Genomic DNA, 72,089 nt, shown 5'->3' with positions numbered 1-72,089 from the left:
AACCAACCCAGGAACAATGCCTCACTGTTTTGTACTACTCATTTAATTTATATGTTTGAGTCTATGCTGTCTCTCAGGGCAACCCCATCAATCTCTTTTCCCCTCCTATAACCAATTGTTATATACATGCCTATCAACTCCCCTAATTCTTCTGACTCCCACTTACACTAGGAGAAATTTATAGTGGCCAGTTAACCTACCAAACATCTTGTCATGGGGACGTGTGGCAAAGCCTACAGAAACCCACCTGAGGTCTGGATTGAACCTGGGTCGCTGAAGCAGCTCCATCAGCTGGGCTGTGCTGGAGCTAAGGCGATTAACCTACCATAACCATCATCGTTTGAGTGAGTGCAGTTTCCCCCAACACTCACTGACTTCAGTTTTACTGAGCCCTCTTGGTCACACTTGGGCAAATGTTGCTGCGAGGCGCAATCTTGCTTCACCTCTCGAATTTGGCAATTGTATCCATGTTTGAACCAAACCTGTAATGAGGTATGAGGCAAGTTACCCACGGAAACCATAAACTCAGCATCAGTCAGTATGTTATTAGTAAGTTCTGTGCTAATAACCCCCACCAACATCCAGGAGCAAAACTGAGCAAAACAATCCTCTACATTGTTGGGTAGATACCATCAGCTTGGTAAGATATGTGTCATTATATAGAACAGTACAGCACAGTATAGGCCCTTTCGTCCACGATGTCGTGCTGACCTTATAAACTACTCTAAAATCAGTCAAACCCTACCCACCCACATAACCCACTTTTATATCATTCAAGTGCCTATCTAAGTTTCTCTTAAATGTCCCTAATGTATCTGCCTCTACCACCATCCCTGGCAGGGCGTTCCACACACCCAACACTCTCTGTAAAATATTTAACTCTGAATCACCCCTACACTTTCCTCCATTCACCATGTATCATGGGGCTACAGCTGAAGTGAACCCATAGAGCTCCATAGGCTTTACGATTTTCGGTGGGCTTGCCTCACATGGAGTTCATAAAATTAGCTTACGACTGGTTCCCCAGACAGTGGAGATAGGCTGAAGCATAGGTGGAACAGCCCATTGAAACATCACACGAAGATAGTTACAAATACTTATATCTTGCCTTTTGCACTGATGTGTTGGGCTCTGCTATCATTGAGGATTGTGATGATCTTTGGTTCTTGTCCACGCATTGTCTGTTCACTTGCCCATCGCCATCCTTGCTGAGTGTGACAGGGTGGCAGAGAGATTATCTGAGCCAGAGCTGGGAGGATTGCCTTACTATTGTGGCAGGGCCAGGCAAGTTTTGGAGTTGAGGAGATTGGCTGACAGGTATGACTCTGAGAGTGTGACTGTTGGCTGTACTTGGCTTGTCAGTGGGATAATTCTAAAGTGTACATTGGTCCCAGATCACTGTGAGGAACAAACCTGCAATGCCAGCTGGGACTGACGCTGGGCAATCCGTTTAGTTTTATTCTCATTGCCTTTTTTTTTGGAAGAGTTGTTCAACGGGCTGTTTCAGGGACGGTTTACTAATCAAACACATTGTTGGGGTCTGGACTCACCTTTCGGGCTGACCAGGTCAGGGAGCAGATCTGTGATCTGATCTGATGGGTTTTGACCAATGATACAGCATTTTCATTGACCACCTTTCAAATTATCAATCACTTAACTAACTGGATTGAAATTCTGCAGCATCTGATCGTTCGGCCAGCTCCAGTAACTCAAACAACATGAGAGAGAGAGCATCCCCATCATTCGGAACGCAGGGCAGATTGTTAGTTTTGGAATAGTTAGTATTTCATTTCTTTGTAATTAAAGATGCCACTGGTGTTAATGAAACACTGAGCAGCCAGGACCCAGGCGTTCTTTCAGGATGAGAGGGTCATTGAAGCTGTCACTGGCTCCTTAGAGCTTCTTTAATTACGTGGCTACCTACAGACTATTCCAATTTTGGAGGCTCAAGCTTCCATACCACAGAACTGGTCCCAGCAGGCTGGGATCTCATCTGTGGCTGAGGGAGGGGTGCAGTATGGAGAATGTATGGGTGCTCAGTGCCTTTCTCACCCTGGCTGAGCTGAGGCTGCTTTTGGTTCTCTTCCCCGCAGGTCCTGCTGTGGCTGAGTCCCGCAAGTGTTTCATTTAAAAGCCCCACACTCCCACTGGCCATCCCAGAAACTTCTCAGCAACGGGTCGAGCCACACTGGACACAGAAACTCCCAGCTCCGTTCCACAGCCCTCCGCCTACCTCTCCACCACGCGGTAAGTTCTGGCAACAAGCTACTGGCGACTTGAGTTAATACAGGGGTAAGACTTGATCACTGATATTTTCCTGAACTAACTGACAGCAGGAATATTCTAAGGATTCATTCCTGCTCTACTGTGATTTCTATTCTGTGGGTTGAATAACGGATGGTTTTGCCCCTCGGGTGTGGGAGACCTTTGATGTTCCCTCAGAAACTGGCTTTCCGACCCGAAATGTCAAAGTCCTTTGGACTTTCCTGAGTTGAGGCCCACCTCTGCTCTGTCCTCAGTACTTCGAGCATAGAGGAATAGAGCACAGTACGGGCCCTTCGGCCCACAATGTTGTGTAGACCTTTTAATCTACTCTAAGATCAGTTTAACCCTTCCCTCCTACATGCGTCTAAGAGTTTCTTAAATGCCCCTACTGTATCAGTCTCTACTGTTACCACCCCTGGCAGGGCGTACCACATACCCGTCACTCTCTGTATAGAAAGCTTACCTCTGTCATCCCTCCATTTTTCTTTCATCCATGCACTTGGTGAACAGTTCTGGATAAAGTTGAGTGATTTAGCTTGACTACAGTTCAGATCAGTTTTGTGGCTGCCCCTGTACATCCCCCCCATCATCTCATGTTCGATCTTCCTTCTGCTCATGTGTACATGATGTACTGCACAGAAAGAGACCATTGTACCTCCGTTAAAATGCTATTGCTGCTGTCACTCCTCCGTTCCTGCTTTCCCCACAGCCCGATGAGTATTCGTCTCAAGGTGTTTAGTACGGGAAGACATAGGGTGAACAGTGAAAGGTTTAAGGGGAACATGAGGGGGAGCTTCTTCATTCAGAGAGTGGTGTGAGTGTGGAACGAGCTGCCGGTGGAATAATGGATGCACGTTCATTTTCAACACTGAAGGGAAGTTTGGATAAGTACATGGATGGGAGGGGTATGGGGGAGTATGGAGGGCTATGGTCCAGGTGCAGGTCGATGAAACTAGGCAGAATAATAGTTTGACACAGACTAGATGGGCTGAAGGGCCCTTTTCTGTGCTGTAGAGCTCTGCAGCTCTAGGACTCTACCTCCCTTTGAACGCTGACATGAAGTCTCCTCCCACCATCCTTTCCAGGTCAAAGCAAGTCAGCGCAGACAAAATGATTCCCTTCATCCCGTCGATTTACTAAAGAGTTCAACTTAAATGTCAATAATCTGTATCCTCTGGCTATTGACAGAAGCCAAACACTTTAAAACAGTGTATTCCACTCTTAGATCTTCCTTTAAACCTCCTCAATTAGGATGTTTCAACTTTTAACCAAAATTCTTCCTCAGAATCAGAATCAGGTTTAATATCACCGGCAAACGTCATGAAATGTGTTGTTATTCAGCAGCAGTACAAAGCAATGCTGTACCCTGCAATCCTTCCACCACCTCTCCAGGGGCCACTGTGACTACTGTATCATGACTTGGACACAGGATTCAAGCAGATTTCTGAAGAGTTCCTTGCCTTTGTATTCTAGTCTCCTTAAGGATCCAATATGTTTTTCTTGTTCATCTTATGAACTTGTCATCTTTTAAAATTTTTGACATCTTTATCAATGTGGAAAACTTTGCTCACCTCAACACTGAACTGACTCCACAACTGCAGACTCACTTTCAAGGAAGTAAAACTCAGCATTACTTATTTACTTTGTTTTATTGTTTGTCATCTTTTGCACAGTGGTTGTTATTTGCCTTTGTTATTTATAGTCTTTTTTAAAATGCCTGCAAGATAATTTCTAAAGGTGACATATACATATTTTGATAATAAATTTACTTTGAACTTTGATCTTGATAGTCAGAGTGGTATATCACAGATACTCGATTTTCAGACTATCAAGTCCTTGCCAACCATTAGCAAACTATTCTTACACTATTTCCATTTTATTCCCATCATGTTTGCAATAACTGTCCATCCCACTTTAGTGTCTTTGTCTCCACAGTTGGGCTATATCCAAACATTTTGACATTATGGGCCATGGTAGAACAAAATCAAACACAAGTGAGATCATGAATTCCATACCTCAATTAATCAGACAATTCACAGTGTCTGACTAATCTACCAACCTGTAAGTCTTTGGGGTATGAGGACGAACCTGGAGCACTCGGAGTAAATTTACTCGACCGCAGGGACATGGAAGCTCCAGATGAACAGTGTTGTCAGAACTGAACCCAGATCTCCAGAGCAACTCGACCAGCAGCACCACTTATTTCTCTATGTGAAAACCCAGTTCTCTGTGTCTATTAAAATCCCACCATTTGTTTGAAAACTGGCTGTCACATTGAAAATAAAGTTGGAATAAATGGGTCCTTTTCAGGCTGGAGGGATGTAACTGGTGGGGGTCTGTAAAAAGTAACAAATTGTAAACTTCCCAAGTTTGCCAATGATATGAGAACAGGTGCAGGAGCATGTTGTGATAGGGCCACTGTGATTCTGTGTAATACACAGAAGGCAGATTACGGAACAAAATGAAAACTTGGTAATGTTTGCACACTGCAGCCCTAGCTGAAGGGATTTATTGGCTGCTGTCGTTGTGACAGGATCAGCATTAGGTACGCGGCTCCTAGTGCCTCAGACTGACCATGACTGGATGAGCAGAGCACAGATTGTCAGCACAGCAGCAGTCTGCTGCTCTCTGTGCCATCTCAAACAACGCCAGTGCCCCAAGCCACGTCACCGGCTAATGATACCACAGCAGTACAAAGCTGCCAATCAATGCTTCGGTTAATTAGCTGAGATCACCCAGAATAATAGCTTTTAAAAAAAAATGGGAACAGTGGTGGAGGCAAGAATGTACACCCACGGGAGACCAATCCTCACACACCCACGGGAGACCAATCCTCACACACCCACGGGAGATCAATCTTCACACACCCACGGGAGATCAATCCTCACACACCCACGGGAGACCAATCCTCACACACCCACGGGAGATCAATCTTCACACACCCACGGGAGATCAATCCTCACACACCCACGGGAGACCAATCCTCACACACCCACGGGAGACCAATCCTCACACACCCACGAGAGACCAATCTTCACACACCCACTGGAGACTAATCTTCACACACCCACGGGAGAACAATCCTCATGCAGCAACAGGGTAGCAATGATACAGACTATGCGGTCGGTGACATAATGGAGGTCATAAGTTAAGAGTGAAAGGTAAAATGTTTAAGGGGAACATGAGGGGAATCTTCTTCACTCAGAGAGTGATGACAGTGTGGAACAAAGTGCCAGTGGAAGGATAGATTTCAACACTTAAGAGTAGTTTAGATAAATACATAGATGGGAGGGGAGGCTGAGCTACGGTCTGTGTACAGGTCGGTAGGATTAGGCAGAATAATAGTTCAGTACTGACTAGATGGGCCAAAGGGCCTGTTTCTCTGTGAAATCCCTTTAAAATACTAATTCTATACTAATCCCTTTATTTAATTTTCTCCACATTCCTATCAATTCATAGTTTCTACAACGCTCCTGTACAAATTTAGAAAAGCCAGTTAACCTCCCAGACTTCACCTCTTTGGAGGTGGGAAAAAACTGCAGTAGCCAGGGAAAATTCACACGGAAAGAATGTGAATACTTCAGACAAAACCCAAGGTCAGGATTGAACCTAGTCTCCAGAACAGTGAGACAGCAGATCTACTAGTATCACTACTGTGACACTCACCTCTGGGTAGTCCAGATCATGCTCCAATGGCCCAGAAATAATGGCTAATTTAAATCAAAATAATAACTCTGAAATACTCAGCAGGACAGGCAACATCTACAGGTACATTCTGCAAAGTGGCACACTGTTAAAAGCTCATCTGATTTGGAATATGGCGTCCATGTTGCTTTTACTATGACTGGATAGATGCACATGTCAAGACTGGCAAGGTAAGGGAAGTGAAGTGAAAGGACTCAGCAGGCCAGGTAGCATCTATGGAAAAGAGTAGACAGTCGAGGTTTTGGGCTGAGACCTTAGCAGGACTGGTAAAAGAGATGAGATGCTAGAGTAAGTCCTAACGAAGGGTTCCAGCCCAAAACGTCGACTGATTGTTTCCACGGGTGCTGCCCGACCTGCTGAGTTTCTCCAGTGAGTGTTGCCCAGGAAAAGCAGGATCTCACAGTGGCCACCCATTTTAAATCCACTTCCCATTCCCATTCTGATATGTCAGTCCACGGCCTCCCCTACTGTCACAATGAGGCCACACTCAGGTTGGAAGAACAACACCTTATATTCCATCTGGATAGCCTCCAACCTGATGGCATGAACATCGATTTCTCAAACTTCTGGTAATTGCCCCCCACCCCGCTTCACCATTCCCCATTCCCCATTCCCATTTCCCTCTCTCACCTTATCTCCTTACCTACCCGTCACCTCCCTCTGGTGCTCCTCCTTCTTCCCTTTCTTCCATGGTCTTCTACCCTTTCCTATCAGATTCCCCCTCCTCCAGCCCTTTATCTCTTTCACTAATCAACTTCCCAGCTCTTTAGTTCCCCATCCTCCTCTCCCGTTTTCATCTATCACCTGCCATCTTCTACTCCTTCCTCCCCTCCTTCCACCTTCTTACCCTTCGCTTCCAGTCCTGGTGAAGGGTCTCGGCCCAAAACATCGATTATTTACTCTTTTCCATAGATGCTGCCTGGCCTGCTGAGTTCCCCCAGCATTTTGTGTGTGTTGCTTGGATTTCCAGCATCTGCAGATATTCTAGAGTTTGTGAAGCGTAAGGGAAGGTGGAGAAGCAGCTTCCCGCATGTGGTTGGTAACTCGCCGCAGATATTTCATTCAGTAACTCAGATCTACTCCAGGGAAACAGGTGCCACAGCTTACAGGTTTGCCAAAGGATACAGCAGGATGTAGATCAATTTTAGATATGGGCGGAGAAATGGCAGATGGAATTAACCAGGCCAAACGTGAGGTGTTGAACTTTGGGAGATCAAATGTAAGTGTGTAGTACACTGTTGGCATTAAGCTCAAGACTTGGGAAGTTATGTTTCAGCTTTCTAAAACTCTAGTTAGGCTGCATCTGGAAATTTGCATTTAATTCTTGTCGTAAAGATGGGGAGGCTTTGGAGAGGGAACAGAAGAGGTTTACCAGGATGTCGCCTTGCATTAGAGGGCATGTGCAATGAAGTGAGCTTAGACTGGCTTGGGCTCTTTTCTCTGGAGCGGTGGAGGATGATGACAGAACTTATGGACATTTATAAGATTACAAGAGGCATAGATAGAGGAAGTGTCTAATACTAGAGGGGGTGCATTTCAGGGGAGAGGAGGTTTCAAAGGAGATGTGTGACACATGTTTTTTACACAGAAAGTGGTGGGAATGCCCTGTCAGGGCTGGTGATGGACGTAAATATGACAAAGGCATTTAAGGGATAATAAAGGGATCTGGACACTGTGAAGGCTGAAGAGATTAGCTTGGCTGGGCATTTAATTACTCATCTATTAGTTTGGTAGGTAAATTAGTTAGTAAGTTGTAAGGACATATAATGAGCTGTGGAAATAGATGAAGAACCAGTTCTTTAATTGACTGTTTATTCCCCAGTTAGTGTGCATCGAGTATTTTCTTCAGTGTAAGTAACCATAACAGGAAGTGACAAAAGGAGGCTGACTTGTGTATGGAAATGATTCACCTCTGGGACACTGTTTTGAGCAGCCTGGGCAAAGAATGGAAGGAGTATTAATCAGCATTTGGCAGCCGAAGACTAGCCAAGGGTCTATCAGCCTGGCCACAGGGTAGAGGCAGGTTGGGTCAGAGTGACTGAGGGCAAGGTGTTTGATTCATCAATTCATGTCGCACAGAAGTGAGCCATTTGGCCAGTCAGGTAGATTGCCCACTTACAGTAATCTCATTTGCCCACATTAGCATCACATCCTTCTATGCTTTACCTACTTAAGTGGCTGTCTAGTTCTCTTTTAAATGTAAGAGCTACATCTGATTCCACCAGGTTCAGATTCAGATTTATTGATCACATGTACATCGAAACATACAGTGAAATGCGTTGTTTACATTATCAACCAACAGGGGGCAGCCCACACGTGTCTCCACACATTCCAGCGCCGACACAGCCTGCCCACAATGTTTGGCAGAACAATACAGAACACAAGCAACAAAGCAACCACAACGAAACAAACCTCTGTTCCTCCCTCCCTATGCTCATACACAATCCTCTAACTCCAGAACAGGCCAATTCTGGTCTCCAGCCTCCAGCAGACTCGTGGATTCGCAGACGCTGGGCCCCAATTTCCGCAGCAGACTTGCAGAGATTTGCCGACTTCCAAATATCAAACACACCCAGTGAAAATCCTTCTTCTCAAAACTGCTTCCCCTCACCTTAAACCTATGCCCTTGTTTTTGACACCCCTACCAGAAGATATCTCCAGGAACATGTTGAAGAACAAATGAAAGTTCACAAGTCGCCGGAAACTTCTGTGGATGAAAACCTTGGGGAGAAACTGCTGGGGACTAGCTTTATGAGAAGTGAGTAATACAGAACTTGAATCCATATAGGAGCTCATAAGAACCACAGAAGGAGTACTATACACTCCGTGGCCACCTTATTAGGTACCTCCTGTACCTGATAAAGTGGTTGTTGACTGTGTGTTCATGGTCTTCTGCTGCTGTAGTCCATTCTCTTCGAGGTTTAACATGTTGCGCATTCAGAGGTACTATTCTTCACACCACTGTTGTAACACATGGTTATTTCAGTTTCTGTTGCCTTCCTGTCAGGTTGAACCAGTCTGGCCATTCTCCTCATTAACAAGGCATTTTTGCCCACAGAACTGCCTCTCACTGGATGTGTTTTTTTCTTTCGCACCACTCTCTGTAAACTCTAAAGACTTGTGTGTGAAAGTCCCAGGAGATCAGCAGTTTCTGAGATACTCAAACTAACCTGTCTAGCAATCATTCAACAGTCAAAGTCAATTAGATTTCATGTCTTTCCCATATCTGATCTTTGGTCTGAACAATAACTGAACCTCTTGACCATGTCTGCATGCTTTTATGCATTGAGTTGCTGCCACATGATCGAGCTGATGTACAGGTGTATCTAATAAAGTGGGTACTGACCGTCTGTAATACTGGGCTCATACTGCAGGAAGGACAGCAGAATTGTCACTGCATAGATTTACTGTGATGCTGCCTGGTGTAAGGGGGTACTAACCATTTTTCTTAAAAGCATCTATTTTAATGGTAGGAGCATTGTAAGAAAGGTGAATGAGCTTAGAGCATGGATTGATACCTGGAAATATGATGTTGTAGCTATTAGTGAAACATGGTTGCAGGAGGGGTGTGATTGGCAACTAAATATTCCTGGATTTTGTTGCTTCAGGTGTGATAGAATCAGAGGGGCAAGAGGGGGAGGTGTTGCATTGCTTGTCAGAGAAAATATTACAGTGGTGCTCTGGCAGGATAGATTAGAGGACTCATCTAGGGAGGCTGTTTGGGTGGAATTGAGGAATGGGAAAGGTGTAGTAAGGTTTATAAGGGTGTATTATATACCACCTAATGGGCAGCGAGAATTGGAGGAGCAAATTTGTAAGGAGATAGCAGATATTTGTAGTAAGCACAAGGTTGTGATTGTGGGAGATTTTAATTTTCCACACATAGACTGGGAAAACCATTCTGTCGAAGGGCTGGATGGTTTGGAGTTTGTAAAATGTGTGCAAGATAGTTTTTTGCAGCAATACATAGAGGTACTAACTAGAGAAGGGGCAGTGTTGGATCTCCTGTTAGGGAATGAGATAGGTCAGGTGACGGAGGTATGTGTTAGGGAGCACGTCGGGTCCAGTGATCACAATGTTATTAGATTCAATATAATTATGGAGAAGGATAGGACTGGACCCAGGATTGAGATTTTTGATCGGAGAAAGGCTAACTTTGCAGAGATGTGAAAGGATTTAGAAGGAGTGGATTGGGACAACTTGTTTTATGGGAAGGATGTAATAGAGAAATGGAGGTCATTTAAAGGTGAAAGTTTGAGGGTACAGAATCTTTATGTTCCTGTTAGGTTGAAAGGAAGGGTTAAAAGTTTGAGAGAATGGTTTTCAGGGGATATTGGAAACTTGGTTTGGAAAAAGAGAGAGATCGACAATAAATATAGGCAGCTTGGAGTAAATGAGGTGCTCGAGGAATATGAAGAATGTAAAAAGAATCTTAAGAAAGAAATTAGAAAAGCTAAAAGAAAATATGAGGTTTCTTTGGCAAGTAAGGTGAAAATGAATCCAAAGGGTTTCTACAGTTATATTAATAGCAAAAGAATAGTGAGGGATAAAATTGGTCCCTTAGAGAATCAGAGTGGACGGCTATGTGCAGAGCCAAAAGAGATGGGGGAGATTTTGAACAATTTCTTTTCTTCAGTATTCACTAAGGAGAAGGATATTGAACTGAGTAAGGTAAGAGAAACAAGTAGGGTAGTTATGGAAACTATGACGATTAAAGAAAAGGAAGTACTGGTGCTTTTAAGGAATATAAAAGTGGATAAGTCTCCGGGTCCTGACAGGATATTCCCTAGGACCTTGAGGGAAGTTAGTGTGGAAATAGCAGGGGCTCTGACAGAAATATTTCAAATGTCATTAGAAACGGGGATGGTGCCAGAGGATTGGTGTTTTGCTCATGTTGTTCCATTGTTTAAAAAGGGTTCCAAGAGTAAATCTAGCAATTATCGGCCTGTGAGTTTGACGTCAGTGGTGGGTAAATTGATGGAAATGTACTCTTAGAGACGGTATATATAATTATTTGGATAGACAGGATCTGATTAGGAACAGTCAACATGGATTTGTGCGTGGAAGGTCATGTTTAACAAATCTTATTGAACTTTTTGAAGAGGTTACTAGAAAGGTTGATGAGGGTAAAGCGGTGGATGTTGTCTATATGGACTTCAGTAAGGCCTTTGACAAAGTTCCACACCTAAGGTTAGTTAGGAAGGTTCAATCGTTAAGTATTAATATTGAAGTAGTAAAATAGATTCAGCAGTGGCTGGATGGGAGACGCCAGAAAGTAGTGGAGGATAACTGTTTGTCAGATTGGAGGCTGGTGTCTAGTGGTGTGTCTCAGGGATCTGTACTGGGTCCAAAGTTGTTTGTCATATATATTAATGATCTGGATGATGAGGTGGTAAATTGGATTAGTAAGTATGCAGATGATACTAAGATAGGTGGAGTTGTGGATAATGAAGTAGGTTTTTAAAGTTTGCAGAGAGATTTAGGCCAGTTAGAAGAGTGGGCTGAAAGATGGCAGATGGAGTTTTATGCTGATAAATGTGAGGTGCTACATTTTGGTAGGACTAATCAAAATAGGACATACATGGTAAATGGTAGGGCATTGAAGAATGCAGTAGAACAGAGGGATCTAGGAATAATGGTGCATAGTTCCCTGAAGGTGGAATCTCATGTGGATAGGGTGATAAAGAAAGCTTTTGGTGTGCTGGCCTTTATAAATCAGAGCATTGAGTATAGGAGTTGGGATGTAATGTTGAAACTGTTCAAGGCATTGGTAAGGCCAAATTTGGAGTACTGTGTACAGTTCTGGTCACTGAATTATAGGAAAGATGTCAACAAAATAGAGAGAGTACAGAGAAGATTTACAAGAATGTTACCTGGGTTTCATCTCCTAAGTTACAGAGAAAGGTTGAACAGGTTGGGTCTTTATTCTTTGGAGCATAGAAGGTTGAGGGGGGACTTGATAGAGGTATTTAAAATTCTGAGGGGGATAGATAGAGATGACATGGATAGGCTTTTTCCATTGAGAGTCAGGGAGATTCAAACAAGAGGACATGAGTTAAGAGTTAAAGGGCAAAAGTTTAGGGGTAACATGAAGGGGAGCTTCTTTACTCAGAGAGTGGTAGTTGTGTGGAACGAGCTTCCAGCAGAAGTGGTTGAGGCAGGTTCGATATTATCATTTAAAGTTAAATTGGACAGCTATATGGACAGGAAAGGAATGGAGGGTTATGGGCTGAGTGCAGGTCGGTGGGACTAAGTGAGAGTAAGAGTTCGGCACGGACTAGAAGGGCCAAGATGGCCTGTTTCCGTGCTGTAATTGTTATATGGTTATATGGTTATAAAACTAAAACCAGACAAATTGTGATTGTTTCCATTAGACTCAGGAGATCTGTGGTGATTTAGTTGTTTAACGTGAAGCGGGAATGGAAGAGAGTAAAATTGGATTTATTTCAGTCATTGGGAATTGAGGACAAAGGGAATATAACTATAAGATTACTTTGACAACATTCTGGATGGGTGGAAGGAGATGGATGTTATACAGGGCGCTGGGAGACAGTGATCAAAGGAAAGACTTTGCCAGGCTTCTGCTGATAATTGAACATAAGGAGGTGAAGAGACTGGAGATGGGGATAGGACAGACCTTCAGGTGCAGGGTAAAGATGGGTGGGCAGGATACATTACATCCATATTGCAATGCCTTTTGCATTCGTAATTAAAGATGAAGGAAATTTCATCGTTGTGCAGCAGCTCCTGAGATGGGAAAGCAAGATTTGTCAGAGTGGTAGTTCTAGGTGACAGCACTGATTAGCCTAAGGGCAAGTTTGTGTCAGAGAATGCGTTGACTACTCAGAACCACCCTGGTGTAGAATTCTTCAGGGCAGCAGACTGTGAACTGTACTGGGGCACCTACCACAAGAACCCCCGTTTTCTTTTCAGTCTACTTTCTGCTTGATATGCAGGTGATGTAAAGGCACCAAATGCACAGCTAGATGCTACTCCCTTTGTTTCTCTGCTTGTGAGCAGCAATATTGGCAAATTAGTTTATTGTTGTCACATGTACCGGGGTACAGTAAATATCTGTGTTTTGCACGTCACCCCAAAGAGATCAGTTCATCACACCGGTACGTTGAGGTAGTGCAAAGGAAAACAACAACAGAATGCAGAAGAAAGTGTTACAGTTCCAGAGAAAGTGCATTGCAGGTAGACAATAAGGTACAAGACCATGATGTGGTAGATTGTGAGGTCAACAGTCCATCTTATCCAACTAGAAGTCTGTTCAATAGTCCGTAACAGTGGGTAGCTGCTGTCTTTGAACCTGGAGGTACATGCTTTCAGGCCTTGCATCTTCAGTGGAAGGGGGGAGATGGGAGAATGTTCAAGGTGGGTGGGGTCTTTGATTATGTTGGCTGCTTTACTAAGGCAATGGGGAGTGCAGACAGAATCCATGGAGGAGAGGTTGGTTTCTGTGATGTGTCTGGGCAGATTTCTGTGATCTCAGGCAGAGCAGTTGCCATACAAAGCCAAAATGCATTCAGATAGGACACTTTGCATAGTGCGTCAATAAAAGTTGGTGATCGTCAATGGAGACATGCTGAATATCTTTAGCCTCGTGAGGGAGTAGAGGTACTGATGTGCCTCACACCAGTTAGCCTGGTTGTTTGTCACCCAGCACTGAGGATCTGGCTTCAGGTGGATTAGCATGTTAAGATTCTCAGTTTGGCCCTTGCATCTTTGAACTCCTCCCCATCATGATCTCCAACATCCTCAATCAAGTCACAACCAATCCGTTCCCCCTGTCATTCCATCAGCCAATCACAACCATCCACTGCCTCATTCTTAATCTGAAAATGCCCATCATCTATCCCAACTGATCTGATGCTCCTCCCTTCCTGCTGCAGCCTACAACTCTCACTTCTGCCTTGCAGCTGAGTGTGTCAGTTCTGTTGAGCCTGCTCTACAGAACCTACCTACAGGGAAGATATCAATAAGATTGAAAAAAGTATAGAGAAAATTTACGAGGATTTTGTGGGACTTAAGGACCTGAATTATAAGGAATGGTTAGTACTTTATTCTCTGGAGCCCAGAAGGAATGAGGGGAAATTTGATAGAGGGGTATCACATAGATAGGGTAAACGCAGGCAAACGTTTTCCATTGAGATTGGGTGAGACTAGAACTGGAGGTTATAGGTGAAACCCCGTTTTGCCAGGTATCTCCGGAAATGCGGCTCGTTAGCCCTTGCTAACAGCCACAGGACTCCGTGGCGAGAAACCCACCTTTCTCAGGTTTCATAAGTCTAGAGTGTAGATGACTTTGGTCCCACCAAAACCACGAGGTTGGGATGTCTCGCCACCCAAACCACAGTTTGGGTGAATGCTGTGTGATTTACTACCCCCGGCAATCGCCCGTCATCAGGAAGTGACAGATCGTACACTGCATACAATTATAAAGAAGTATATTCAAGAATGTTAACTTAAGCAAACAGTTATTAAAGGAAAGAAAGAAAAAAACAAAAAGGGCTCATTACTCATAAACAATCAAATGTGCACATAAGTTGGAGCTCATCTTGAAGTTGTCTTTAACTCAGGTACTGGACCCACGGTCTGCGTGAAAGCCCACTCACTCTTCTGGATGTCGGTCAAAATCCATCTGCGATAAACTGGCTCCCCCACAGGAGATTTGATCCTTCCTCTTTGAAGCTATTCATCTGCACGAAGCACCTTGTGCAACAGGGATGGCATCCTCAGCCATCTTCCCTCCTGTCTTCTCCCAGCTCTGGCCGAAAAAAGACCCTCACCCATGCCAGTGTCCCTCACAAAACCTCTCTGCCCAGCGTTCTCCAGAACCTTCTCCCAATTCCACCATTCTGATTGGATGACAGCACATTCCTAAGTTGAACAACAAAGCCTCTTATCTCAGCTCAAACCCAAACAGGCTGAAAGCAGATCAGACTGCTGTCACAGAACTGCCAAAATGAAATAACTACAGCATAGCAGTAAAGATCTTAACCAGGGTGTTACACAATGGTGCAAGGTGAAATGTTTAAGGGGAACCTGAGGGAGAACTTCTTCACTCAGAGGGTGGTAAGAGTGTGGAGTGAGCTGCTGGTAGAAGTGGTGGATAGAGGTTTGATTTCAACATTTAAGAGAAGTTTGGATAGGTACATGGATGGAGGACTATGGTCCAGGTGCAGGCCAATAGGACTATGGTCCAGGTGCAGGCCAATGGGACTAGGCAGAATTAGTTTGGCATGGACTAGATGGGCTGAAGAGCCTGCTTCTGTGTTGTTGTGCTCGGTGACTCTATGACTTGATTATTCCTGGCCTCTGCCTGCAGTATAATTTTGCCTTGGTGCTCTCTGGGAACCAACCATCTGTTGGCCCATTGCTTCCCCCTGATTTAATGCTACTTTTCAGACTCAAAGAAGAATTTCTAGGCCAGTTAACCTCAAGTGACAGCAGTTCTGCTACACAACAGAGCGGATGTTTCTCGAATATACAATTATTTAAATTCTTCTGCGGATTTATTCTACAGAGTGTGATGGTGACATTTCTGTCACAACATTTAAATCACATCTTGCCTCTTTGTGTGATGCTCCACCTCTAATACACAATCTCTAAATCTCACTCTGCAGCCAGCTGATGCGTTTGAAGGATGTAACTGAATTCCAGTGTCTGGATCTCATTCAGCCTCCTCTGTGAGCTTTGTGATCCGTGTGCAGCCCAACTATGAAGAAGCCAGATAGGTGCCTCCAACTGCCTCTCACTCTCCTGCACTTCCTACTGCAGACGGTCCTCCCTGCCTCCAGCAGCTCGGCTGTTGGGAAGAAGGAAATCACTATCGAAGGAGACCTGGTAATTGGGGGTTTGTTCCCAGTTCATGAGAAGGGTAATGGTTTGGAAGACTGTGGAAGGATCAACGAGCAGCGCGGAATCCAGCGGCTTGAGGCAATGCTCTTCGCATTGGATGCGATAAACAAGGATGCTTCCATTTTGCCGGGGATTAAGTTGGGTGCCCACATCTTGGATACCTGCTCCAAGGACACCTACGCTTTGGAGCAGTCGCTAGAATTTGTGAGGTCCTCGCTAACTAAAGTAGACGAGACAGAGTACATCTGTCCGGATGGGTCTTACGCAATTCACGATGACATGACCTTCGCCATTGCAGGGGTTATCGGCGGCTCTTACAGCGACGTATCCATTCAGGTAAGAGGCAGTGAAGCAGGGCACTAAGGGATGACGAAGGACACAAGTCAAATTGTTGTTAACCAGGAGAGTTATTCAGTAATTCCACTGAGGTAACTCGTAAAGGTGTTAAAGGAAGAGGCTGGTTTGTATATGTACTGTACATAGAACCTTGATGCTTTGGGTCTCATTGGCCATTGAACATAGCGGCGTACAGAATGTGTTAGCCATTCAGTGGTTTCAAGGCTTAGATTTATTCACCGTATACATAAGTCCATAAGACCACATAAAATAACAGATTTAGGCCATTTGGCCCATTGAGTCTGCTCCACCATTCCATCATGGCTGATTTATTATCCCTCTCAACCACATTCTCCTGCCTACTCCTTGTAACCTTTGACGCCCTTACTAATTAAATATACAATTACATTGACAGTGGATTCTAGTTAATTAGGACACATCACGGCCACTATGTTTTGGCCCAATTAAGCGATTGTCCCAATTAGCCCAAGTTTCATGGAAGTAGTTAAAAAGGTGTAAAAAAGATAAACTACCATTTAACTGAATAACAAATTATGTATTTAAATGAAATATCGAACAAATTAAATCACTACCAATGCCACTACAGTACTATAAAACTGTGTATGGACAGAGGAGTTCGTCCAGTGTACGCTGCTGTGTATAGGGTGGCCAAGGAGGGAGAGCACCTCTTGTCATGTCCATTCTGAGTCTACTCACTCACCTTTAGTTCCCACTGGACACTCAGCTCTCACCTGTGACTCCTAGTAACTGTCTGCATGTGACAGTAGCCACACCCTGGTCCACCACCTCAACAGGTGAGCTAAACCGGGTGAGAGTAGCCAGCAGGCCTCATACCCCGAGCATGTGAAGTTAGCTCAGCAGACTGGGTGGATGAGATCAATAGTGAGATCCAAGAAGGTGTTTCTGCTCTGCTTTGTAGGGAGTGAAGTGCATGATAAGGCACTGAAGTAGTCATGGTTATCCACTGCAACCAAGAAAAGGTCCCAGTTTGTGACGACTACTCGTATCACTGGACCTGGACTTCCGAGGTTGGGAGAGTGGAACTATCCCATTGCAATGCCTTTTCCACTTTAAAAACTTTCCTGATTTCACTGTCATCTTCAGATACGGTGGATAGCCAACACACTGCCACGTTCTTTTGATTGACTGTAAAAGATCAAAATTAGCATAGACACCCGGTGTAGATAATGGACTTCCTTCATATAATGCTTTCAACAATTGCATCCTCCTAATCTTCATTTACATTGTAATATTTAAGGTGATTGCTGATACCTTTAAATTTTTCATGATTCCCAACTGGTTGAGGTAGTGAGATCATTTCATTTTCACTCCTTGCTGTGTCTGGAATCTTCAAGCCTGAATGCTTACAGCCACAGTGAGCAAAGAATTCTAAATTGACTTACTGCCTAATTCTCGCCAACTATTAATGACAAAAATCACTGCTTTTTGAACACAAACACATGCAAATGACACTGTCACTCTAAGCATGGTGTAGTGTCTAACGGCCACGCAAGTTCATGTGACTAACCCTAGTTAGAAACTGCTTGGCAACAGCCTCCTGTCCCAATTAAGCGGCATGGTGTCTCAAATGAACGAAAGTAATCCCGTCTATTTTCTCAATTTGTTTTCATTCTTTAAAAATTGTCCCAAATGAGTGGCTGTCCCAACTAACCAATAGACCAATTTACTGGAATCCACCGCATTAGAAATTTTCTATGGTATGTTGGTCTGGGCATGACATGCAATAAAAGCAACATTCAACAATTAAAAAGAATAAAAAATTATATAAAAAAGCTTACAAAGTTAGAGGTTAAAGGATGGATATGGAATGAAATATGCATGAATACATAGATACCAGGATGTATTTACAATGTAAACAGCATTAAAAACAGAGGTTTAAAGTGTTTACAATGCAGAGACAGAGATAATAGATAATGTTTGGGGTTGTGGGGCTAACTAGAATGGTTAATCAGATTAACTGACTGGGGCAAGAAACTTTTAAGATGGCATGAAGCTCTTTATTATAGCCCTATAGTGCTTTCCAGAAGGGTATTTTGCAAAACGCAGTTTGCTGGGTGGGTAATGATTTTTCTTGCCCTCTTCTTTGTCCTGGACACAGACACGTCCTGCAGTGATGATAGATTGCAGCCTTTTCTGCTGACCAGACGGGAACACGTTTGTAATTTGCACACCTGCTGTTGTAGTTGTGAGCTCGGGGATCACACCGGAGATCCGAGTGTGAGCTGGCACCCTAGTGCTAGTGCAGACACATCAGCGAAGACATCTTGTCATTGTGTATGGTACAGAAGACTCTGGTCAATGGAAACTGGTAGAACCCTCCCAATGAGCTGGCCAACATTTAATACAGTACTCAGCTGATATTATGAAAATAGCTCATTGATCCCCTGTTTCTTTTGGGATCTTGCTATGTAAAAGTTGCCCATTGCATTTCTTGCTGGCGTTGCTGATTAACCGGACTCTGAAAACTCCCACTCATTCCTCAATCGCACTTTATTTACTTGTGCAGAAGGAGAACAATATGGTCCCTGCCACGAAACTGTTCTAAAGTTTGAACAGATAAGTGCCATTTTTATACAGAATTGATTAGCAGTTGTAGATATTGACCATTTGGTAAAATGTGTGTTCAAATTCCTCATTGCATGATCAATCACCATTCACGATAGATGTGTTAACAGCCAGTAGAAACTATAACTACCAATGATACCCTAGTCCAGGGGTCCCAATCTGGAGACCATGGACCCCTTATTTAATGGTCATGGTCCATGGCATAAAAAAGGTCGGGAACCCCTACCCTGGTCAGTGCATGCCTTTCATCCTTATCTTGTCTCAGCTGTGCAAAGGAGGCTATTCTCTTCAAACACCACTCTTCAAAGGCCTTCTTGCCTGGGCTGACTGTAAACTATCCTTGCCAGGACATTACCTTAACCCTGTTCCATGCTAACTAAGATACCGTGCCAAGCTAGTGTCATTTGCCTGTGTTTGGCCCACATTCCTCTGAACCTTTCTTATCCATGCACCTGTCCAAGGGTCTTTTAAGTGTTATCAGTGCACCTACCTCAACCTCTTCCTTTGGCAGCTCATAATTTATACCACCGCCCCCTGTGTGAGGAAGTTGCTCCTGGTTCTATTAAATCTTTCCCCTTTCACTTTAAATACATCTTCTAGTTCATAGTTCCCTAATGCTGGGAAAGGACGATGTGCATCCATTGAAACCTATTGAATATTGAAAGACCTAGATAGAGTGGATGTGGAGAGGATGTTACCTATAGTGGGAGAGTCTAGGATAAGGGGAACAGCCCCAGAATGCCAGAACTTCCCTTTAGAATAGAGATGAGGAAGAACCTCTTTAGCCAGAGGGTGGTGTATCTGTGGAATTCATTGTTACAGATGGCTGTGGAGGCCAAGTTATTGGGTATATTTAATGGAGAGGTTGATAGCTTCTTGATTAGTCAGGGGGACAAAGGTTACAAATGAGAATGGAGAAAAATGTGTTTGAGATAGAAAATCAGCCATAGTCATGGGAATTCATTGCCACAGATTGCTGTGGAGGCTAAGTATTGGATATATTTGATGTGGAGATTGAAAGGGCCTCAATGAGAATGGGGTTGAGAGGAATCATAAATCAGCCATGATCAAATGGTGGAGCAGACTCGATGGGCTGAATAGCCTAATTCTGCTCCTATGTCTTATTGGCTCATGGTGTTATGGTCTTGTACATCTGCAACATCACATAGATGACTTGGAAAGAGTGTTTCCTGTATTGTGCATGCGTTGCCTGGGGTGTACTGGAGGACACTTGTTTCTTGTTGCAGGGGCGGTTTCATTTGCCAGCCATTTGTGACATCAGTTGAGCGATGGGTGGGGAGTGGATAGAGTTGACTGAGCCTCTCTCTGCCCTTTGCCCTTTGTAGGATGGGTGTGTATTACAACAGGCAGATGTTAGATCCAAAAGCCTTCCCATTGGTCCACACTGAGGACAGCAGAAATCCAGAACTTTCTGTCAGATGAACAATCTAACATTGAATTTGTTGGGCACACAACAGGAATTCTGCAGATGCTGGAAATTCAAGCAACACACATCAAAGTTGCTGGGTTTTGTTTAGGCATGGATACCAGCAGAGAGGAAGCAGACATGGTGAAATAATGTTAAATTGTAAATGAAGGGGCGGGCAGATCCTAGTTGAGCACTGCACCACTTTTGTTTACTGCTTGCCTTAAACATAAGATGGTAAATTGGTTTATTATTGCCACTGAGGTAGTGAAAGACGTAGACATGCATGCCATCCATGCAAATCATTTCATCACATCAGGACATTGAGATCGCACAAGGAAAAAGCAGTGACAGAATGCAGAACGGTGTTACCATCGCAGAAAAATTCCATGCAGGTACGCAAAAGATGCAAGGTAATGATCGTGAAGTCATCAGTCCATCTTATCGTAGAGTGGATTATTCAACAGTCATAAAACAGCAGGATAGAAGATGTCCTTGGGCCTGGTGGTACATTCATTTAAGCCTTATTTAAGCCTTGTGTATCTTTTACCAGTGGGAGGAGGGAAGAAGAGAGAATGTTCAGGGTGGGAAGGATCTTTGATTACGCTGGCTGCTTTACCAAGACCGGGGGAAGTGTAGACAGAGTCCATGGAGGGGAGGCTGTTTTCTGTTTTGTATTGAGGTGTGTGCCTACAGTTTTCTGCCATTTCTTGGAATTTGAGGCAGAGCAGTTACACACCAAGCTATGATGCATCTGGATAGGATGGTTTCTATAGGGCATTGATTAAAAACTGAGGACGTAAATGCAGATGACTCCCTCGTTACAGAGGGGTTGCATTCCTAGAAGACAATCACGATTTGCCATTACACAGAGCCTCATTATCTGAGCACATGTTAAGAAATGCAAGTTGAAAAAAACTGTTTATATCTTTTACTTTTTTTGCATAAGAATAAATTTTATTCCATATCTTGAATTTTGGGTAGCTATTTGTAAATTCTGTAAGGGCAAACTCCAGTTACATATACAGCTTCATTGCAAAGATTGCCTGTACTTCTGATATCAGTATGGGTATTACAGCAACCAGTTACTTTTAATTGTATGAAATGCATTAAGTGATTGGGCAGCAGGTGTGAACAGTGGGAGTTTGACATATCTTGTGCTTTATAAGCCAGAGGTTGTCAATTATGGCCCTTACTGAAGGGTTAATTAATAGGAAGGCCATAGCCAGGACCAGCAAAGGCCATTGTTTACTGTTTCACTAAGGAGTGAAGTGTCAATCCTGACCTACCACACACAACAATATTCCACAGGGGTCCGCATCCACCATTTCTGCTGGAAGATTTTTTTGAATTTGTTGGAACGCCTACGAGATGGCATTTTAGAGCAGCTTGTGCTTGAGCCTACTCTGGGAAAAACTATCTTAGACTGGGTGTTGTGTAATAACCCAGATCTTAATAAGGAGCTTAAGGTAAAGGAACCCTCAGGAGACAGTGATCATAATATGATTGAATTCATACTGCAATTTGAGAGGGAGAAGTGAAGTCAGATGTATCAGTATCGCAATTGAATAAAGGGAAATACAGAGGCATGAGAGAGGAGCTTGCCCAGGTGGATTCAGGGAGGATAATTGCCGGGATGATGGCAGAGCAGAGGTGGCTGAAGTTTTTGGGAATAGTTCACAAGGCACAGGATAGATGTGTCCCACAGAAGAAGTTGTTCTCAAATTGCAGGCGTAGGCAACCGTGGCTGACAAAGGAAGTTAAGAACTGCATAAAAGTCAAGGAATGGGCATATAAGGCAGCAAAAATGAGTGGGAAGTTGGATGATTGGAAAGCTTTTAAAATCCAACAAAAGGCAACTAAAAAAGCTATAAGAAGGGAAAAGATGAAATATGAAGGCAAACTAACCAATAATAAAAAGCAGGATACTGAAAGTTTTTCCAGTTAAATAAAGAATAAAAGGGAGGCAAGAGTTGATATTGGACCACTGGAAAATTATTCTGGTGAGGTAGTAATGAGGGACAAAGAAATGGCAGATGAACTTAATGGGTACTTTGCATCAGTCTTCACTGTGCAGAACACGAGCAGTGTGCCAGAGGTCCTCAGTGTCATGGAGCAGGAGTGACTGCCATTGCTATTACAAAGGAAAAAGTGCAAGGCAACCTGAAAGGTCTTAAGGTGGATAAGTCACCTGGACCAGATGGACTACATCCCAGAATCCTGAGAGAGGTTGATGAAGAGATGACAGAGCCATTGGTCATGATCTTTCAAGAATCACTTGATTCTGGCGTAGTCCTGGAGGACTGGAAGATTGCAAGTGTCACTTAAGAAGGCAGAAAAAAATCCTGCAAAAGAAAGAAAATTATGGGCCAGTTAACCTAACCTCAGTGATTGGGAAAGTGTTGGGGTCTATTATTAAGGGTGAGTTTTCGGGGCACTTGGAGATTAATGATAAAGTAAGTCCAAGTCAGCATGGTTTCTGTAAAGGGAAATCTTGCTTGACAAATCTGTTGGAGTTCTTCGAGGAAGTAACAAGCAGGGTGGACAAAGGAGAGGCAGTGGATGTCACTTAATTGGCTTTTAAGAAGGCATTTGTTAAGGCGCTGCACACGAGGCTGTTTAACAGATAAAATCCTATGGCAATACAGGAAAGACACTGGCATGGATAGAGAAATGGCTAACAGGCAGGAGGCAATGAATGGGAATAAAGGGGGCCTTTTCTAGTTGACTGCCTGTGACTAGTGGTGTTCCACAGCGGTCAGTATTTTTCACATTTTTGCATTGTTTGTCAATGATTTAGAATAGAAAACAGAATTGATGGCTTTGTGGCAAGGTTTGCGGATGATATGAAGATAGGTGGAGAGGTAGGTAGTGCTGAGGAAGCAATGCGATTGCAGCGGGACTTAAATTGGAAGAATGGGCAAAAAAGTGGCAGATGGAATACAGGGTTGGGAAATGTATGATAATGCATTTTGGTAAAAGGAACAATAGTGCGGACTATCGTGTAAATGGGGAGAAGGTTCAAACATCAGATATACACAGGGATTTAGGAATCCTTGTGCAAGATTCCCGAAAGGTTGTTTTACAGGCTGAGTCTGTGGTAAGGAAGGCAAATGCAATGTTGGCATTTATTTCAAGGGGAATAGAATATAAAAGCAAGAAGATAATGCTGAGCTTTTATAAGACACTACTTGGTCGCACTTGGAGTATTGTCAACAGTTTTGGGCTCCATGTCTCAGATAAGATGTGTTGTCATTGGAGTCCAGAGGAGGTTCACGAAGATGACTCTGGGAATGAAGGGGTTAACATATGAGGAGTGTTTGGCAGCTTTGAGCCTGTACTCACTGGAATTAAGAAGAATGCGTGGGGATCTGATTGAAACCTACCGAATGTGGAAAGGACTAGATAGGGTGGATGTGGAGAGGATGTTTCCAATGTTGGGGCTATCTAGAACTAGAGAGCACAGCCTCAAAATTGAGGAGTGACCCTTCAGAACAGAGGTAAGGAGGATTTTTTTTAGCCAGAGAGTAGTGAATCTGTGGAATGCTCTGCCACAGACTGCAGTGGAGGCCAAGTCTGTGGGTATACTTAAGGCAGAAGTTCATAGTTTCCTGATCGGTCAGGGCATCAAAGGATATGGTGAGAAGGCAGGTGTATGGGGTTGAGTGGGATCCGGGATCAGCCATGATGGAATGGCGGAGTAGACTCGATGGGCTGAATGGCCTACATCGACTCCTATGTCTTATGGTCACATATCCACACTTTCACCCTTTAAGTGGGGAAATTTCCCCCTTAGGTTCCCCTTATACATTTTGCCTTTCACCCTTAACCCATAACTTCTATCTCTAGTCTCACCCAACTCCTGCTTGCGTTTACCCATCTATACCACTCACAATTTTGTCATGCATCACCCTGACTTGGAAATACATCACCACTCTTTCATCATCTCTGAATCTTAACGCTGAAATTCCCTCCCCAATAGCAGGACCTTTGTCACTTCCACCTATCACCTCCCAGCTTCTTACGTGGATTCTACTGTCCCTCTTCTTTGCCCCCCCACCTGAATCTACCCATCTCCCATCAGCTCTTGCTCAACCCTCCACTCCACCTTTTTATTCTGACTAACTCTCCCTTGCAGTCTGCCATCCCACCTAAAGTTCGGCACTGAGGTGACATGAAAACCACTGAGGGCATCTTTTGCAAATGCGAAGAAGTTGCTTATCTCTTCTGATCTTTCCTCAAGCCTTTGACCATGCCACTCTCCAACACCCATCCAGTCAACTCATTAGATTCCATTTGTATCTATCCAGACAATTATCTGGAAGGACTCCCCATTCATTCACTAACTCAGACATTCCCATAGGATTCACCTGAATTCCCTTCCATTTCCCATCCAAAGTTGCCCTTTAGCACAGCATCAAGCCCACATGCTGACTATGCCTGGCTATTCCACACACACCTACGTAGAACATCGAACAGTACAGCCTAGGAACATGCTCAATAGCCCACATTGTCTGTGTCAACTGCTGAGCTTCTACTGCAGACAGCCTTGGTGACATCTGCCAGCCTTTCTCCTGCCTCAGATCACCAGTTCTGAACCTCATCCTCACCCCTGTTACTTCTATATAGATTCCATATTCCATGTACTGCTGATGCAGCTGGCTTTTAAGCAACACTTTATTTTAAGATTCCCACATAGTTTTTGGATCCTCTGTATTCTAGCCCCTCCACATCTCCTTCACCTCCTCCAGCACTAAATCTCTCCCAGACATTCCTGTTCCTCATGCTGGATCACATGTTTAATGGCTGAACTCTGTGCTTTAGAACACAGAATATGGAACATAGATCTATGGATCATTACAGCACAGTACAGGCCATTTGACCCACAACGTTGTGCCAACTTTTTAACCTATTCTAAGATCAATCTAACCTAGCTTCCTACTTAGCTCTCCATTTTTCTGTCATCCATGTGCCCATATAAAAGATTCTTAAATGCCCCTAATGTATCTGCCTCTACCACCATCCCTGGCAGAGTGTTCCATGTAGCCACCATTCTCTGTGTGAAAAAACTTACCTCTGACATCTCTCTATGCTTTCCTACAATCACCTTAAAATGATGCCCCTTTGGATTAGCCATTTCTGCCCTGGGAAAAACATGTCTGGCTATCCGCTTGATTTATGCCTCTTATCTTCTTATGCACCTCATCCTCATTTGCTCCTAAGAGAAAAGCCTTAGTTCTCTCAACCTATTTTCATAAGACATGCTCTCTAATCCAAGCAGCATTTTGGTAAATCTCCTCTACATCCTCTCCAAAACTTTCGCATCCAGCTCTTGAACTCAGTCCCCTGACTACTGAAGGTCAACACATGATCCACCTTCTTAACTTCCCTATAAACTTGTGTGTCAATATTGAGGCATCTGTGGAAGTGGGCTCCAAGTTTTCTCTGGTTTCTACCTCAACCTCTCTTTCAGGGTTTCATTTTAGAGGTGATACAGTAGCATATTGGTTGGTGCAAGTGCTTTAGAGCTGCAGCTGTAAGATCAGGGTTGGATTCCCATTGCCATTTGTAAAGAGTCTTTACATTCTCCCCTGTTGGTGCTCCAGTTTCCTCCCACATTCCCAACACGTATGTACGTATAGTTAGATTTAGGATTAGTGAGTTTTGAGCACTGAAACATGGTAACTCTTGCGGGCTGCTCTGCACAATTGTCTTTGATTTGATTTGACGCAAATGACGCATTTCTCTGCCTGGTTCAATATAGATGTGACAAATAAAGCTAATCTTTAATCTTTCCTTTAAACTGACCAATCTATCCAAGCTTTTCCATAGATTTGTGAAGTGCCCTGTGTTAAAGGCACTTTAAATAAATAAATAAATAAATATGGCTGATGTTCTGTATTATTTAAATTAGTTTCCTCCCTGTACAATACAATTATTGTACCTTCAGGGTCCAATTTCCAAAATCCTCTCTGAGCAATGCTACAATTTGTTGAACAGCTCTTGGCAATGAATATCGATATCCTAACTCAGAATTTATTGTATTTCCCTCTGTCTGTAGAGCAGAGAGTTCTGAACAATTTGCATTAGGTTTTCACTAATCTTAGACAATAAGCATTTAATAAATCTTTTGCATCCTACATGGAGGGAATTTCGACCTGCCAGCTAGTTGGAGAGATGCTGCCCCCTGCTGGGAGCTCTTTGGGGAAAGGCTGCAACCTGTACTTTTTTCCTGTACTGCAATTTCCAGTACACAAGAATAAAGCAGAATGGAGTAATTGTTACTCCAGCGCAGTACATTGTGGATAAGGGACCTTTGGCCCAATGAGTCCATGCCAAATTTACTGCTCACCTAGCTGGTCACCATTTCCGAAATTCAGATCATTTCCCTCCAGTCTCTTTCCCTCCATGTACCTACCCAATTACTTGTTAAATTTTACTATTGCACCTGCTTCAACCACTTCCTGTGGCAGCTCGTTCCTTCCACTCACCACCCCATGTGAAAAGATTCCTCCTGAGATCCCTTTTAAATCTTCCCCTCTCACCCTAAATCTATGTCCCCTAGTTTTGGACTCCCCTACCCTGGGGAAGTACTTCTATAAGATTGGCCCTCATTCCCAACCCTCTTCACATCTCACTACTGTTTGAAACCAGTGTCCCCTGATGTAGAGTCATAGTCAGAGAGTCAGAGAGCACAGAAACAGGTCTTTCAGTGCCAGACTCTTATTCTGCCTCGTCCCATCGACCTGCACCAGTGCCATACCCCTCCATACCCCTCCCATCCATGTACTCATCTGCTGGCAGCTCATTCCACTCTCTCACACCCTCTAAGTGAAGGAGTTCTTCCTCAGGTTCCGCTTAAATATTTCACCTTTCACCCTTAACCTATGAACTCTTGTTCCAGTCTCACCCAAACCTGCTTGCATTTACTCTATTTATACCCCTCATTATTTTGCAAACCTCTGTCCAATCTCCCTTTATTCTATGCTCCAGGTAATAAAGTCCTAACCTGTTCAATCTTTCACTATAGCTCAGATCCTCAAGCCCTGACAACATCCCTGTGAATGTTCTCGGTACTCTATCTAATTGATCTCTCTCCCGTAGGCTGATGATCGGAACTGCACACAATACTCCAAATTAGGCCTTATCAATGTCTTATACAACTTCAACAGAACATCTGATCTCCTGTATTCATTTTCTCAGTACTTTGATTTATGAAGGCTAATGCACCAAAGTTTTCTTTATGACCCTACCTATACCTGTGACACCACTTTCAAGGAATTATAGATCTGAATTCCCAGATCCCTCTGTTCTACCGCTCTTCCCATTTGCTGTGTAAGTCCAACCCTAGTTTGTCCTCCCAAAATGCGACACCTCACAGTTGTCTGCGTTAAATTCCATCTGCACTTTCCAGCTGGTCTAGGTCCTGCTGAGACCTTTGACAGCCTTCCTCGCTGCTCAAGGAGGCAGGCTATCAGAGCTTGCAATGTGATCTAGACTAGCTGAAAAAGCTTGATGACACCTGTAAATTTCTTGTTCCAGTTTACCACATTATCAACTGGAACTTTGCTATAGGTGACAAACAACACCGGCCCCATCTCCGATCCCTGTGGCACACCACTAGTCACAGACCTCCAGTCAGAGAGACAACCAGCTACAGCCAGTCTATGGCTTCTCCCACAAAGCTGGCGTCGAATCCCATTTTCTACCTCATTCTTTGCAAATGGTGGAAATACGCTGCTCTCACTCCCCTCTTCATCACCACAGCCCACCCTTAAGCTTTTCTCCTTTAGATCTGTTACCTAACAGGAATGGAGGAAGACCAGGTTTATCAGCAGAGCCAGTCATTTAAGAAACAGGAAACCAGAGCATCTGGAGGAAACTCATGCAGTCACAGGGAGAACGTACAAACTCCTTTCAGACAGCAGTGTGAAATGAAGGCCAATCTAACAGCTGGTGCACTGTAAAGTGAGGCACTAACTGCTATGGGAAGGGAAAGTTGTTGTCTAAGTTACTACCTGAAGGGGAGGTGTTGCCCAGGTCTCTGTCTGATAGGGAAAGTTGCCTAAGCCTCTGCCTGATGGGGAAGGTGTTGCCCAGGCCTCTGCCTGATGGGGAAGGTTGCCCAGGCCTCTGCCTGATGGGGAAAGTTGCCCAGGCCTCTGCCTGATGGGGAAGATGTTGTCCAGGCCTCTGCCTGATGGGGAAAGTTGCCTAGGCCTCTGCTTGACATGGAAGGTGTTGTCCAGGCCTCTGCCTCATGGGGAAAGTTGCCTAGACCTCTGCCTGATGGGGAAAGTTGCCTAGGCCTCTGCCTGATGGGGAAGGTGTTGCCCAGGCCTCTCCCTGATGAGGAAGGTGTTGCCCAGGCCTCTGCCTGATGGGGAAGGTGTTGCCCAGGCCTCTCCCTGATGAGGAAGGTGTTGCCCAGGCCTCTGCCTGATGGGGCAAGTGTTGCCCAGGCCTCTGCCTGACGGGGAAGATGTTGTCCAGGCCTCTGCCTGTTGGGGAAGTGCACTATCACTTTCCTCTCCATCTTTTTCAGGTGGCCAACTTACTTCGCCTGTTCCAGATCCCTCAGATCAGCTATGCTTCCACCAGTGCCAAGTTGAGTGACAAGACTCGGTATGACTACTTTGCCCGGACCGTACCTCCTGATTTCTACCAGGCCAAAGCCATGTCTGACATCCTGCGCTTCTTTAACTGGACCTATGTCTCCACGGTGGCATCCGAGGGTGACTATGGCGAGACTGGCATTGAGGCCTTTGAGCAGGAGGCTCGCTTTCGCAACATCTGCATTGCCACCTCCGAGAAGGTTGGCCGGTCGATGAACCAGAAGTCATACAACGGTGTCATCAAGGCCCTGATGCAAAAGCCCAACGCCAAGGTTGTGGTCCTATTCACCAAGAGTGAGGACGCTCGGGAACTGCTGGCTGCCGCCCACAGGCTTAATGTGTCCTACCTGTGGGTGGCTAGTGACGGCTGGGGAGCACTGGAAAATGTGGTCCGAGGAAATGAGGAGGCCGCCAAGGGAGCCATCACCATCGAGCTGGCAGCTTACCCCATCAAGGAGTTTGCAACCTATTTCGTCAACCTCACCCCATACAATAACAGCCGGAATTCCTGGTTTTGGGAGTTCTGGGAACAGAAGTTCCACTGCAGCTTACGGACACTGGCTTGCGGGAGGAACTCTCTGAAGAAGGCAAAGTTTGAGCAGGAGTCGAAGATCATGTTCGTGCTGAACGCGGTGTATGCCATGGCTCATGCCTTGCACAACATGCAGAGGGCCCTCTGCCCCAACACCACCAGCATCTGCGAGAAGATGAGGCCCATGAACGGGAAGAAGTTCTACAAGGATTATATCATCAAAGTCCAGTTTGATGGTAAATGAATCAGTGAACATAGAACGTAGAACATTACAGCATAATACAGGCCCTTCAGCCTACGATGTTGTGCTGACCTAGTCTAAGATCAATCTAAACCTTCCCTCCTATTTAGGCTTCTATCTTCCTATCATCCATGTGCCTATCCAAGAATTTATTAAATGTCCCTAATATATCTGGCTCTAGCACCTCTCCTGACAGTGTGTTCCACACACCCACCACTTTGTGAAAAAATATACCTCTACCCTTCCCTCCCCTATACTTTCCCCAATCACCTTAAAATTATGCCCCTTCATATTAGCCATTTCTGCCTTGGGCAAAAGACTCTGCCTGTTCCCTCAGTCTATGCATCTTATCATTTTATACGCCTCTATAAAGTTACCTTTCATCCTCCTTCGCTCCAAAGAGAAAAGCCCTAGCTCATGCAGCCTGTCTTCGTAAGACATGGTCTCCAATCTAGGCAGCATCTTGACATCCTGGTAGGAGCCACAGAAACGTTAGTTAGATAGAAATACAGCAGGGAATAGCCCTTCCAGCCCTTCAAGTCAGACTGCCCAGCAACCCCCGATTTAACCCGAGCTTAACAGGACAACTTACGATGATCAATTAACCTACTAACCAGTAAATCTTTGAGCTGTGGGAAGAAACTGGAGAGCACGAAGAAAACACACACATTCCACAGGGAGGACGTACAGACTCCTTACGGATGACGATGGAACTGAACTTTGAACTCCCACGCCCAAAGCTGTAATAGCTTCGCACTAACGGCGACGTCCTACCGTAGTGGTTAGAGTGACACTATTACAGCTCAGAGTGAAATTCAGAGTTCAATTCCAGCATCCTCTGTGAGAATGTTTACACTTTCTTCCAGTGTGCATGTGGGTTTCCTCCAGGTGCTTCAGTTTCCTCCCACAGTCCAAAGATATTCCAGTCAGTAGGTTAATTGGTCACTGTAAATTGCCCTGTGATTAGGCTGGGGTAAAAGGTGGGTTGCTGGATGATGTGGCTAATTGGGTCAGAAGGGTCTGTATCTCTAAAACAAAATCCCTTCTACACTCTCCAAAGCTTCCACATCCTATAGTGAGGTGACCAGAACTGAACACAATAATCCAAGATATTCCACATAGCTCAACTCTATTTTATCCCCCTTAGTACCATCCCTACCCACCTACATCCACAACACTTCACATACTCTTAACCTCCTCAACAACTTTCAATTTCCTGGCCCTGATGACCTCAGTTTCACCATGGATGTCCAGTCCCTATACACTTCTATCCTCCATCTCAAAGCTCTCCACTTCTTTTTCAACAAAAGATCCTACCAGTTCCCCTCCACCACCATCCTCCTCCGCCTGGCAGAACTGGTCCTCACCCTCAATAATTTCTCCTTCAGATCTTCCCACTTTCTCCAGACAAAAGGAGTAGCCATAGGCATCTGCATGGGATGCAGCCACTGTATGCCTGCGGTTTCGTTGGCTGCGTGGAACAGTCCAGGTCCCAAGCCTTCCATGGGTATGCTCCCCAACTCCTCCTCCGCTACATTGGTGACTGCATTGGTGCTGTTCATGCACCCACGCTGATCTCGTCAATTTCATCAACTTTGCCTCCAACTTCCACCCTGCCCTTAAAATCACTTGGTACATTTCTGACACCTTTTCTTGATCTGTCTGTCTCCATTTCTGGAGACAAATTATCTACCGACATCTTTTATAAACCTACCCATTCCCATGGCTATCTTGACTATACGCCTTCCTACCCTGTCTCCTGTAAAAATGCTTTTCCCTTCTCTGAGTCTGTTCGGCTCTGCCTCATTTGTTCCCAGGATGAGGCTTTCCTTTCCAGGACATCAGACAAGTTTTCCTTTTTCAAAGTATGGGGTTTCCCTTCCTCCACTGACACTGCCCTCACCAAAACTTCTCCGTATCCCGGACATTTGCGCTTACCCCATCTTCCCACTACTGTAACAGGGACAGAGTTCCTCTTGTCCTCAACTACCACCCCATGGTCCTTCACATTCAACACATCAGTCTCCACAACTTCCACGATTCAACTGGATCCCACCACCAAATACACCTTTACCTCCCCCCCCCACTTGCTGCTATCGCGTCCGCTGCTCCTGATGTGGGCTCCTCTACATCAGTGAAACCTGGTGTAAATTGGGGCACCGCTTTGTTGAGCACCTGCGGTCCAACAGAAAATGGAATTTCCCAGTGGCAAACCATTTTAATTCCTAATCCCATTCACAATCCGACATGTCAAACCATGGCCTCCTCTTCTGCCACGATCAGAGTGGAAAAGTAATATCTCATATTCCGTCTGGGTAGCCTCTAACCTGATGACATAAACATCAATTTCCCATTCCAGTAAAAAAAGTTTCTTTCCCTCCCCCTTCCCACTTCTTCCATTCCCGACTCTAGCCTCTTACCTCCTCTCCTCACCTCGTCCTGCACCCCTCCTTCTTCTCTTTCTCCCACTGTCCTCTCTCCTCTCCTATCAGATTCCTCCTTCTCCAGCCCTTTACCTTTCCAATCCTAATGACAGGTCGTGGACTGAGAGGTCCACTGTTTATTCACTTCCATCGATGCTGCCTGACCTGCTGAGTTCCTCCAGCATCTTGTAGTGTTGCTTTGCATTTCCTGCATCTGCAGAATCCTTTGAGTTTGCAATATTCCAAGTGTGGTCTAAGCAGAGCCTTATAGAGATGCAACATTACCTTGTGGGAATGAAAAGAGCCCAAGTTTGTGCAGCCCCTGTCACATTCTGTTTCAAAGTGTGGCCAGGGTGATAACAGAGGAAACACAGCAGGATCCCACAGAGTCTGGAGCTGAATGACCACTCTGTCTTAGTGATGTTGCTTAATAAATACTGGTTTAGTGTTGTACTTGTACCAAGATACAGTGAATGGCTTTTGCTTGCTTGTGATCCAGACAGATAATTCCAAACATGAGTACATCACAGCAGTATAACATAAAACAAAACAGAATTATAGTATAGCAGAGAGTCTAATAAAGTGGATGGGCCATGACAGGGCACACTGAGAAATCAAGCATTCTCCTTTGCCGTATGATAGATCCATTGCAGAATCTCATAACAGCAGGACCCACGTCCTTGATCCCAGTATTGTGTGTTCTCAAGACTTTGTACCTCTTCCCAATGGAAGGGGGCAGAAGAGCAAATGACCGCAGTGGGAGTGGTCTTTGACTGCTTTCCTGAGGCAGCACGAAGTGTAGGTGAAAAAGGGGAGTAGGGATTGGGCTGTGTTTACAACTCAGTCTTGGGAAGCGCATTTGCCATATCGAGTTGTGGTGCATCTGAATAGGAGGTCTTCTGCGCAGCATCTCTAAAGATTGGTGAGGGTCAAAGCCAAATTTCGTTAGCCTTCTGAGGAAGTAGAGGAACTTGTGCACTTTCTTGGCTATAGCCATTGGAGAGGACCCGCATTCTCTCTGGCAATAGGGGCATAGGGTCTTCACCACACTCCAGAGGGAGGTGGGTCGTCCTGTGTTGGCTCATTTTAAAGACAGTAACTTGTCAATGCAGCACTCACACAGTGTAACGCATTTCCCTCAATATCAACAGCCTCTGCCTCTCCGACTAGCTGAACTACAAGGTCTCAGTGACAAGTTAAAACTGAGTCCTTCACAATGGCTGATAAAGCCAAAGAAGGAAAAGTCAAGCAGAGGTAGCTGGCAGCTCTCCTTGTTCACAAAACTCCCACTGGGATGAGGTTCACTCTGAGATGCCCAGACCTTTGTTGAGTATGTTAATGCCATGGCTTAGGGAATGCCAATTTGCTTCCTTAACCCAGGTCTCCGGAGTCCTTGCCTTGTCGATGAGATCTTCTGCAAAATATGCCCCATTTACACTCAAGTAGTTTACCAGTCCATCATCTGGCCTCACCCAGGAAGTGAATCCCACTTGGGAGAGGGTTTACTGGCTGGAAAAGTAACACAGGATGAAGAGGGCAACAATCAAAGTCAACTCAGATCAGCTGCATTTAGGCTTTAAAAGCAGGTTGTCAAGCAAATGAGGGAGAGTGACTCCCGCTGGGAGCGATGTAATGGATGTAGGGATTCTATCAGCCAGAATCCAAGCCACCCTTTGAATAGAGAAGTGGGCCTTTTGGCCCACTCGTCTGTGCTGACCACGATGCTTAATTAAACCAGGTCTCTTCTGCCTGCACATGACCCATGTCCTGTGGGGTGCCACAGTACGTAGTGGTCAGCGCATCACTTTACAGTGCCAGCAATCATCAGTCAGGTTTCAATCCCCACCGCTGTCTGTACGTTTGTATGTTCTCCCCATGACTGCGTGGGTTTCCTCCGTTTCCTTCCACACTCCAAAGATGTACGGTTAGGGTTAGTGAGTTGTGGGCATGCTATTTTGATGCCAGAAGTGTAAGACTTTGGGCTGCGGGTTGCTCAGCACAACCCTTGCTGATCTGAGCTGTTAGAAGCAACATATTTCACTGTATGTTTCAATATACATGTGATAAATAAAGCTCATCTCAATCTCATTCTCCATTCCCAACATACTCTGCCATAAACATCCTGTTATCTCCTTCCACCAGTGACCCTGGCAGTCCGTTCCAGGCACCTAAAATCTTGTTTCGCACATCTCCTTTCAACTCCTCCCCCCAACATACGCACCTTAAGATTCTGTCTTTGCCTCTCAAAATCTGAAAAGCTTCCATCAAGTCTCCCCTCAGTGCTTCTGCTCCAGAGAAAAGAACTCAAGTTGGTGTAATCTCACACCCTCTAATCACGGCGGCGCCCTGGAGAATCTCTTCTGCACCCTCTCCAAAGCCTCAACATCCTTCCTGTAAAGGGGTGACACGACTAGCACACAAAGCGAACTGAAGCAGCAAATGTTTCTCCTGATCTGATCTAGTCTCCCCACCAGTCTACTTTATCTAAGATGCCCTCTTCTCTGTTCCCACAGCTCCATTCAGACCCCACGACACCCACAGTGAAATCCGATTCGACGCGTATGGAGACGGAATTGGCCGCTACAACATCTTCAATTTCCAGAACAGAGGCGGGCGGTACACCTACCAGAAGGTTGGCTACTGGGACGAAGGCTTGACACTGAACACCGGCCTGATCCCCTGGGCAAATGCGTCCATTCCAACCTCCCAATGCAGCGACCCCTGCGCCAAGAACGAAGCGAAGAGCATGCAGCCAGGTGATGTCTGCTGCTGGCTGTGCATTGCCTGCCACCCCTATGAGTACCTCTACGATGAGTTCACGTGTGTGGACTGCGGGCCCGGTCGCTGGCCCACCGAGGACCTCAGTGCCTGCTATGACCTTCCCGAGGAGTACATCAAATGGGAGGATGCCTGGGCCATTGGCCCCCTCACCATCTCCTGCCTGGGCTTCGCTTGTACCATTGCGGTCTTCGTGATCTTCATCAAAAACAACGACACACCTGTGGTGAAGGCGTCGGGCCGGGAGCTCTGTTACATCCTCCTCTTTGGGGTCCTCATGTGCTACAGCATGACACTGGTCTTCATCGCCAAGCCCTCGACGGCCGTCTGCACCCTGCGTCGCTTGGGGCTCGGATCCTCCTTTGCGGTCTGCTACTCGGCTCTGCTAACCAAGACCAACCGCATTGCAAGGATCTTCAATGGTGTAAAGGACGGGACGCAGAGGCCGCGCTGTATCAATCCCAGCTCACAGGTGGCCATCTGCCTGGGCCTCATCTCCTGCCAGCTGGTTGTGGTTACTGTCTGGCTGCTGCTGGAAGTACCTGGTACCAGGAAGGAGACCACACCTGACAAGAGGGATGTTGTAACCCTCAAGTGCAACACCAAGGAGTCCAGCATGCTGACCTCCCTGACCTACACTGTCATCCTCATCGTGCTCTGCACCGTGTACGCATTCAAAACCAGGAAGTGTCCTGAGAACTTCAACGAGGCCAAGTTCATCGGGTTCACCATGTACACCACCTGCATCATCTGGCTGGCCTTCCTGCCAATCTTCTATGTCACCTCCAGTGACTACAGGGTAAGTCGGGCACTCACAGAACACAGTACACAGAGGATAGAGCACGGAACATCAAACACTGCATCACAGAACATCAAACTCAACAGCACAGAACATCAAACACTATGGCTCAAAACATAAAACACTACAGCACAGAACATCAAACCCAACAGCAGAGAACATCAAACACTATAGCACAGACATCAAACACTGCAGCACAGAACATCCCACACTACAGCACGGAATGTCAAACACTACAGCACAGAACGTCAAACACTACAGCACAGAACATCACACTCAACAGCAAAGAACATCCAACACTACAGCACAAACATCCAACACTACAGCACAGAACGTCAAACACTACAGCACAGAACATCACACTCAACAGCAAAGAACATCCAACACTACAGCACAAACATCCAACACTACAGCACAGAACATCAAACGCTACAGCACAGAATGTCAAACACTACAGCACAGACATCAAACATTACAGCATAAAATATCGAACATTATAGCACAGAACATCAAAGACAAGAGCACGGAGCATCAAACACTAGAGCAGAAAACTTTGAACGTTATAGCACTGAAGCACCTTCAATTACTCCAAAAGACTGAGGTTTGGTAAAATACTGAAAGGCTTTTATTCGCTGTACAATACGACCTCCACAGTGAGTGTCTGCCCCCGGACTGAGGGGGAGGGGCAAGGCGAACACCTTTATACAGGACTCTGTGGGAGGAGCCACAAGGGCAGTCAGCAAAGGGGTGTGTCCAGACAGGTAACCGAGTTACTACATGTATACATGGTTTACCACAAGCACAGAACAGCAAACACTACAGCACAGAATATCAAACACTGCAACAGAGAACATCAAACAATACAGCACAAAACATCAAACTCTTCAGCACAGAACATCAAACACTGCAGCTCAAAGCATCAAACACTACAGCACAGAACGTAGAATACTACAGCACAGAACATCAAACTCAACAACACAGAACATCAAACAATACAGCACAGGACATCGAACACTACAGCACAGAACGTAGAACACTACGGCACAGAACATCAAACTCAACAGCACAAAACATCAAACACTACAGTACAGGTTATAAGACCATAAGACATAGGAGCAGAATTAGGACATTTGGCCCATTAAGTCTGCTGCGCCATTCAATCACGGCTGATCCTTTATTTCTCCTTCTCAACCCCAGTTCCTGGCCTTCTCCCCATAGCCTTTGATACCATGTCCTATCAAGAACCTATCAATCGCTGCCTTAAATACACACAACAACCTGGCCTTCACAGCTGCATATAGCAAAAAATTCCAGAAATTCACCACTTCTGGCTAAAGAAATTTCTCCCCATCTCTGCTTTGAATGGACGCATCTCTATCCTGAGGCTGTATCCTCTCGTCCTAGACTCTCCCAGCCTGGGAAGCATCCTTTCCACATTTACTCTGCCTAGTCCTCTCAACATTCGAAAGGTTTCAATGATATCCTCCTTCATCCTTCTAAAGTCCAACAAATCTGGATGATGGGGTGGTAAATTGGATAAGTAAGTATGCAGATGATACTAAGATAGGTGGAATTGTGGATAATGAAGTAGGTTTTCAAAGCTTGCAGAGAGATTTAGACCAGTTAGAAGAGTGGGCTGAAAGATGGCAGATGGAGTTTAATGCTGATAAATGTGAGGTGCTACATTTTGGTAGGACTAATCAAAATAGGACATACATGGTAAATGGTAGGGCATTGAAGAATGCAGTAGAACAGAGGGATCTAGGAATAATGGTGCATAGTTCCCTGAAGGTGGAATCTCATGTGGATAGGGTGGCGAAGAAAGCTTTTGGTATGCCGGCCTTTATTAATCAGAGCATTGAGTATAGGAGTTGGGATGTAATGTTGAAATTGCACAAGGTATTGGTGAGGCCAAATTTGGAGTATTGTGTACAGTTTTGGTCACCGAATTATAGGAAAGATGTCAACAAAATTGAGAGAGTACAGAGAAGATTTACTCGAATGTTACCTGGGTTTCATCACCTAAGTTACAGAGAAAGGTTGAACAAGTTGGGTTTTTATTCTTTGGAACATAGAAGGTTGAAAGGGGACTTGATAGAGGTATTTAAAATTATGAGGGGGATAGATAGAGTTGATGTGGATGGGCTTTTTCCATTGAAAGTGGGGGAGATTCAAACAAGAGGACATGAGTGGAGAATTAAAGGGCAAAAGTTTAGGGGTAACATGAGGGGGAACTTCTTTACTCAGAGAGTGGTAGCTGTTTGGAACGAGCTTCCAGCAGAAGTGGTTGAGGCAGGTTCGATGTTGTCGTTTAAAGTTAAATTGGGTAGCTATATGGACAGGAAAGGAAATGGAGGGTTATGGGCTGAGTGCAGGTCGGTGGGACTAGGTGAGAGTAAGAGTTCAGCATGGACTAGAAGGGCTGAGATAGCCTGTTTCCGTACTGTAATTGTTATATGGTTATATGGGTAAATACAGACCCAGAGCCATCAAATGTTCCTCGTATGATAACCCTTTCGTTCCTGGAATCATCCTTGTGAACCTCTTCTGGACCCTCTCCAATGCCAGCACATCTTTTCTAAGATGCGGAGCCCAAAACTGTTTACAATACTCAAGGTGAGGCCTCACCAATGCCTTATAAAGCCTTAGCATCACATCCTTGCTCTTGTATTCTAGACCTCTTGAAATGAATGCTAACATTGTATTTACCTTCCTCACCACTGACTCTACCTGCAAGTTAACCTTTAGGGTGTTCTGCACAAGGACTCCCAAGTCCCTTTGCATCTCAGATTTTTGGATTTTCTCCCTATTTAGAAAATAGTCCACACATTTATTTCTACTACCAAAGTGTATGACCATGCATTTTCCAACATTATATTTCATATGCCACTTTCATGCCCATTCTCCTAATCTGTCTAAGTCCTTCTGCATCCTACCTGTTTCCTCAATACTACATGCCCCTCCACCAATCTTCATATCAATTGCAAACTTGGCAACAAAGCCATCTATTCCATCATCTAAATCATTGATATACAGCATAAAAAGAAGTGGTCCCAACACTGACCCCTGTGGAACACCACTAGTCACTGACAGCCAATCAGACTAGGATCCTTTTATTCCCATTCACTGCCTTCTTCCAATTGGCCAATGTTTAACCATTTTAGTAACTTTCCTATAATACCACAGGTTCATGTGTTGCACTTTGTCAAGGGCCTTCTGGAAGTCGAAATATACAACATCAACTGCATCCTCTTTATCTGTCCTACTTGTAATCTCCTCAAAGAATTCCAACAGGTTCATCAGGCAGGATTTTCCCTTAAGGAAACCATGCTGACCTTGTCCTATCTTGCCCTGTGTCACCAAGTACTCCAACACCTCGTTCTTAACAATATTCTCTAACATCTTTCCAACCAGGCTAACTGGTCTATAATTTCCTTTCTGCTGCCTTACTCCTTTCTTAAAGAGTGGAGTGACATTTGAAATGTTCCAGTCCTCTGGCACCATGCCAGAGTCCAATGATTTTTGAAAGATCATTTCTAATGCTGCCACAGTCTCTAACAATACCCCTTTCAGAACCCTAGGGTGCAGTTCATCGAACACTGCAGCACAGAACATCAAACACTATGGAACAAAACATCGGAGATTGCAGCAGAGAACATCAAACACTACATCACAGAACATCAATCACTAAAGCAGGGAACATCAAACTCTCCAGCAAAGAACATTGAACACTACAGCGCAGAACATCAAACACTACAGCACAGAACATTGAACACCACAGACAGACATCAAACACCACAGCACAGAGCTCATCCTATGGCAAAGAATGGTGTTCTGACATTTTATCCTTTCTATATCTTTTCTATAATGACTTGACTAGAACTGAATTCAATACTCCTCATGTGGTCTAACCAGGGTTCTACAGAGGCACAACAGTAGCTCATGGTTCTTGATATCAATTTCCTGACTAATGAAGGAAATCATACCAGTGCCTTCTTAACAACTCTGTCAACTTATGCAGCACCTTAGAGTTATCTATGGATGTTGACTCTAATAGCTCCGTTCCACCACATTGCTTACAATCTGGCAACTAACCCTGTATTCTATCTTCAAGTGTGGCCTTCTAAATTGAATCACTTCACACTTTTCTGGTTGAACTCTATCTGCCACTTCTCACCCCAGCTCTGCATCCTGTCAATGTCCCATTGTAACCAATGTCAACCTTCTTCACTCTCCGCAACTCCACCAGCCTCTGTGTCATCTGCAAACTTACTAACTCACCCTTCTAGTTCCTTATGCAAGTCATTCATAAAGTTCACAAAGGCCAGGGGTCACAGAACAGATCACTGAGAAACACAGCTGGCCACCATCCTCCAGGCAGAATACTCAGTCTACAACTATCCTCTGTCTTCGATGGGCAAACCAATTCTGAATCCACACAGTCAAGTTTTCCTGGATCAGAATCCTCCTGAATGACCCTATCATGGAGAACTTAATCGATGCCTTACAAGCTCTCTTTTTAACCAGGACAGCATTCAAAGTCAAGCTGGCCCACGCGCCATTACTGGTCATAACTCTCTTGGGAAAGGTGTACTGAGTCACCAATTCTCCTGTTGGGACATAGAGATGTGCAGAATCTTGAGGGGAAGGCACAGGTTTGGGCAAGAGCTTGAGGAGAAGGGGGGAAAGATCAAAAGGGAACTGAGGACAACTTCATCATGCCGAGGGCACTCTGTGTATGGAATCAGCTGCCAGACAAAGTGATTGAGCCAGGTACAACAACAACATTCATCACACTTTTTTTTGGGCACATGGATACGAAAAGCTTAAAGGGTTATGGGCCAGTTGTGGGCATATAGGACTAGCAGACATCTGTGGACAACTTGTTTAGCTCTATGTGGGATAATAAGGAGCCGCAATGGGCCACACTCATAATTCCCAAGATCTGGCTCTGGGATTCAGCTTTAGTGAGGCAATATACTACGCTTTGTAGAACGCCTCTGCTCCATATTTCAAAAGCAGAACTTCCTGATTCCCAATCCCATTCTGACATAGCCTCCTTTTGTGCCATGATGAAGACACTTACAGCGAGGAGGAACAACACCTTATATTCCATCTGGGTAGCCATCCAAACAGATGGCATGAATATCGATTTCTCCTACCGGTAAAAAAAATTCCCTCCCCCTCCCCTCTTCTTCTATTCCCCAATCTGGCCTTTTACTTCTACTCACTTGCCTATCACTTTCCCCTGTGTCTCCTCCTACTTCCCTCTCTCCTATGGTCTGGTCTCCTATCAGAATCCTTCTTCTCTGGCCCCTTTACCTTTCCCACCCCCCCGCCTGAGGGATGAGTCTCTGACAATATTTAAGGAGTATCAAGACAAGCACTCGAATCACTAAGACATGGAAGACTACAGACTGAATGCTTGAACAGGATTTGTACAGATGGGTACTTCAAGAGTGCCGATCCATACTATACTATAATTTATGAACAGGATGGGCTGAGAGGCCTTTCTCTGTGCTGTTTAGCTCCATGACCCGATCTTCCCAATGTATCACTACCCTTTGTCACCACCTCTTCCCTTCTCTTCTCCCCAGAATGACTCCTCTTCCCTTCCCTCCTCCCCAGAATGGGTTCTTTTCTCTTCCCTCCTCCCCAGAATGACTCCTCTTCCCTTCCTCCTCCTCAGAATGGGTTCTTTTCTCTTCCCTCCTTCCCAGAATGGGTCCTCTTCCCTTCCTCCTCCTCAGAATGGGTTCTTTTCTCTTCCCTCCCTCCTCCCCAGAATGACTCCTCTTCCCTTCCTCCTCCTCAGAATGGGTTCTTTTCTCTTCCCTCCTTCCCAGAATGGGTCCTCTTCCCTTCCTCCTCCTCAGAATGGGTTCTTTTCTCTTCTCTCCCTCCTCCCCAGAATGACTCCTCTTCCCTTCCTCCTCCTCAGAATGGGTTCTTTTCTCTTCCCTCCTTCCCAGAATGGGTCCTCCTGACTTTAACTTATGATGCTCAGCAGTTGAGGCCAGTTCATTGGCTATTATTAAGAGGGAGTTAGATATGTCCCTTGTGGCTACGGGGGTCAGGGGGTATGGAGGGAAGGCTGGGGCGGGGTTCTGAGTTGGATGATCAGCCATGATCGTAATAAATGGCGGTGCAGGCTCGAAGGGCCGAATGGCCTACTCCTGCACCTATTTTCTATGTTTCTATGTTTCTATATTCCATTCAAAGCCACTGACTAAAAAGCATGGACAAGTATGCAATTTTTCATTGCTGTAAACAGGTAAATGTGGAATGAGAAAACTCCTTTGTGCTTGACAGTAATATCCATGCTCTTATTCACCATCCTCTACCGTCCTTTTATCGTGGTGGCCTTCTAACACGGGCAGCCCACTGGTAAACACTGCCATGAGCCCAGAACATAGACAGACCCTTTGCCCCACGATGTTGTGTCGACCTTTCAATCTATTCTAAAATCAGTCTAACTTTTCCCTCTTACGTAGCCCTTCTAGAATTTCACTAGGCAGAATTCACCCAGACTGTTAAGGGTTAAGTTCGCTGTGTATGTCACGCGTTGCATTGAATGTTATTACATTTGGGGGGGGGGGTTCTGATATATATACGTCACCATATGGGAGGACAAATAAAGTGTATGTTAGAAGTAGTTACACTCCTGTTGATTTTTATCGATACTCCTACATTGGTAACGCTGACGCTCCTCCGGAATATTCTAGAGTGATTTCACTTGTTTTACAATCATGACTGTAAATGCAATTGCTTTCAAGCTCCCTGAATTCTGGCAGGAGCATGCTGTTGTTTGGCTTGCTCAGGCAAAGGCCAGTTTGCGGTGCAGGGAATCTCACAAGACAACATGAAAAATGTTGTCACATCATCAGATAGCTCTACGGCGACCAGGGTGATGAGCGTCGTACAGTAAACCCCCCCTCCCCCCCCCCCCCCAGAAGTCGGCAGATACAGTACTCTTAAGCAAATCCTTCTAGAGACTTTCGAACTTTCCGAGTCTGAGCACTCCTGTCAGCTCCTCTCACTACCCGGCTTAGGCGACTCCAAGCCGACGGAGTTGATGGACCACATGTTATCCCTCCTAGGAGGACATCAGCCGTGTTTCATCTTCAGAGAGCTTTTCCTGCAGCAACTACCAGGCAAAGTGCAGTTGGCTGTAGCTGGCTGTCCCCTCAAAGACTCCTGGCCTGTAGCGAGAGAGGCTGGCAGTGTGTTTTCTGTCACCAAGCGGGCCTGTGCGACCCTGTGGCGGGACGATTTCTCCGCCTCACCGTTACCTGAACATGAGACAATCGGCACAGCTCAACGACGGTTTCCTACCCTGTGTTTCTACCACCCAAGGTTTGGGCTGAGAGCTAAGAAGTGCTGCCCACCCTGCGGGTTCAAGGAGTCAGGAAACTGAAACCGGCTGGCACCCATTAGCTGCTATGGGCGTTGGCAGGTCAGGCAGTTTGTTGTTTGTTACAGACTTTGTGTCTGGGTGCCATTTCCTCTGTGACACGGGTGCCCAGGTGAGTGCCTGCTCATGTCTAAATTAGACATATGAAGTGGGGAATATAGACCGTATCTCGAGACTTCCAACAACAGCTCCATCTGGACTTTTGGTAAGTGCGAGATGGCGCTGTACTTCGGCGGGCAGAAGTTCTGCTAGGATTTTGTGTTGGCTTCGTTGTCTACATCCCTGCTGGGGCCGACTTTCTCTGCACCAAATCCTTCTCATTGAGGTCCAGAACAGACGCCTTGTCAACGCGGAGACTTCCTACTCCCTCTCCAGCACACCGAGTTCCAGCGGCACTGCAAAGTTGTCCAGTGTCCTTTCCACCTCCGACGATCTCCTCCGCCTCCACACTGAGATCACGGACCTGACCAAGCCCACCTTCTCCTCCTCAACCGCTAAACACGTATCCTCACCACCGGCCCGCACGTTCATATCCGCGCTAGGCGCCTCGACCTGGAGAAGCTAGCCATCGCCAAGGCTGAATCTGATTGCCTGGGCATCATCAGGCGGTCCAGCAGTCTATGGGCTTCCCCTCCCCACATTGTGCAAAAACCGGTTGTGGGGGGTGGGGACAGGTGGCGTCCATGTGACGATTACCGCTGCCTCAACAACACTACACCCCCTGACCGATACCCAATCCCACTGGTCCAGGATTTCTCTGCCCGCCTGGCAGGGAAAGTTATTTTCCCAAAGGTGGACCTCGTTTGTGGTCATCACCAGCTCCCTGTCTACCCAAGTGACGTTCCTAAAACCACTGTTATTACACTGTTTGGTTTGTTTGAGTTCCTTTGAATGCCATTCGGGCTGAAGAACGCAGCCCAGACCTTTCAGCGCCTCATGGACAGTGTTCTCAGGGATTTGCCATTCCTGTTTGCTTACCTAGGTGACATTTTGGTAGCCAGCTCTTTTAGGGACGAACAGCTCTTACACTTGAGAACCCTCTTCAAACACCTTAGTCAGCATGGTCTTAACATCAACCCGGTGAAGTGCCAGGTTGGACTGTCTGTGACTGATTTCCTTGGACGCCGTGTCAGTGCAGTGGGGGCAGTTCCTCACTGGCTAAGTTTGAAGCCGTTAAGAGCTTCCCTCGGCCAGTCACCATTAATGCCCTGCAGGAGTTTTGGGGCCTGATGAACTTTTATCACTGTTTTGTCCCCAAAGCGGCTCAGCTCATTCTCCCCCTCTACCAGGCCCTTAAGGGAAAGGTGGCCAAGCACGTCGTGGACTGGACGGAGGAAAGGTCCAAGGCATTCTAGGACACTAAGCAGGCATTATCTAATGCAATGCTACTAGCGCGCCCTCTCCCCAATGCGCAGACCATTCTCATCACGGACACGTCAGACTGTGCGATCAGCACAGTGCATGAGCAGTAGGTCAACGGCGTTTGGCAGCCTCTTGCCTGTTTTAGCCGTCAGCTTCGCCCCTGCTTGACTGTGAGCTTCTCGGCTTGTACTTGGCTGTGTGGTATGTTCCTTTTCTCCTAGAGGGCGGTCCTTTCACGGCTTTTGTGGATCATAAGCCCCTAACGTTCACCATGGCTAATGTCTCTGAACCTTGGTCTGTTCGACAGCAGCGCCATCTTTCTTTTATTTCAGAGTGCACCACGGACGTCCAGCATGTCGTGGGGAAGCGTAACCTGGTGGCTGACTGCCTTCACTGGTGCTGTCCATTTGGGCGCGGACTACGCTCCAGTGGCGGCAGACCAGGTTTCGGACCTGAGCGTGCAGACGCAGGGTTGACGTTGGTGGATGTTACTTTTGGTGACAGCGGAGTTTCATTACTGTGTGATTTGTCAACGGGACAACACACACCGGCTGCGCCAGCGAGCTGGCCGCAGCGCGTTTTCGATGCAGCCCACGAGTTTTCTCACCTGGGCTGGAGGGTATCTTGTGGGGCACAGACTTAAGAAGGACATCGGGGACTAGGCTGGTGCTTGTTCGGCGTGTCAACGCACGAAGGTGCATCAACACACCAAGGCTCCTTTGGTTCCTTTCCCTGTCCCCGACTGAATGTGGATTTGGTTGGCCCGTTGCCCCCATCCCTCACCTCACCCCACCTCCTTACTATCGTTGATCGGATCACACGTTAGCTGAGACAGTGCTACTGTCATCCATTTCAGCCGCGGAAGTGCGCAAACATTCGTTGGCTCATGAATCGCTCGGTTCAGTGTCCCGTCAGACTGAGGAATGCAGTTCACGAGCTTTGGTGTGTGGTTGCCCGTGATCTCGGGGTCAAACTGCACCGGACCACGGCTTATCTCCCTCAGGCCAACAGTCTGTGTGAGCGGTTTCACCGTGCGATGAATGCCTCAGTGACGGTTGTGGGTGGACAGGCTGCCATGGATGATGTTGGGCCTGGGGACGGACCCTAAGGTCCTCTTCTGCGGAGCACATCTCTGGGCAACCCCTGCGGGTGCCGGGAGAGTTCCTCTCAACATCCATGGTCCCATGTCCCCTGCGGCTGCCTTAATGCAGCCCATTCCGCGTGTTGGGAGCGGGGGATAAATTTTTTACACTCGACTTTGGAGGTATCCTGGACGGTTGGTCTCAAGTCTGCCCGTTTGGACCTGGACTCCCCAGTGGAAGTGGCACATCCCCCACAGAGACGCTGGCGTCCCACCTCCAGACCTTCTGACATTGACTGCTCTTCCTCCCCAGCACCTGTCCGTGAAGGGGGGCATTTGTAGAGACTTCTTAATTTCATTAGACAGAATTCACCCAGACTGTTAAGGGTTAACTTTGCTCTGTATGTTACATGTTACGTTGTATGTTATTACATTTTGGGGGCAGGGTTTTTCTTGTATTTATATATGACATCGCCATTTGTTTGCTGTTGGAATAAAGTGTATGTCAGAAGTAACTACACTCGTGTCAATTTTTGCTGACACTCCTACACCCACCATTTTGCTATCATCTATGTGCCTATCTAAGGATGCCCCTAATATATCTGCCTGTACCATAACCACCACTCTCTGTGTGAAAACCCTACCTCTGCATCCCCCCCCATACATTCTTCTAATCACCATAAAATTAATGCCCCTCATATTAGTCATTTCTGCCCTAGTGAAAAGTCTCTGGCTATCCACACTTATCATCTTGTACACCTTGATCAAGTCACCTCTCACTCTCCTTCACTCCAGAGAGAAAAGCCTGAACTTGCTCAGCCTATCTTCATAAAACATGCTCTCTAATCTAGTCAGCATCCTGGTAAATCTGCACAGCCTGTCTAAAGCTCCCACCTCCTTCCTGGAGCTGAACACAATGTTCCAAGTGTGGTTTAACCAGAGTTTTATAGATCTGCATCATTACCTCCTGTCTTTCGAACTCCGTTTCTCAACTAATGAAGGCCAATACACCATAGTCTTCTTAACAACTCTATCAACTTGCACAGCAACTTTGAGGGAGCTTTGCACATGGACCCCAATTTAACTACCATTTTAAAATCAACCTGCATTTCTCTGATTATCAGAGATTGCTTTTCTTTGATCTCATTCTTTTATGATCATTGAATGTTTTCGCTCAAAATGCTGTAAACAGCAGGTCAGGCAGCAGCCGTAGAAAGAGAAGCTGAGCTAATGGAGGGACAAGAGGAAAGTCCGTATACTGGATCTTGTTTCCAAACATAAACCATCCCTCAGATAGATACTTTATGATCCCAAAGGAAATTACAGTGTCACAGCAGCATTACAAATGCACAGATATACAAATATTAAATGAGAAGTAAGAAAGAATAAAAAATAAGTTACCTCAAACAGTCTAACAGGAGGATGTTGCCTGACCTTTTGAGGTCTTCCAGTAGTTTATTTTTGATCTGACTTGCTGGTTGTTTCCAGCAGCTTCTGTTTTTATTTCAGGTTTCTGGCATCTGCAGCATTTGATTTTCAGTAGGGTTTGCTGGCAGACTAACTGTTAGTCTTTAATGTAACAAACCAGCAACACTTGCTTTACATTCTCTTGCATCACATGCTGCTTGGTCTCTGTGTTTCTGACTTCAGGGTAAAAGAAGTAAAATAACTCAGATCTGTCTTTTTTAACTTGTACTTGCATGGGGCATCATTGGCAATGCTGGTGTTCCTCGACCATCCTCAGCTGCCTTGGGAACATGCTGAAGGCCCAGGCACACAGGACAAGGAGAAGGTTAAACAATAACCACTGCCGGTTTATGCTAAATGCCTTTCACATCCATAGGCACATAATGATCTATTAAGAGTGGGCACTGATGCATTATGGTAATGCTGTAGTCTATTTGACAGACCTGTGGGATCCTGATAATTTTACTATCAAATGTTCTTTGAAAGTCAAGAATGTGGCACAAAACTTAATCCTTATGGCCATTTTATTAAATGTTATAAGAGCAAATGACCAAGAGAAAGCTGAGATGAGAAAGAAAAGCCAAAAGTTCAAAGGAAATGTATGTCAAATATGTCACTATATACAACCCTGAGATTCATTTTCTTGTGAGCATACGCAATGAATCCATAATAGAATAATAACTATAATGGAATTAGTGAAACACATACTAACTTCGCTGTTCAACCAGTGTGCAAATGACAACAAACTCTGCAAATACAAAAACAAACAAACAAACAAATAAATAAATGTCAAGAGCATGAGATGAAGGGTCTTTAAAAGTGCGGCAGTGAAGTTATCCCCTTTGGCTCAAGAGCATGATGGTTGAGGGGTAATAACTGTTCCTGAACCTGAGACTCCTGTACCTTCTTCTTGATGGCAGCAGCGAGCAGAAAGCATGTTTTGGGTAGTGGTGATGATGGATGCTGCTTTCCTACAACAAAGTTTTGTGCAGATGTGCTCATTGGTTGGGAGGGCTTTACCCGTGATGGACTGAGCTATATCCATCAAAGTTGCTGGTGAACGCAGCAGGCCAGGCAGCATCTCTAGGAAGAGGTCTCAGCCTGAAACGTTGACTGTACCTCTTCCTAGAGATGCTGCCTGGCCTGCTGTGTTCACCAGCAACTTTGATGTGTGTTGCTTGAATTTCCAGCATCTGTAGAATTCCTCGTGTGAGCTATATCCACTACTTTTTGTAGGCTTTTCCATTTAAGGGCATTGGTGTTTCCAAATCAGGCTGTGATAAACCCAGTCACTATACTCCACTACACATCTGTAGAAGATTGTCAAAGTTTTAGATGTCATGCCAAATCTTCGCAAACTCCTAAGGAAGGAGAGGTGCTGCTGTGCTTTCATCATAATTGTACTTAAATGCCGGGCCCAGGACAGATTCTCTGAAATAATAACACAGAGGATCTGAAAGTTACTAACCCTCTTCACATCCAATTCTCCAATGAGGACTGGTTTCCTCCCCCAGGAATCAATAATCAGCTTCTGGGTCTAAAGGTTGTTGATATGGCACCACTCAGCCAAATTTTCAATCTCCCTCCTATATGCTGCTTTGTCACTACATACAATAGTGGTGTCCTCAGCAAACTTGAATATAGCATTGAAGCTGTGCTTAGCCACATAGTCATAAGTGTAAAGCGAGTAGAACAGGGGGCTAAGCACACAGCCTTGTGGTGCACCTGTGCTGATGGAGATGGCGGAGATGTTGCCGATCGGAACTGACTGGGGTCTGCAAATGAGGAAACTGAGGATCCAATTGCACAAGGAGGTACTGAGGCCATCGGGGGCTGTAAGAGGTCGTGATGGTTTGATGGTCAAAGTGAGCATGGAAGGCATTGAGCTCATCTGGAAGCAAAGCCCTGCTGTTGCCTATGTCACTTGATTTTAATTTATAAGAGGCTATAATGTGCAATTCCTGCCACAACTGTTGAGTATCCTTCACTGATTCAAGCTTAGTATGGAATTGCCACTTCACCAGTGAGGTGGCTTTCTGGAGATTGTTCCTGCACATCTTGTAACATTTTTGGTCACCAGATTTGAATGCCTTTGATCTGGCTCTCAGCAGATAGTGGATCTCATGGTTCATCCAGGGTTTCTGATTGGGGAAGACTCTAAATGATTTTGTGGGGACACATTCATCTACAACTGTTTTAATAAAGTCAGTGTCAACCATGGTGTATTCATTCAGATCCACAGATGAATGCTTGAACATGGCCCAGTCCACTGACTCAAAGCAATCCCGAAACGGCTCTTCTGCCCCTGTGACTACCTCTTTGTTGTCCTAATCTCTGGAGCTTTGCTCTTTAGCCTCTGCCTGTACGCAGGTAGGAGAAGGGCAGCCATGGGATCAGATTCATGTATTCAGACTAGAGATAATGAAATTCCAGTGATAACGATTAACTTATAAAATCATCAGATTCAAGTATCGTGATATCTGCTACTGAAAACTATGGAGTTTCTGGATAAATACGGAAGCAACTGTAATGGAATTACTGGAAATTTCACTGGACATGTATAAAGATGATTATATAAAGTATAAACAAGCACAGGAAAGATAAAGGACAAAAATAACAATTCTACACCCCAATCCAACAAACCCCAGATTCAAGTACACAGCAAATTAAATAAAAGACTGCTTAAATGAGGTGGTGGGGGTTAGTTGGGAGAAAAACACTGAGAACAGTTGGTGTACCTTTCAGAAAATCTTCACTGCCCATCCATGCAACCAAGGCTAGAGATTGGGTCTGTCCTGTGATCATATGGGTCAACTGTGGAGGGAGGTTCTGCCTGACCTGCTGAGTTCCTCCAACAGTTTCTGTTTTACTCATGTCTCGTGCAGTCAGTAGGTGGCTTTGAAAAGGGACAGATGCTTTTAACAGTCTGACGCTGTCTCCTCTCTCCTCACAGGTCCAGACCACCACCATGTGCATCTCTGTCAGTCTGAGTGGCTCCGTTGTGTTAGGCTGCCTGTTTGCTCCCAAGATCCATATTATCCTCTTCCAGCCCCAGAAAAACGTGGTCACTCACCGGGTGGCAACCAGTCGTTTCAGCGTGACTGGCCCAGGAACCATCCACTCCCATGGTGAGTAATCTGCTCTCTGATGTGCCGCCACCACGGAGTTTGGCCATGTACTCAGACTCCACACTAATTAATGGCAGCTTAAAGCCCTCACATGGAGTCAGAGAGTATCAGAGCATGGAAACAGGCCCTTTGGCAAAATGCCCATGCTCACCAAGACAACCAGCTAACCAGCTATTTGCCTGTGTTTGGCCCATAGCCTTTTACCCTTTCCCATCTATGTACCTGTGCAAATATCATTTAAATGTTGTCATTGTACCTGTGTCTCCTTCCTTCTGGCAGCCCTTACCATAGACGCACCATTTCTTTATGAAGAAATGACGTTCCAGGTCCTTTTTAAATCTTTCTCCTAAAACTGAAGCCCTCCCAGATTTGATTTGCTCTCTGTGGAAAAAAAGACAGTACATGTTTTCCCTCTCTATGGCCCTCATGAGATGATCCCTCAGTCCCTGTGCTCCAAGGAGTAAAGTTGTAGCCTGCCTGATCTCTCCTGATAATTCAGGCCAAAGATCCCTGGCAACATTCTCATAACAGGGTGATACAATAATCTAGGGTCAGCCTCACCAATGTCTTGTACAACCACAACGTAACATCTCAACTGCTATAGTCAATGCCCAGAATGAAGAAGGCTATTATGTTAAATATCTTCTTCACCTCCCTGTCGACCTCTAACAGTACTGGAACCTCATACCCATACTCCTTGTCCCTCTGTTTTGTAGCACCCCCTGTGGCCCTTCCCTTTACTGTGAAACTCTTGCCCTGGTTTGATTTCCCAAATGCAATACCTCACACTTATTCAAATTGAAAGCCATTTGCCATTTGTTGCCCGACTTACTAAACTGTTCAAAATCCCCCTGTAATTAGAAGCATAGAAACATAGAAAACCTACAGCACAATACAGGCCCTTTGGCCCACAAAGTTGTGCCGACCATGTCCCTACCTTAGAAATTACTAGGATTATCCATAGCCTCTATTTTTCTAAGCTCCCTGTACCAATCCATAAGTCTCTTAACAGATTCTATCATATCCGCCTCCAACACTGTTGCCAGCAGCCCATTCCACACACGCAGCACTTTCTGTGTAAAAAAAACTTATCCCTGACATCTCCTCTGTACCTACTCCCTACAGGAGGGAAGAAAGGACAGCGGTAGTGATAGGAGATTCTATAGTCAGGGGGGCAGATAGGAGATTTTGAGGGGGAGATCGGGAGTCTCGGATGGTATGTTGCTTCCCTGGTGCCGGGGTCCGGGACATCTCAGATCAGGTGCAGGATATTCTCGAGAGGGAGGGCAAGAATCCAGATGTTGTGGTCCATGTAAGGACCAATGACGTGGGTAGGAAGAGTGAGGGGGTCCTGCGTAGTGAGTTCAGGGAGTTAGGTGCGAAGCTGAAGGTCAGGACCTCCAGGGTAACAATCTCAGGACTGCTACCTGTGCCACGTGCGAGTGAGGCGAGGAACAGAAGGATTATACAGATCAATACGTGGCTGAGAGGATGGTGCAGGAGGGAGGGCTTCAGGTTTTTAGATAATTGAGCTTTGTTCCAGGGAAGGTGGGATCTGTTCCGACGGGACCGTTTACACCTGAACTGGAGGGGTACTAACATTCTTGCAGGAAAGTTTGCTGGTGCTGCTTGGGGGGGAGTTTAAACTAAATTTGCCGGGGGCAGGGATCCAGAATGTGAGAGAGGATAGAGAGATGAAGTATAAAGGACAGGTGGGGATTACACGGTTCCGGAATATTAAGTGTGAAGTAGAGAAAGGTGAGGCGGAATGAGTGATAAGGAGGATACATGTGCAGAGGGATGGTCTGACGGAGCATGGAGTTAAATGTGCAGAAAGAGTAAGTAAATTTAAGAAGGACAACAAAATTCAAGGGGCGTATAGCCCAGTGAGAGTTCGCAGAGCTGGGTTATGCACAATAGGCAGCGATTTAAACAGAGAGAGGAGAAATGGGTTAAAAATTCTGTATCTTAATTCACAAAGTGTCAGAAATAAGGCGGATGAGCTTGAAGCTCAGGTGCGAATGGGTAACTATGATGTTGTTGGGATAACGGAGACATGGCTGCAGGGGGATCAGACCTGGGAATTGAATGTACAAGGGTATACATGCTATTGAAGGGACAGAAAGGTGGGCAGAGGGGGTGGGGTGGACCTGTTGGTGAGGAATGAGATTCAGTCCCTTGCAAGGGGGGACATAGAATCAGGAGAAGTAGAGTCAGTGTGGATAGAACTGAGGAACAGTAAGGACGGACAGACCCTAATAGGTGTTATCTACAGGCCCCCAAACAGTAGCATGGATATTGGGTGCAAGTGGGATAGGGAGTTAACAATGGCATGCGGCAAAGGAAATGTCGCAGTAGTTATGGGGGATTTCAACATGCAGGTTAACTGGGAAAATCAGGTTGGTACTGGACCCCAGGATAGGGAGTTTGTAGGGTGCCTACGGGATGCATTTTTGGAGCAGCTTGTAGGAGAGCTGACCAGGGATAAGGCTATTCTGGATTTAGTGTTGTGCAATGAACAGGATTTGATAAGTGATTTTGAAGTAAAGGAGCCATTAGGAGGTAGTGACCGTAATATGATAAGTTTTTATCTGCAAGTTGAGAGGGATAAGGGCAGATCAGAAGTGTCAGTATTGCAGTTGAACAAAGGAGACTATGGAGCCATGAGGGAGGAGCTGGCCAAAGTTGACTGGTCGGATATCCTAGCAGAAAAGACAGTGGAACAGCAATGGCAGGTATTCTTGGGAATAATGCACAAGGTGCAAAATCAGTTCATCCCCCGGAGAAGGAAGGATTCAAAGGGGGGAAAGTGGCCACAGTGGTTGACAAAGGAAGTCAGAGATAGCATAGCATTAAAAAAGAAGTATAACAGAGCTAAGGTGAGTGGGAAGATGGATGATTGGGAAATTTTTAAGGAGCAACAGAACTTAACTAAAAAGGCAATACGGGGAGAAAAAATGAGGTATGAACGCAAGCTAGCTAGGAATATAAAGGAGGATAGCAAAAGTTTTTTTAGGTATGTGAAGAGAAGGAAGATAGTTAAGAACAATGTTGGGCCCTTGAAGAATGAATTGGGAGAAATTGTTATGGGAAACAGAGAGGTGGCAGACGAATTTAATAAGTACTTTGGATCTATCTTCACTAGGGAAGACACAAGCAATCTCCCAGATGTATGGATGGGCCAAGGACATAGGGTAACAGAGGAACTGAAATAGATTGACATTAGGAAGGAAACGGTGATGAGTAGACTGATGGGACTGAAGGCTAACAAATCCCCAGGTCCAGATGGTCTGCATCCTAGGGTACTAAAGGAGGTGTCTCTGGAAATTGCGGATGCATTGGTGATCATTTTCCAATGTTCCATAGATTCAGGATCAGTTCCTGAGGATTGGCGGATGGCTAATGTTATCCCACTTTTTAAGAAAGGAGGGAGGGAGAAAACAGAGAACTATCACCCTGTTAGCCTAACATCAGTAGTGGGGAAGATGCTAGAGTCCATTATTAAAGATGAAATAGCGGCATATCTTGATAGCAGTGATAAGATTGGGCCGAGCCAGCATGGATTTACCAAGGGCAAATCATGCTTGACTAATCTATTGGAGTTTTTCGAGGATGTAACCTGGAAGATAGACGCGGGAGATCCAGTGGATGTGGTGTACCTTGACTTTCAGAAGGCATTTGGTAAGGTACCACATAGGAGATTGGTGGGTAAAATCAGAGCTCATGGCATCGGGGGGAGGATATTGACATGGATAGAAAACTGGTTGGCAGATAGAAAGCAAAGGGTGGCAGTGAATGGGTGTTTCTCGGAATGGCAGGTGGTGACTAGTGGGGTGCCACAGGGCTCGGTATTGGGACCACAGCTGTTTACGATTTACATCAATGAATTAGAGGAAGGCATTGTGAATAACATCAGCAAGTTTGCTGATGATACTAAGCTGGGTGGCAGTGTGACATGTAATGAGGATGTTAGGAGAATTCAAGGTGACTTGGATAGGCTGGGTGAGTGGGCAGAAACTTGGCAGATGGCGTTTAATGTGAATAAGTGTGAGGTTATTCACTTTGGGAGCAAGAACAGGAAGGCAAATTATTATCTGAACGGCGTGGAGTTAAGTAAGGGAGAAATACAAAGAGATCTAGGAGTACTTGTTCATCAGTCTCTGAAGGTGAATGAGCAAGTGCAGCAGGCAGTGAAGAAGGCTAATGGAATGTTGGCCTTTATTACAAAGGGAATTGAGTACAAGGGCAAGGAAATCCTTTTGCATTTGTACAGGGCCCTGGTGAGACCACACCTGGAGTATTGTGTGCAGTTTTGGTCTCCAGGGTTAAGGAAGGACATCCTGGCTGTGGAGGAGGTGCAGTGTAGGTTCACTAGGTTAATTCCTGGGATGTCCAGACTGTCTTACGCAGAGAGGTTAGAGAGACTGGGCTTGTACACGCTGGAATTAAGGAGATTGAGGGGGGATCTGATTGAGACATATAAGATTATTAAGGGATTGGACAAGATAGAGGCAGGAAATATGTTCCAGATGCTGGGAGAGTCCAGTACCAGAGGGCGTGGTTTAAGAATAAGGGGTAGGTCATTTAGGACAGAGTTGAGGAGGAACTTCTTCTCCCAGAGGGTTGTGGAGGTGTGGTACGCGCTGCCTCAGAAGGCAGTGGAGGCCAATTCTCTGGATGCTTTCAAGAAGGAGCTAGATAGGTATCTTATGGATAGGGGAATCAAGGGTTATGGGGACAAGGCAGGAACCGGGTATTGATAGTAGATGATCAGCCATGATCTCAGAATGGCGGTGCAGGCTCGAAGGGCCGAATGGTCTACTTCTGCACCTATTGTCTATTGTCTATTGTCTACTCCCAAGCACCTTAAACTTGTGTCCTCTTGTGGCATCCATTTCAACCCTCGGAAAAAGCCTCTGACTATCCACACGATCAATGCCTCTCATCATCTTATACACCTCTATCATGTCACCTCTCATCCTACTTCGCTCCAAGGAGAAAAGGCCGAGTTCACTCAACCTGTTTTCATAAGGCATGCTCCCCAATCCAGGCAACATCTTTGTAAATCTCCTCTGCACCCTTTCTATGGCTTCCACATCCTTCCTGTAGTGAGGTGATCAGAACAGAGCACAGTACTCCAAGTGGGGTCTGACCAAGGTCCTATATAGCCGCAACGTTACCTCTCAGCTCCTAAATTCAATTCCACAATTGATGAAGACCAATAAACCTTCTTAACCACAGAGTCAACCTGCGCAGCTGCTTTGAGCGTCCTATGGACTCAGACCCCAAGATCCCTCTGATCCTCCATATTGCCAAGAATCCTACCATTAATACCACATTCTGCCAATGTATTTGACCTACCAAAATGAGCCACTTCATACTTATCTGGGTTAAGCCCCATCTGGCACTTCTTAGCCCAGTTTTGCATCCTATCAATGTCCTGCTGTAACCTCTGACAACCCTCCACACTATCCACAACACCTTCAACCTTCGAGTCATCAGCAAACTTACTAACCCATCCCTCCACTTCCTCATCCAGGTCATTTATAAAAATCACAAAGAGTAAGGGTCCCAGAACAGAACCCTGAGGCACACCACTGGTCACCAACCTCCATGCAGAATATGACCCGTCTACAACCACTTTTTGCCTTCTGTGGGCAAGCCAGTTCTGGATCCACAAAGCAACGTCTCCTTGGATCCCATGCCTCCTTACTTTCTCAATAAGCCTTGCATGGGGTACCTTATCAAATACCTTGCTGAAATCCATATACATTACATCTACTGCTCTTCCTTCTGCACCCTCTCTAAAACTTCCCTATCCTTCCCATAATGAGATGACCAGAACTGAACCCAATATTCCATGCGAGTTCTTATCAGGGTTTTACAGAGCTGCTACATTATCTCGCTCTCTTGACTCACTAATGAATGCCAACACACTTCATATCCACCTTATCAACTTGTATGACAACTTTGAGGAATCGAAGGACATGGACCCCAAAATTCCATGGTTTCTCTACTCTACTAAGAATCCCACCATTAATCCTGTAATCTGCCTTCAATTTTGACCGTCCAAAGAGAATCAATTCACATGCTTCTGGACTGAACTTGTTAGCCTGCATCTTATCAATGTTCCATTGTAACTTACAACAATTTTCAACACTATCCCACAACACCATCAACCATCATGTCATCTGCACATTTACTAACTCATCCTTCCACTCCCTCATCCAAGTCGTTCATAAGAATCATAAAGAGCAGGGGTCCCAGAACAGATCCCTGCGGAACACCAGTGGTCACTGACTTGCAGGCAGAATACACTCCATCTCCAGCCATCCTCTGCCTTCTGTGGGCAAGCCAATTCTGAATTCACTCGGCCAAGTTGGCCTGGATCCTTGACTTTCTGAATGGGGAACCTTGTTGATTGCATTACTAAAATCCATATACATCACACCTACTGCTCCATCTTCATCAGCTTGTTCTGTCACTACCTTGAAGGAATCAATCAGGCTCATAAGGCATGACCTGACCTCTCATAAAGCCATGCAGACTATCCCAAATGCTTCTCTGAATGCCCGTAAATCCTGTCCCTAAGAATTCTCTCATAGCTTACCTACAACTGAAGTAAGACTCACTGGCTTATAATTGGCAGGGTTATCTTTACTCCCTTTCGTGATCAAAGGAATGACATCTGTCACCCAAGTAGGAAGATCATGCAGTTTAACACATGACTAAGGAGATGAATGCAAGAGGGAGGGCTTCATATTTTTGGTTCATTGTGCTCTCTTCCAGGAAAGGTAGAACCTGTACAGAAGGGACATTTTGCACCTGAACTGGAGGGGGACTAACGTCCTTCTGGGAAGATTTGCTAGTGCTGCATGGGAGGGTTTAAACTGGAGTTGCAGGAGGATGGAAACTAGAGTGCCAGATCAGATAGGGGAGTGGTCGTGGGGAAAGATGTTCTTAAGCCTACATACAAAGTCAGGAATTGAAAGGTTGAGCACAGTCTGAGTTCTGTATATTTCAATGCAGTAAGTATTGTAGGAAAGGCAGATGAGCTAGGGGCATGGATCAACAGATGGAATTATGACATTGTAGCCATTAGTGGGACTTGGGTGGAGGAAGCACAGGACTGGCAGCTCAGTATTCCAGGGTTCAGTTATTTTAGACATGGCAGAGCAGGAGAGTTTAAAGGGGGAGGGGTGGCATTGCTAGTTAGGGAAAATGTCATGACAGGACAGACTGGAGAACTCATCTACTGAGGGTACGTATACGGGTGGAAATGAGGAATAAGAATGGGATGACCACGTTAATGGGATTATATTATAGATCAGCCAACAGTCAGCAGGATTTACAGGAGCAAATTTGAGGTGAGATGACAGACTTTTGTGAGAAACAAAGTTGTGATACTTAGTGATTTTAACTTTGCATATATTGACTGGGTCTCCCAAACTGTAAAAGGGCTGGGTGGGACAGAGCTTGTAAAATGTCTTCAGGAACATAGAGGTCCTGATTGGAGAGTGTGGAGAGTAGAACTCCCATTAGGGAATCAGACAGAGCTGCTAACAAAATTTTGTGTCAGTTAACACTTTGTATCTAGTGATCATAATGCCATTAGTTTCAAGAAAAGGATAGATATAGTCCTCGGGTTGAGATTCTGAATTGAAGAAGGGGCGATTTTGATGGTATAAGAGAGGACCTGGCAAGTGTGGAATGGGACAGGTTGTTTCTGCCAAAGTAACTGGGAGGCTTACAAAAGTGAAATTTTGAGAGTACAAAGCTTGTATGTTCCTAGTGAAATAAAAGACAAGGATAACAGGTTTAGGGAACTTTGGTTCAAAGGTTCAATTTGATGTCGGAGAAATGTATACAGTATACATCCTGAAATGCTTTTTCTTCACAAACATCCATGAAAACAGATGAGTGCCCCAAGAATGAATGACAGTTAAATGTTAGGACCCCAAAGTCCCCCCCCACCAGCTCCCTTCCCTTCCACGTGTAAGCGGCAGCGAGCAACAATCCCCCTCCCCCCACCGGCAAAAATAGAGTGCATCCACTACCAGCACTCAAGTGTGAACTAAGCAATAGCAAAGACACAGACTTGCAGTTACCCCAAAGACTACATTGTTCACCCGATAATTCGACATGCTGCAGGCTCTCTCTCTCCTAATAAGGGAGAAAGAGGTGACTCCATTTTCCAACAAGCTGGGAGACATAACAACTCACTGGTTTACGATGTTGAAAGTCCATTATGTCACTTTTTTTGAGCTCTGTGCCTAAAGATCGCAAAGGTCCTGGATCCCCAGGCACGCGGCAGATATTCCGACTCCCCCAATGACGCACCGGTCTCCTGTGGTGACACAGACCCTTGATCCGCCCGTCTTCAGTTACTCGAGATCTCAGGCTTCTGAATCCGTGCCGAAATGTTAGGCCGAGACTTTGACGTGCCGAATAGCGGCTGATTGTGGAACCCTGAGAGCGGATCCCATTCCCGCAAAGAACCGTAGTCAGCGTGTAACTCCAGGTCAGGGTCTTCAAAAGAACCCTGAAAGGGAAAAATAGAGATATTAAAGATGGAAATAGAACTGTTTTTGAAGATGCAAACAAAGGAGTTGCTGTTGGGCGCCATAACTAAGCTCCACCTCCAAGATCAAGAGATATTGAGGGCCTGGTTTATAAAAAGAAGAAGGGCGGGGGAGATCTTAAATGGATATTTTGCTTCTTAATTTACTTGTGAGATGGCCACCGAGCCTATTGAAGTGATGCCAAGCAGCAGTGAGGTCATGGACCCTATACAGATTACAGAGGAAGAGGTGTTTGCTATCTTGAGCCAAATTAGGGTGGATAAATTCCTAGAGTCTGACAAGATGTTCCCTGAGACCTGTGGGAGGTTACTGCAGAAATTGCAGGGGCTCTTGGCAGAGCTATTTAAAATGCCCTTTGCAATAGGTGAGGTGATGGAAGATTGGAAGACAGTTTCCTGCTTAAGTGTTCGCTTGTATTTCCTACTCTGCTCAAGCACCTCATTTGTTCCTTCCTGTCTATACCTGCTATGCTCTCCTTCTTCTTCTTAATCAGCAACTCAATATTTCTTCTAAACCAAAAGGTTCCCTAAACATGTTAGCCTTGCCTTTTATTTGTGTTGGGCACATGGCAAAGTGGTTAAGGCATTCGTCTAGTTATCTCAAGGTCACTAGTTCGAGCCTCAGCTGTGGCAGTGTGTTTGTGCCCTTGAGCAAGGCACTTAACCACACATTGCTCTAGTCTGTGCGAGGAGTGGCGCCCCACACAGACTTCCAATCTGCGCCTTTTAAGGCATGGAAATGCCTGACGCAGGCCTCTCATGGTGTGAGTTGACGTTCCCTCCCCATGCAGGCTCTGTACTCTCAAAGTTTCACCTTTAATATCCCTCCCACTTACCAAACGCTTACCTTTGCCTGAAAACAACCTGTCTCAGTCTACATTTGCCAGATCCTTTCTGATGCTGTCAAAATTGTATCAGAAAGATATTAGGGGGTGGCACAGTAGCATAATGGTTAGCACAACACTTTCCAGTACAGGCAACCTGGGTTCAATTCCTGCCCCTGCCTATGACCGCATGGGTTTCCTCCGGGTGTTCCGGTTTCCTCCCACAGTCCAAAGATGTACCAGTTGGTAGGTTTATTGGTCATTGTAAGATTACGCTGGAATTACATCGGGGATTGCTGGGCTCTGTGGCTCGAAGGGCCAGAACGGCCTATTCCATGCCGTACTTCTTCTAATTTAAATAATTTCTTTTAAAAATTGGTCTTTCTCCAATTTAGTAGAGGCTGAAGCAAAGTACTTATTAAGGAACTTCCCTCCCTCCTCCAACTGCAGGCACATATTTCTTCTTTTTTCTCTGATTGGTCCTACCGTCGCTTTAGTTATCCTCTTGTTCTTCATGCACATGTAGAATGCTTTGGGGTTTCCCATAATCCTACTCACCAAGGCCTACTGGCTCTCCTAAGTCCCTTAAGCTCTTTCATGGTTACCTCATGACTCTCAAGAGCCCTGTCTGATCTTTGCTTTCTAAACCTACTGTAAGTATGTTTTCTTCTTCTTGACTAGATGTTCCACATCTCTTGTCAACCATGGTTCCTTCACCCTACCGTCCTTACCCTGTCTCTATGGGATAAACCTATCCAGAACCCCATGCAAGTACTTCCAAAACTACCTCCAAATTGCTGTGGTACATTTGTTGTCCTCAGGTGTCCATGTGTTCCCCTGTATCTACCTCCTCTCCTCTCTTTAAGTTATTCAACCTACATTTGAGGCACTTCCCTGGGGCAGAGGAGACTCCTGTTATCCCTACTCCAGCAGCTCCAAGAGTGGGCTGGTTAAACGAGGAGCATGCAAGGATGTCCTCATGAAAGTAGGTGATGGAACCAGGGATGACAGTGTCCCCGAAATCAAAGCACACGCCCACTGTGCTCACATTTCTGGTCCTGCTCCTGTTGGGTCCTGACTGCATTGCGTCATAGGCAACAGAACATCTAACACTGAGCTAAGCCTGTCAATGTTTCTCCTTCCAGTTTCTGCTGTCCACTACGTACCGACTGTGTGCAATGGGCGAGAGATCGTAGACTCCACAACATCATCGCTATGAGGATCAAAATCAGCAACTAATCTCCACCGCTGCACGTTCCCTGACTCTTCCTCCCTCACATTCCTGTTCCACCCTCCAGTCACACACAGCTCCTCCCTCCAACTCCTCCAGAACAGGGTAAAAACTATGTGTGTGACAAAACTGGATATTATGTTCAATGTATAAAAAGTTTTTAATAAGTAGATAACTTGTGAGTTAGTCTGTGTTGCTGTAATTAATGTAAATAAAGTGTTTTTTTTAAAGAATAGTCATTGGTAACTACTTACAGTTTTATGGCAGATCAGTGGAGTCATTAAGACAAGGAGACACTGGGGAGAGACCAGTGAATATAAAGAGACACGAGAGACTGCAGATGCTGGAATCTGGAATACAACAGGTCAGGCGGCATCTGTGGAGACAGATGAGGAGGAATTTCTTTATCCAGAGGGTGGTGAATTTGTGGAATTCATTACCACAGTTGGTTGAGGAGCCCAAGTCATTGGGTATATTAAAACAGAGCTTGATACGTTTTTGGTTAGTCAGGGTGTCAAAGGTTACCAGGGAATGGGGTTGAGAGGGATAATAAATCGGCAATGATGGAATGATGCAGCAGACTCAATGGGCCAAATGGCCTAATTCTTCTCCTATATTTTATGGTTTTATAATCTTAAATGGACAGTGAGCTTTTCAGTTTGAAACCCTTCATCTGGAGTAAAAGAGGGGATAGATTCAGTAAAAAGAGGTGAGGGGAGTGGAGTGGCAAGCATTTAGGTAAGGAGAGTGAAGGCAGGTGGAGGAGGGAAGGGTGGGAGTTGTGACAGAGGCTGGGAGGTGATAAGTGGAGGCAGCAAAGTATTGACGATGGTGAAATCTGATGGGAAGGGAGCGAAACTAGCGAGGTGAGGAAGCCAGATGGGAGCAGTGGGGACGTGGGTAGGGCCAGAGAAAGAAGCATTGAAATGGGAGCTAGGTGAGGGCAGGTGCTGCGGCGGGTGTAAAAGGAACTGAATAGATCAGGAGCAGAGATAGAAGCAACAGAGAGGGGGACCAGATTATCTGAAATTCATGTCTTTGTCCTTCCCATCTATCCAGTTCCTTCTACGCCTACCCCACATGCTGTTTCTCTCCCCTTCTCTATTTGTTCATTGCTCACACAGTCTTCCTGACGGGTCCCCTGGCCACATTGTTTCCATCTGTCCGCCCCCCCCCCCTTATTTGGCTCTGTGCTCCACCTTCCCTCCCCTCCTGATTCCATCATCCTTTGTTGTCTCCAGCCAGCACCTCTCATCCTCCGTCACCCTCTCCAAACTCCACTCCTCAATCTGCCTATTACCCCTCCTCATCTGGATCTACCTATCATCTGCCAACCCTTGCTCTGACTCTTCCGCTCACTCCTTTATACTGCTGAACTGTCAAATGTCCATTTCCCACAGCAGATGCTGGCTAACCAGAAGTTCCTCCAGCAATTTGATTTTGTTCCAGTGAATGAAACTCTAGCAGCTCACGGGTTTTCAGTGACTAGATGATGTCCACCTTCACTGTGTGAATGTTGCTTTAATGATACACTCAGTGGCCACTTTATTAGGTATACCAGTACACCTGCACGTTAATGAAAATATCTAAATTAGCCAATCATGTGATAGCAACTCAATGCGTAAAAGCATGCAGACATAGTCAAAAGGTTCAGTTGCTTGTCAGACCAAACATCAGAATAGGGAGGAAATGTGATCTAAGTGGCTTTGACCATGGAATGATTGTTGGTGCCAGATGGGGTGATTTGAGTATCTCAGAAACTGCTGATCTCCTGGGATTTTCACGCGCAACAGTCCCTAGAGTTCACAGAGGAACATGTGCAAAACAACAAAAAGGTCCAGTGAGTGGCTTTTTTGTGAGGAAAAATGCCTTGTTAATGAGCGAGGTCAGAGGAGAATGGCCAAACTAGTTCAAGCTGAAAGGAAGGTGACTAACCTAAATAATCACATGTTACAACAGTGATGTGCAGAAGGACATCTCTGAATGCACAATGCTTTGAACTTTGAGGTGAACGGGCTACAGCAGCAGAAGGCCACAATGGGCTCCACTCCTGTATGTAATAAAATGGCCACTGGGAGTAGATGCCCACCCTTTGCTGTGATTGGCTGCAGCAAGTTCTCAAGTTTCCCACCTTTCCTTGAGGCTTCGCAGTTATCTTCTGGCAGCAGCAAGCGAGGAGCTGGGAAGTATTCCATGACAATCCCATTCCATTCCACCAGGAGGGATTGGAGGGTCTTAAGCATGTTGTGGTGAATGAAGAGGTAAGACAATGTGGGCGAATGGAGAGCTGGTTTGTACTGTTGGGTGAGGATGTATGTCACTCAGTGAATTACTAAGGTCTGGAAGAACAATAGTGAGGTCCAACTGTGATTTTCAAATAGGGAATTGGTAAGTAACTGACAAGAAAACAACTTTAGAGGAAGTAGTGTTAACTGCATTGCTGCCACAGACACTTTAGTCCCAATGCCTCCCCCCACCCTCAAGATATTGTAAAATGCTGTGATTTCATGAGTGCTTGCTTTGACCAATGATGTTAAATGAAAAACAGCATCCAAGGATCCATAAGATCATAAAATATAGGAGAAGAATTACAGCATCGTGTCAGCTCCAACACTCAATCATAGATGATTTTATTTTTAACCTCATTCTCCCGCCTTCTCCCCAGCTGTTAACCCCTTTACCAAGCAAGAACCTATCAATCTCTACTGCAAATATACCCCACGACTTGTCCTTCTCAGCTCTGAATCCTTACAGATTCATTGCCCTCTGACAAAGGAATTTCTCCTCATCTCCATTCTAAAGGGACATGCTTTCATTTTGAGGTTGTGGTCCTTGATTCTCCTACAAAGGGAAACATCCTCTTCACGTCCATCTTGTCTGGTATTTGATAGGTTTTAATGAGATTCTCCTTGTCCGTTGGTAGAGAGCCAGAGCCATCAGACGTTCCTTATATATAAAGCCTTTCATTGCCTAGTTCATTCCCATGAGTCTCCTCTGGACTCTCTCTAATGCCAGTACATCCTTTCTTCGCTAAGAAGGCCAAAACTGCTCACATAGGAGGTCTACTCTGTCCCACCACTCTTCTCCCAAGCTCTGCAGCATTTAACTTAAGTGCCTCTGGGAGGCTGTCCTTGCTCCTGATACCACTCTGCATTCTTGATCATAGTTGATAAATAATTTCTGTTAAACTAAATCCTTGGGCCTCCTGGTACCAGTGTCAAAGCCCAAGATGTTCTCCTTGTTCTCTCCTTGCCTTCCCCATCAGAACATCTCTCACTTAACTCTGTTTGCTTCTTGCACTGTAAGCAATGATCTGAGAGGTCCCAGGTTCATCCTGCATCAGCCAAAGACTGAGCTGAGTTGTGGGACTACTTGCTGTTAAACGTTGCTGTCTCATTTCTTTGGTTGCTCTCCTGAGGGCAGGAGGAGATGTTCAACTTCTTGGAACAGTTGGAGTCCATGTGCCCAGTGGGTGTATCCGTTTGGCACAAAACCTCCTCCACACCCTCCGTACTACTGATGACAATCTCCTTCATGGGACATCCCATGAATTGCAGAGAACCCATGAAAGCAGGTCCAAGTAGTTTAACGTATGCAAAGGAAAACCCCTTCACTCCCTGAGGTACAAGCAGGGGTGTGTGGGAACGATAGGATCGATTGTTCAATCATCACAGGGAATACGGCCAAATAGCCTCCATAGTATATGATGTGATTTGAAGAGGAATTAACAGGAAAGGATCAAAATATGGAAGCTTTGGATTTGACAAGATGACTGAGAAGGTGACGGGAACACACCATTCCAATAGTTTAGACCAGGGAAGCTGGCATAGAACTGCAAAGAATATCTTTCTGTCTTGTACCATTAATCTTAATGGATGAACACAGCTCCCTAGAGATCTGAGAATTATTGAAACCCTAATGCCTGAATTGCTATGCCTGCAGGGAAATCCATTTATTACACTATAGTGTAATGTCAGTATACATTGTTAATATTAAATCACTTTTCTTGATATTTTTGACACACCATAAAATTGTGCATTCTAGTCATAGAACCCTACAAGCACATACAGGCCCTTCAGCCCATCTAGTTATTGCTGAACTGTTTTCTGCCAAGTCCCATCAATCCACATCTGGAGAATAGCCCTTCTGTACTCTTCCATCCATTATCTTTCCCGTGCAAGCTCAGGAAAAATTGAGCAGTTTCAAGTGGAAGAAATCAGGAGGGAGGCAAGTTGAGAAAGGAATTTACACTGGCTACAGAGCTCAGGGAAATTGCACACACCAGGATGGAATGCAGGGAATCAAGAAGCCAATAAACACAAGAGCGAACAAGGAGATGTAGTGAATCAGGGACGTATTAAACACAAGGATCAACAGGGAAATCTAGCCAATCAGTGACAATAGGCACTGGAACAAACAGCAAGACCTAGGGAATCTGGGACATGATAATCACCAGAGTGGATAGAAGGAATTGGGCAGTGGACTGGTGGATTGAGGATTTGTACAAATATTTATTTAACATGTAATGTCCTAAGTACCATTTAACAAATAGTCAAGGAAAAGACTATTTGACAATACCGTAACAGTAAATGTTACCTCCTTTATCTAAGTGGTCAGTGATACACAATACCAATCATCTCATCTTCCTTTGGCTGTGAGGGGGAAGTGAACTGTGAATACAACAGAAATTAAAAACCTTTTTAACCCAGTTTGTTGCATGAACAAGACATCTAGCTGCACCAAAGAGAAAGAGGCCATTGGGTGATAAGGAGGAACAAAGAGAATGCCAGCCTGCAACGAAAGTGAGGTCAAACCGGGGACATAAATGCCAGCAAGAATGAGGTTGAACTCTATTGACAAGAGGTCCAAGGGAGCGGGAGATTTCACCTATCAGATGGAATCAGGGGCATCACAATGGCCAGTTTTCTAAGAAGAAACACACAACTATTAGACTTCCCAGAATCATTTCACCATAACCCACATCCCTTTTGGGGATGTATTAATTTCCAAACTGAAATAAAAGCAGCAAAGGTTAGTAAATAACAATGAGATACATGGCCCGTGGATCTGATTTTAGTGATGTTGATTAGGTAAGGAATGCCAACTGGGACACTATGAATCACTGCTCTTTAACGTTATCATGAATCCTGAACCTTCACCTAGAAGTTTTGAAAGAAGTAAATGGGGTTCCTTTAGGGGCAGGATCATCTGTAGAACTTTTGCTTCTGGTTTGGGTTCAAGCTTAGTGACTTGAACAAACAAACAGTGGCACTTTATTAGGTACACCAGTACACCTGCTTGGTTATGCAAGTATCTAATCAGCCAACTCGATGCATAAAAGCATGCAGACATGGTCAAGAGGTCCAGCTGTTGTTCAGACTAAATATCAGAATGGGGAACCAAGTGACTTTGACTATGCAATAAATGTTGGTGCCTGATTCAGTGGTTTGAATATCTCAGAAACAGCAGATTTCCTGGGATTTTCACACACAGTCTCTGTTCACACACAGTTTACAGAAAATGGTGTGGAAAAACAAAAAGAAAATTCACCGAGCAGCAGTTCTGTAGGCAAAAACACCTTGTTAATAAAAATGGTCAGAGGAGAATAGACAGACAAGTTCAAGCTGACAGGAAGGTGACAGTAACTCAAATAACTACTTGTTACAATAGTGGCATGCAGAAGATCACCTCTAAACACAGGAGGTACAGGAACTGAGTGTTCCCCTGAACCCAGACTGAGCTCTGGGAAGCAGATGAGTGGGCGAGTCAGCGCCAATGACTTCAGCCCTTTGCGTTACCTTTAGGATGAGAGAGACCTGGCGAGATGGGTGGGAATTGGTAAGATTGGAATCTTCCTCTATCTTATTATACAAAAGATGTGAATACTTCAGAGAGGATGCAGAAGAGACTTACCAGGATACTGTCTGAACTAGAGGGTATGTCTTATGAGGATATATTAAGGAAGCTAGGGTTTTTCTCTTCAGAGTGAAGGACATTGAGAAGTGATAGCGGAGTACAAGATGACAAGAGGCATAGATTGAGTGGATAGACAGAGGCTGGAAATGGCCAATAGGGGGCAGAATTTTAAGGTGATTGGAGGAAAGTATAGGGGGATTGTCAGAGGTAATGAGGGAGAGGGAGAAGTGGAGAGTCCGTCATTGTGCCCGACGCCGGCCCCCTAGGCCTGAGTAGTCGTAATAGTAGCAGTAGTAGTAGTCAGAGGTAAATTACATACACAGAGTGGTGTGTGTGTGGAATGCCCTGCCAGAGGTGGTGGGAGAGGCAGATACATTGGGGATGTTTAAGGGTTTGTTAGAAAGATATGTGGATAATAGAAAGAAATAAAGGACTATATAGGAGGTAAGGGTCAGATTGATATTAGACTAGGTTAAAAGGTCAGCACAACATTGTGGGCCAAAGGACCTGTACTGTGCTGTAATGTTCTATGTTCTATGTTCTTATGATCAGGACAAAGCTTGATTCTTCAGAGACCACAGAATGGCAGGTTAATCATTTATTGGTCACTTACCTAAGTTACAGAGAAAGGTTGAACAAGTTGGGTCTTTATTCTTTGGAACGTAGAAGGTTGAGGGGGGACTTGATAGAGGTATTTAAAATTATGAGGGGGATAGATAGAGTTGACGTGGATAGGCTTTTTCCGTTGAGAATGGGGGAGATTCAAACAAGAGGACATGAGTTGAGAGTTAAAGGGCAAAAGTTTAGGGGTAACATGAAGGGGAACTTCTTTACTCAGAGAGTGGCAGCTGTGTGGAACGAGCTTCCAGCAGAAGTGGTTGACTCAGGTTTGATGTTGTCGTTTAAAGTTAAATTGGACAGATATATGGACAGGAAAGGAATGGAGGGTTATGTGCTGAGTGCAGGTCGGTGGGACTAGGTGAGAGTAAGAGTTGAGCACGGACTAGAAGGGCTGAGATGGCCTGTTTCCGTGCTGTGATTGTTATATGGTTATATGGTTATATATGGTTATCTCATTGCTGTTTTATCTCCTGTTGTTTTACCTACTTAGCAACAACCACCTCCACCTAGACATCCCTTCATGTTCTGGTATATGCTTGGAATGTTATAAGGGCCATGAAGGGTTCGTTCTGGAACTGGGCTCCCTCCCTCAGCACAAGAGAACATTTTATTAGGCTTATGGGAAGTGGGTGGGATCCATGTAGCTACCAAGGTAAGGCACATTTCCATGGGAATTTCAGGAATGTCAGAATTCCCAGGATGAATGGGTAACTTTAGAGCATACAAGTGAGCATGAAATTCAGTGATATTATGGGCATGAAGGGTAGTTAAGGAGGTTAAAAAAGAAAAACAGGGAATGTCAAAAAACGCCGAGCTCTGCGTTAATACTGAACCCAGATACATCTGAGAGGGAGGTCAAGGGAGGCAAAAGAATACCAAGAGGACCGTGTGCATTGTGTTTACCAGGAGGTTTACTAGGGATGCCAGAGCAGCTCTGGATGGCTTCTAATGTACCATGATCCAGACTCTGCTAAACGTCTCTGACAAACAGGGCTCAGAGTTTATTTGAACCTGTACTGAATATTTTACTAGAGACCTCATGTGATTTTTTAAAAAATTAATTCATATTTTGTAGGTATTTCAAACTTTTAAAACTGAATAAAAACTAAAAGGAGAAACCCCTCTTGGTTCCTATTTTTTAAATCTGTACACACTAAAACTATACTCTGTTACAAGGATGTTAAAATTAAAGATTAGCTATATTTGCCACATGTACATCAAAACATACAGTAAAATGCATCGTTAGCACCAAATCAAATCAGCAAGGATTGTGCAGGGGAACCTACAAATGCCACCATGCTTCCCACAACCATTCATAGCGTGCCCACAAGTTACTAACCCTAACCATATGCCTTTGGAATGTTAGAGGAAATTGGAGCATTAGAGAAGATCTACACGGTTATGGAAAGAGTGTACAAACTCCTTACAGACAACAGCAGGAATCGAACTCTGATCTTCCCGCTGGCAATGTAACATGATGCACTACCATGTTGCCCTGTCAGGAATATCCTCGATACATTATTTTGGATTACCAATGTGATAGATGCTTTCTGTGAATGGACGCTTGAAAATATTATTATTATAAGTGCCTATTTGCAGAAAGGAGCCAACAGGGCCCGGAGGTAGGTTCAGGGCAGGCGGCCAGTGAGTGAATGAGTGGCAGGACAACGAGAGTGAGGAATGCGATCTGATGGACAAGATGTGACAGATTAGTGCTGCACAGAAATAAACAGCTTTAGGACTCAGCTTTCCAGCATATTTATCAGCAATTTGAAAGAACAAATAAAGAGCTTAGTTCTAAGTTTGCAACTGATATTCAAGTTAGGTGGCAGTGGAAGTTGAAAGCAGAGTTGCCAATGGCAGATGAGTTAGATAATTAACAAATGGAGTTCAGATTTGAAACTAGTGGGGTAGCTCATCTTGGATGAAGAAAAATGACTGGTTAGACAAGTGGAAACTTTGCTTTCCCATTTTCCTTCTGGCTTTTCCCTCACTGACAGACTCATTTTAAACACGTTTATTTCCACAGGCATTCATTGACGTGAACTTCACTCACCTCAACTCTGAACTGATTTCTCAACCTACAGACTTATGTACTTTCAAGGACTCTACAACTCATTCTCAGTATCTATCTATCCATCTATTTATCCAGCCATCCATTTATTTATTTACTTACTTATTTTACTTATCTGTCTGTCTGTTTATTAATTTGTTTGCACAATTTGTCTCTTTTTGCACTTTGGTGTTTTGTTTTATTCCCTACTACTTGGAGCAACCAGTTGGAAGCTGGACACCCAAACTGCTATTGATAATATTTTGAAGTATTGGACAAAATATTATAAATTGCAGATGCTGAAAGGTGATAAACCTGTTTGAATAAACTCCATGCACTGTTTTGGAGGAGCAGAATGTCTAAGGCGAGAGGAGAAGATGGCAGCGTCACGCAGCGCGCGCAGCTCTCCGGTGGAATGATATTGTATCTGTTAAATAGGGGCCATGGACAATTCTGATTTGATGAAGACAGACGTGAGAAGCAGAGGAATATCTGGAGAAATTTCTGAAATGTCTGGTTTTGCTGCCATTGTTACTGTGCGATCAAGAATCTCCGGAGGGAAGGCCCCAAAATCCCCGGCTTTGCCTGCTGCTGGCGACCGTGGCTGAGGTCGAAGCGTTTGGATAGAGATGGTGCTCGGTACTCGGTGTTGGAGGGCTGATCAGAGCTCGAAGTTTTCGGATGACTCAGAGTCGGATTGTGGTCGGGCATGGCAGGGAGATTTTACTTCCTTCTCCCATCTGCGTGAGATGTGGAGCTTTCGAAAGACTTTGAACTTTTTTACTGAGCCATGGACTGTTCTTCATCAAGTTGTGGTATTGTTGCACTGTTGTAACTATATGCTATAATTATGTGGTTTTGTTAGTTTTTCAGTCTTGGTCTGTCCTGTATTTCTGTGATATCACACCGGAGGAATATTGTATCGTTTCTTAACACACGCATTATGAAATGACAATAAAAGAGGACTGCGTGTCCTGATAATCTAATCTAATCTAATCTAAACTTCTACAAGGCATGTCTCAAGGCCAGGTGCAAGTGGCTTTCGATTCGGCACCAAACTGAAGGTGCCTCTCCATAACACAAACAAGAGAAAATCGACAGACGCTGGAAATCCAAGCAACACACGCAATGCTGGAGGAACTCGGCAGGCCAGGCAGCCTCTATGGAAAAGAGTACAGTCAATGTTTCAGGCCAAAACCCTTCAGCAGAATTGGAGAAAATATGCTGAGGAGCAGATTTAAAAAGTGGGGGAAAGGGAGAGAGAAACACAAGATAATAGGGGAAAACTGAAGGGGGAGGGATGAAGTAAAGAGCTGGGAAGTTGATTGGTGAAAGAGACAGAAGGCCATGGAAGAAGTAAAAGGAGGGAGGAGCACCAGAGGGATGCGATGGGCAGGCAAGGCAATAAGGTGAGAGGGGGCAAAGGGGATGGAAAATGCTGAAGGGGGTAGGGAGCATTACTGGAAGTTTGAGAAATCAACGTTCATGCCATCAGGTTGGAGGCCACCCAAACGGAATACAAGGTGTGGTTCCTCCGACCTAAATGTGGCCTCATCACGACAGTGGAGGAAGCCATGGATGGATGTTTTGGAATGGGAATGGGAAACGGAATTAAAATGGGTGGCCATTAAAACTGGTGGGAGATCCCGCTTTTTTCTGGTGGATGGAGCATAGATGCTTGGCAAAGCAGTCTCCCAATCTACGTTAGGTCTCACGATATACAGCAGGCCACACTGGGAGCACCAGACACAGTACATGACCCCAGCAGACTCACAGCTGAGGTGTTGCCTCACCTGGAAGGACTATTCGGGGCCCTGAATGGTAGTGAGGGAGGGGGTGTAGGGGCAGGTGTAGCAGTTGTTCTGCTTGCAAAGATAAGTGCCAGGAGGGAGATCAGTGGGAGGGACAAATGGATAAGGGAGTCGTATAGAAAGCGATCCCTGCGGAAAGCAGAAAGTGGGCAGGGAAGGAAAGATGTACTTGGTGGTGGGATCCTGTTGGAGAAAACAAAAGTTTCAGAGAATTATGTCCTGGACATGGGGTCTGGTGGGGTGGTAGGTGAGGACAAGAGGAACCCTATCCCTGTTAAGTTGGTGGGAGGATGGGCACGAAATGGAAGAGATGTAGTTGAAAACAGTGTTAATGATGGAGGAAGGCAAGCCCCTTTCCATATAACAATTACAGCACGGAAACAGGCCATCTTGGCCCTTCTAGTCTGTGCTGAACTCTTACTCTCACCTAGTCCCACCGACCTGCACTCAGCCCATAACCCTCCATTCCTTTTCTGTCCATATATCTATCCAATTTAACTTTAAACGACAACATCGAACCTGCCGAAAGCTCGTTCCACACAGCTCCCATTCTCTGAGTAAAGAAGTTCCCCCTCATGTTACCCCTAAACTTTTGCTCTTTAACTCTCAACTCATGTCCTCTTGTGTGAATCTCCCCCATTCTCAATGGAAAAAGCCTATTCACGTCAACTCTATCAATCCCCCTCATAATTTTAAACACCTCTATCAAGTCCCCCCTCAACCTTCTACGCTCCAAAGAATAAAGAACTTTCTTTGATAAAGGAGGACATCTCCTTTGTTCTAGAATAAAAAGTCTCATTCTGAAAGCATATGCGGCAGAGATGGAGGACTTGAGAGAAGGGGATGGCGTTTTTACAAGTAACAAGGTGGGAAGAGGTATAGTCCAGGTAGCTGTGAGAGTCTGTGGGTTTATAATGGACATCAGTGGATAAGCTGTCTCTGGAGATAGAGACAATAAGATCAAGAAAGGGGAGGGAGGTGTCGGAAATCGAGCAGGTGAATTTGACGG

The 72,089-nt window shown here is 45.2% G+C and overlaps 1 protein-coding gene across 1 annotated transcript; it reads left to right on the top strand.

Moving 5' to 3' along the window:
- The first annotated feature begins 15,915 nt into the window (after window positions 1-15,915).
- On the top strand, window positions 15,916-60,807 carry LOC140210878 (metabotropic glutamate receptor 3-like). The gene is made up of 5 exons (XM_072280137.1): window positions 15,916-16,170; window positions 28,749-29,586; window positions 34,528-35,591; window positions 49,869-50,043; window positions 60,594-60,807. The coding sequence occupies exons 1-5, from the start codon at window positions 15,916-15,918 to the stop codon at window positions 60,665-60,667; spliced, it is 2,406 nt and encodes an 801-aa protein (XP_072136238.1). The 3' UTR covers window positions 60,668-60,807.
- Window positions 60,808-72,089: the final 11,282 nt, after the last annotated feature.

The sequence above is a fragment of the Mobula birostris genome, chromosome 16, assembly GCF_030028105.1.
Source record: "Mobula birostris isolate sMobBir1 chromosome 16, sMobBir1.hap1, whole genome shotgun sequence".
Classification (NCBI taxonomy): domain Eukaryota; kingdom Metazoa; phylum Chordata; class Chondrichthyes; order Myliobatiformes; family Myliobatidae; genus Mobula; species Mobula birostris.
This window is presented reverse-complemented; position numbering and strand designations above follow the sequence as displayed.

Bases quoted from the DNA above. Each gene is read 5' to 3' on its own strand.
- LOC140210878 (XM_072280137.1), top strand. From the start codon at position 15,916: ATGCTCTTCGCATTGGATGCGATAAACAAGGATGCTTCCATTTTGCCG. The intron at 16,171-28,748 runs GTAAGAGGCAGT...CATCTTTTTCAG, and splicing joins ACAGCGACGTATCCATTCAG to GTGGCCAACTTACTTCGCCT. The intron at 35,592-49,868 runs GTAAGTCGGGCA...CTCTCCTCACAG, and splicing joins TCACCTCCAGTGACTACAGG to GTCCAGACCACCACCATGTG.